This window comes from Chiloscyllium plagiosum, unplaced genomic scaffold, assembly GCF_037043375.1.
Source record: "Chiloscyllium plagiosum isolate Xiang-an unplaced genomic scaffold, Cpla_swu_hap1 HiC_scaffold_4, whole genome shotgun sequence".
Lineage (NCBI taxonomy): Eukaryota > Metazoa > Chordata > Chondrichthyes > Orectolobiformes > Hemiscylliidae > Chiloscyllium > Chiloscyllium plagiosum.
Window position 1 is genome coordinate 117,973,872 of NW_028270142.1, and position 72,089 is coordinate 118,045,960.

The following is a 72,089-nucleotide window of genomic DNA, read 5'->3' on the forward strand; positions in this document are numbered from 1 at the left end:
CTGTGGACTCATGTCTGATCATGCTCCAGTGTACCTGTTGGTGAAGATTAAGGACGTTACAGTGGGTCCGAGGCACTGGCAAATGGATCCCTTTATCCTCAAGGATAATACGTTTGTGGAGTATTTCTCGAGGGAATTTTAGGTGTTCCTAGACATTAACTCAGGCTTGGTTAGTAGTCCATCTGTCCTTCGGGAAACTGCCAAAGCCTATGCCAGGGGGTAAGGTATTTCCTACTCTGTATCAATATGAAGTGGCAGAAAAGTGAGCAGCAGCATCTCCTTGAAGCATGGTTGAAGGAAGCCGAGAAGGTTTACTTTGACAGACTCTTGTTGGTCAAACGACAGAGGATTACGGTGCTGTGGTCTGCATTGAATTCCGTGCTCACGGAGACGGCAAAGAAGGAGCTTACCTTTGAAAGGCAAAGGTTATATGAGCATGGTGACAGGCCAGGCAAATACTTAGCATATCTCACCAGGAAAAGGAGCCATTATGGCAATTAGGGAAGGGTCTGGGAACTTAACGTGATTCCAAAAAGATTATTGTGGCATTCCAGAGACTTTACTCTAAGTTATATCAATCTGAGAGTTGTGAGGAGGGGCGGACCAAACTGGATTTTTTTTTAAGGACTTGGAGCTCCTGGGCATGACCCCCGAACAAGAGTCCTTTCTCAATGCCCCCTTATTGGAGCAAGAGGTGCAGGAAGCTGTGAGGCAGCTTCAGAGTGGAAAGGTGCCCGGTCCTGACATACTTCCCAGTGAATTTGATAAGGAATTTATAAACATATTGTCAGGCCTGATGCTCAACATGTTCAATGACTCATACAGCCATGATTGTCTCCCACCTCTGAGAGAGGCCAAAATTTCACTTATTCTTAAAAAAGGAAAGGTGACGGAGGACTGTGCTTTGAACAGGCCCATTTCACTCTTAAATATGGACTTTAAAATCCTCTCTGAGACTCTCGCGTTAAGGCTAGAGACTGTGTTACCTTCTGTTGTTAAAGAGGATCAGACGGGTTTCACACAGAGCTGCAGATCCTCCAAAAATATTAGGAGGTTGCTTTATGTAATTCAAGAGGATGTATAGGATAGGTGCATTAGTTGGGGGTAAATGTCGAGTGATAGTGTAGGGGTAAGATCTGGGTGGGATACTTGTTGGGCCAACTGGCCCGTTTGCATACAGTAGGGATTCTATGAAGCGTGTTAACAGTCAATACAGGGATTGGTGATTTCTCTAGATGCAGAGAAGGTATTTGACCGAGTTGAGTGGTTGTACCTTTTCTATACTCTGGACCAGTTTGGTTTGGGTGAAATCTTTATAAGATGGGTAAAGGTTCTCTACAATGGCCCTCTCACTACGGTCATCACCAATGGAGTACAATCAAGCAATTTTAACATTTTTAGGGGCAGCCGGGCTGTCCCTTTTCGTCACTGCTTTTTATGTTAGTGATTGAACCCTCCTGTGGAGGCCATTCATAGGGATCCTTATCTATCAGCTCCAGGAGTGGGGTCAAAATTACATAAGATTTTGTTGTATGCGGATGATGTTCAAATTTTTTTGTCAAATCCTGCAGTTTCAGTGCCTTGCCTGATACAATGCATCTGTGCATTTGGTGCCTTTTCGAGACTATGCCTGTGGGTGGTCTTACGAAAGGTCTTGATGGCGAATATCAATTCCTATTTAAGTGGTCACAGGGGGGTTTTGTGTATTTGGGCACATTCATTACACCAGTTCTGGATCGGTTTTCAAAACCATTAAGGTAAATGTTGGGGAATGGGTCTGGGTGGGTTGCGCTTCGGCGGGTTGGTGTGGACTTGTTGGGCCGAAGGGCCTGTTTCCACACTGTAAGTTATCTAATCTAATCTAAGCCAATTTTGTTCAATTATTTGACAAAATCAAACAAGACCTTCAAAGATGGGAGGCACTTCCGGTCTCATGGTTGGGTCGGATAGTGCTCATTAAGATGAATATTCTCCCACTTTTGCTATACCCCGTATTGATGCACGCCCTGATTTTCAATAAGCAAATAACCTTAATTTGGCATCGTTAAGCGGCCCCTCAGTAAATTAGCTAAACTGCAACTACTTCACAGGCTGGGAGCAGTGGACCTCCTGAACATTAAAATCTACCAACTAAGCTCGCTTTTATCCTATGTGAGTGATTGGGCTTGTGAGGACCCTCTTTCAACATGGTTAGATATCGAAGCCTCCCAGTCAGGGTGCCACCTTACTAGTTTGTTGTTTTTGGACAAAATGAGGACAGTTCGAGAATATTGCCGTAATCCAATAGTTATCAATACTGTTAAAGCATGGAGGGCAATTCGGCAGAGGGAAGGCAATATTGGCAAAACATCTTCTTCACATCTTTAGTGGGTATGCTGGGTTTCCAACTGGGGATAATAGATTAATGATTCAAACGTTGCATGGGCGATTTATTTGAGGGAGACACAATGATGTCCTTCGATCAGTTAGCACGGAAATACGAGCTACCTAACAGGGACCTCTTTCGTTTTTTTTCAAGTTAGGGATTTTATTCAAAAAAAGACTACAGTTTTGAATGATCCCTACAAATCCAAGATAGAGAGGAGGGTGGTCAGTGCTAAGGGTACACTTTCTGTCAGCACTTTATATTATTAATTGGGGGATGCCCCCTCAGTGAGTTCAATTGACCTCTGCAGAGTCATTATTTCTGCTTCTTATCCAACATCCAGGACTGGATGACCATAAGCTTCCCCAAATATGAGGCAGAACAAAGCTATCATTGTCAGTGCCTACTACAAACTCTCTTCCCTAATTACCATCCCCAAAACTCTCCCTGAAGGTGAACTATACTATTTGCAATCTTGGTGTCATGGTTGCTCCTAAAACGAGCTTCTCGACATTCCTGGCACGATCATCACAATCACTTATTTCCACTTCAGTTACACTGCCCAACTCCAGTGTTACATCAGCTTTTCTGCTGCTGTTAGTGTCATCCATGCCTTTGGTACATCAGACTTAATAAATCCATTGTACTCTTGTGTTCTGTCCTCTATAGAGCTGAGGTTATCCAAAACTCTACATCATTGCTCACACCATTGTTCAGCTATTCACCCTCTGCTCACTTTCAGTTTCGTGATGCCTTGATTTTAAAATGTTCATCCTTTGTTTCAAATCCGTTCACAGCACGGGCCTTCTTTCTCTCTGTAATCTCCCTCAGCCTCACAACCCTCAGAGATATCTGCACTCATTTGATTCTTGCCTCATCAGCCTTCTGAATTTTAATTGTCTGCCACTGATATCCATGCTTTAAGTTGCCATGGCTTTAAACTTCGGAGAAGGCAGAAGTGGGTACTGCAGATGCTGGAGATTAGATTCAAGATTAGAGTGATGCTGGAAAAGCACAGCAGGTCAGGCAGCATCAGAGGAGCATTCCTGATGAAGAGCTGTTGCCAGAAATGTCGGTTCTCCTGGTCTTCTGATGCTGCCTGACCTGGTGTGCTTTTCCAGCACCACTCTAATCTTGGCCCTTAAACTTTGGAATTCACTCCATGTATTTATCCACATTCCACCTTCCTCCTCTAGGCTATTCCTTAAAAATAGCTCCTACATTAATCTTTAGCCATCTCCTCTTCTGTTACTTCATGTAATTTAGTGTCAAGCTTCACCAATGATGATCCATGAATCATTTTATGATGGTCGTGGTGCTAAATAAATGCTAAGAACCTTCAGTTTTGCAAATAATCTGCAGGTATTCAATGTTTTTTTTAGATTAGATTACATTACAGTGTGGAAACAGGCCCTTCGGCCCAACAAGTCCACACCGACCCGCCAAAGCGAAACCCACCCATACATTACCCCTTACCTAACACTACGGGCAATTTAGCATGGCCACTTCACCTGACCTGCACATCTTTGGACTGTGGGAGGAAACCGGAGCACCCGGAGGAAACCCACGCAGACACGGGGAGAACGTGCAAACTCCACACAGTTAGTCGCCTGAGGCGGGAATTGAACCCGGGTCTCCGGCGCTGTGAAGCAGCAGTGCTAACCAGGCCTACATTTGAATAACTGGACTTTGTAGTGAATGATACTTGGGAATTACTTCAGGAAGATTACAATATGTTAAGGTGTGGAAGGGTGAGGGGTGTTGATGTGGGATGGCGTGGGAGGTGCACTGGGATGGGGAAGCAGAGATTGGGCAGGGCGGGTTAGGGGGTGGAGTGGAGCTAAGGACTTGGGTGGACAGAGCCAGAGTTAGAGGAACAGGAGTCTGGAAAAAGGCATCAGAGGAAGTAAAAGGCAAGGCCTTGGAGGGGTTTATGCAGAAAAAAAAAACTGTAAAAGGAGGTTTAGATGGTAGAAGTGTAAATGGAGAAACAATAAAGAGGGAGAGAGAGAGGGGGAAAGAAAAAGGATTTTTAAAAATGATTCAGGATGTCAGGAATGTAGGGGCTTAATGCCAGGAAAGAGGGCTGAGAATGGAGAAAATGACTTAAAAAAGGGAGGAAGGGACATTAAACATTCACACAAAAATTAGAGTTCTAACAAAGGGAAAAGGAAGAACTAGCAACAAAATCAAAGAAACATCTCAGCAAAATAAAGCAACTTCCTGACAGAGCACATTGAAATGAGAGAAAAAGATTTAAAAAGGTAAGTTTTCTTCATGGGAGGGAAGAAGTTACAGCTGGGCAAACATTTTTGTAGTTGATAAGGGAAAGAGGTGTTCTCTTATTCTTGTCCGCGAGGCACCATGTGCTAATGAGGACTGATAACCTCACAAAGAGTTATTCTAATCAAGTAGAAAAGAGTTGTCACTCTGTTAATAGCAATGACCTTTATCATCTGGGAAACTAGGTTTAGGTGAAAATAAAGGGACCCAGAGCAATAAATTTAAGCCACAATATAAGGAGGGATTCTAGCGTTTGAGAGAAAAAACATTGAAAGGGGCAAAAAGTTGTGGAGCTGCTGAACTCCATTGGCTTCCCAAGTTTTCAGATGCCCCTCCCATTTGATCCCACCCCTTTATTCATCAGCTAATCCCCCTGTGTCAAGACTGATTACACTTTGGATGATCATGCAAATGTTGATTGTCTTCTAAGAAAACAACTCTGGCTGTAGTCTATTTGTGCGGCTCCATTTATCAGCATGAGAATGAGCTGGGAAGTAGACAGATTCAAGATGATTTCAACATCGTCTCCAGTAGCTAGCAGCAGTGATGCTCAACTTGCAATGCAAGACTGGGACAATGCATTGGCTTCTTCTCTTCCTCTTGCAAAAACCACCCCTCTTGACTTCAAACAATCTCTCTACCGAAGAAACTCTTCTTCTCAGAGTATGCATTTGGAGGGTTCATCCCAGGCTCCCAGGATGAAGCGGTCAGTTCATATTTCTGATGATTCAGCTTGTCATACCCATGTCTCTACAATTCAGGTCCAGGATATAAGAGACCCCAAGCTTGCTGAAGACTGCGATGAAGAAAATGCAAGAGATAGTGACAAACAGCCATCGAAGAAAAAAAATTACCAAAGATACCCCAAGCCACCTTACACATACCTTGCTCTAATAACCATTGCTATCCTTAATTCACCAGAGAAGAAACTGAAGCTCTCTCAGGTACAGGTTTTCTGTTTGTGACTGGTGTGTGTGGCAATATTATTCTTAATTTCAGAGAGGATGTGATGTGTAACAAAACGCCCGTGTGTTTTGTGTTTACAGATTCTCCATGAAATTAGTGTTATGTTTCCATTTTTCAAAGGACATTACAAAGGCTGGAAAGATTCTGTCAGACACAACTTGTCTCTGAATGACTGTTTTATAAAAGTAAGTCTTTTAACTATTAATTGTATTTAGCAACTATACTGTAAAGCAGAGGCCAGTGTAGTAATTTAAAGGGGGAGAGAGATTGAAGGGCTCACTTGTAACCTTTGCATTCTCATCAAGCAAGGCCTAATGGTGGGGATGTGGAATCCCCAGTTTATGACTGGGGATTGAAACTAATCATCTGGGGACAGTTAGAAATTTGTACCTTTTCTGACTTTGAAGCTTGTCATGACTCTATAATAGATCCTTTGATCGCAAGCATTGGCGATTTTAAATGCAGGTAATGAATGTAGAAGCTGACATTTAAGAGCAGCTCTCCTGCTTGTGGAAGAGACGGGTAAACCCCACTGAAATGATTTCTACCTGATGTTTTTCCCGGAATTTCCGCAGCTTACAGTGAACAAACTGGAAAGAACCCTCACACTCTTTCCAACATTGCAGGGAGTGCAATTCCTGTGAATAGGGTATTCCTGGTCACCTGTGTTATGTATTTCAGTGATTTATTTAACGATTGGGATAAAGTGGGGAAACAATCTCTCTGCTGTTCCCCGCAGATGGTTGGGGGGGGCAGGAAGGAGAGTGGGACATGTGCTATCTTGGTCGAGAAAACAGAAGGCGGTGTGGATTTCCCCATAATATACTTCCGTTTGAATGTTTATTTTATCTATTTTCACCAGGCCCGACTAATGAAAACCACTGGCTATGCAAACAAAAACCCTTCCTTACTCAGAGTAAACCGGGACGGTTGAGTTGAAATTAAAACGCGAGGAGCAAACCATTCGGCCCGAAAGATGCGTGTCAGATCAGTTTCAAACTAGACTAGATTCAGACTAGCCAAAAAGAAAAGAATCTGTGAATATTGCAAAATCGGAAACAAAAAAAAAGAGAAATTGCTAGAATAACTCGGCACGTCTGGCAGCATCTGTGGAAAGAAAGCAGAGTTATTTATGTCTCTATGCTAACAAACTAGATTGTGAATGTTTGTACTCTATTCACCCCCCCCCCCCCCTCCCTTTCGTTACCATGCAATCATTTGAACGAACATACAAAATTGAGAGGAGAGGTTAATTTTAATCCTTGCTTTGACCCGCTCAGGTTACCTGTAACTGCTGAACCATACCATCCAGAACTGCTGGGGATTAATTCAGTCATAACTGCAACTTGATGCGTGCAAAGTCACACTTAATTTCTTTTCCGATCGATCCAGCGCGAAAAATGAATTGAAGACATAATTGTTCATTCCTTAGCTTTTTAAGGCATGAGAAAGAGGAGTGCAATTTCCTCCTGGGCAGTCTGAATTAAAATAGGAGAGGACTGAAACAGGCTCGTTAACTAAGCGAGTCTGCCACCGTTACAAATATAAGAAACCGTGACAGTTAACCTTTGCACGGCAAAACTTGTTTCACCGGCCGCAGTAAAATGAATAAACGCTGTCTTTATTGGTCAGCATGGGATTCAACCACAATGTTCTGGGACCGTCTGCAGGAAAAACAACCACACCAATGGTGGTCTGTGGCGATATGATCAATTGTCTCCTGAGATGCCGCTCTAATGCCATGTAGTTGCAGCTCTTTTCTGTTTTTATTCCAGATTCTCAGCAGTTCGCAATATCTCGCTTTCCTGATTTCAAAGGTGTTAGTCGAGGAATCAATATTGGCCGGAATAAGGAGAGAAACCGCCCTTACTGCCCTTTGGGAAAGTGCTGACAGAACTTTCAGCAGGCCAACTGACGGGCCAGTTGGGGGCTTCTCAACCAGGACCCCCCCCAACACTCAGCACTCACGCCCCACCTCCCCAATACCCACCCCTAAACCACTAGACACATACCACACCTCAGAACTGACCCAATCTGAAATGTCAGGTCAGAGGGTTGTTCTCTCATCATGGAGAGATGACTCTTCAGCCTGGGAGAAAGGTTAAGGAGAGCTCTTCATTGGTAACCTCAGCAGGAATACTCACCCTATTGGGACCACTCCGCTTTTAAAACCAGCCATCCAACCAACTGAGTTAAACCACACCTAAGAACACATATTGATCTTGAGGCCCGTTAGTGTTTGACCATTCAGTGGGATCATGCCTTATGTGTATTGTGATTCTGTTGCTGTGGTTCCAAAAGCTTTAGCTCCTTACTTAGCAACTCTATCACTGTTTTAATGTTTTTGATTGACCCAGCCTCAAAAGCCCCTGAGGAGGGGGATTCCTAGATTAGCACTTTATTTTGACAATTCCCAACATCATCTTGAAAAAGACTGGATTTCATTTTAATCTTATGACCCTTTGATCTGCTAGGTTAAAAGAGAATGTCAAAGGCAGTATAAAACTGGGGAGGCCATACCATAATTCCACAAGACACTAGTCAGCCCACACCTGGAATATATGAACACCTTTGATTGACATACCTAAGAAAAGACGCATTGACTGCTTTTTGTTATTTTATAGAAGTGATTGGATGTGAACATAGGAGGTATGGTTAGTAAATTTGCCAATGGCACCAAAATTGATAGTGTAATGGACAGCCAAGTAGGTTACCTCAGAGCGCAATTTGATCAGATGTGCTGTTGGGCTGAGGAGTGGCAGATGGAGTTTAATTTAGATAAATATGAACTGCTGCATTTTGGAAAGGCAAATCAGAGCGAACTTATGCACTAATGGTAAGGTCCTTGGCAGTGTTGCTGAACAAAGAGATCTTGGAGTGCAGGTTCATAGTTCCTTGAAAGTGGAATCACGCACACATAGAATTGTGAGGAAGGTGTTTGGTATGCTTGCCTTTATTGGTCAGTGCATTGGGTATAGGTGTTGGCAAGTCATGTTGCAGCTGCACAAGACAATGGTTAGGCCTCTTTTGAAATATTACATTCAATTCTGGTCTCCCTGCTATGGACAGGTTGTTGTGAAACTTGAAAAGGTTCTGGAAAGATTTACAAGGATTGCTGGGGTTGGAGGGTTTGAGCTATAAGGATAGGCTGTTTTCCCTGGGGTGTCAAGAGGCTGAGGGGTGACCTTACAGAAGTTTATAAAATCATCAGGGACATAGATAGGGTGATTAGACATGGCCTTTTCCCCAAGTTAATGGAATCCAAAGTTTAAGGTGAGAGGGGAAAGATTCAAGAGAGACTTAAGGGGCAAATTTTTCATGTAGAGTGTGGTGCAAGTATGGAATGAGCTGCCAGAAGAAATGGTAGACGTTAGTACAATTAAAAGATATCTGGGTAGGTATATGAATAGGAAAGATTTAGAAGGATATGGGCTAAATGTTGGCAAATGGGACTAGATTAATGTAGGATTGACATGGACGATTTGGATTGAAGGGTCTGTTTCATGCTGTACAGTTCTATGACTATGGCTTTGGATTTGGAAGATTCGCAAGGTTGATCCTGGGTAAGGAGGAATTTTCATCTGAAGGGAAATTGAGTAATTTGTATTATACTCATTGGTGTATAGGAAAATGAGAGAAGACCTTATTGAAACATAGGATTCCTGAAGAAGGACTTATGCCCGAAACGTCGATTCTCCTGTTCCCTGGATGCTGCCTGACCTGCTGCGCTTTTTCAGCAACACATTTTCAGCATAGGATTCTTAGGCAGCTTGACAGGTTAAATGAAGAGAAGTTGTTTTCCCCTTGTGAGTCTAGGACCAGAGGGTATAATCTCAACATAAGGGGTCACACATTAAAACATGAGATGAAGAGGGATTTTTGTTTTTCTCTGCAGGAAACAAATCTGTGGAATTTGTTACTGTTAAGGGCTTGAGTCATTATGGATATCCAAGACTTCAGTACACAGGTTTTTAATCAGTATGGGACTAATCAGTAAGTGTTACGGAAACAAGGAGTGCAGTTTTCTCATGTAAACGAAGTTCTACAACAGTCAATTACAGTCTGAATTAAAACTGTATGGTAGAATGGGAAAGGGGAGTTGTGGATTAGATCTCATTGCATGGAAGAGCAGATCTCCTGGGGTGAATGTAAGGAACCTGGTGCTGGAAAAGCACAATAGGTCAGACAGTATCCGAGGAGCAGGAGAATTGACATTTCAGGCGAGATCCCTTCATCATTCCTGATGATTGATTCTTCTGCTCCTTGGATGCTGCCTGACCTACTGTGCTTTTCCAGCACACACTGATCTCTAGCATCTGCAGTCCTCACTTTCTCCTCTTGGGCTGAATGGCCTACGTCTGCTTCTATATTTTATAATACGAGGGTGCTGGTGTTGGGTTACATGACGCCAGGTTATAATCTTCGAGGAGAAAGTGAGGGCTGCAGATGCTGGAGATCAGAGCTGAAAATGTGTTGCTGGAAAAGCACAGCAGGTCAGGCAGCATCCAAGGAACAGGAGAATCAACGTTATAATGTCGATTATAATCCACCTTCACCTGATGAAGGGGCTGCGCTTGCAAAGCTTGTGATTTCAAATAAACCTGTCAACTGTAACCTGGTGTTATGTGACTTCTGACTTTGTTCTATGTGTTATAGTTTAATGGATTCTCTGACCAGATTAAATCATTTCTCTACCATTCGATTATTCCTCTAGCCACTTAGAAAATTGCTGCTCTAGCTTTTTAAGACTTCAAGTAATAGGGAATCATAAAAGAACCTACTTTGCAGATTTTTATAAATGTTTTAATTCAAAGCAAATTTAAATTAAGTATTGCATATGAGAGTTGAGGTCTCATCGATCCTTTCATTCTGTTTTAAGAGCTTGTGTAAAGTACCTGCTAACTGCAAGAATCTCAGGCCTATACTTAGCTCTGACTTGGCATGTAGGTGTTAATTAATATCATTGTACTAGGGGAATGTTTTAACTTTGACTATTAGCACATACTGCCACTGAGTATGTTTCCTTCAACGGTACTTCAGAATAGTTGTGAATAATTTAGTTTTATTGAATGATTAGCAAATTGGACCCATTTTACACCCCAACCTAATTTTGTCCCCATCAATAATAGAGAAGAAAATCAGCTTGAGCTGTAAAATAAGTTGCTATCCATTATTGTCAGTTTTACACTTGGTGATAAATGTTAAGGACACGTGTTGGCAGATTCCATTTGCTTTTCACATAAACCTTATCTTCATTGTGACCTTTTCTTTTCCTTGCTTTTCTCACTTAAAGCAGTTCTCTGATACAGAATATCCTCTGGTAAAATCAGTTTTTAAGAGCCACAATCTGGGTAGGAAAATGTGAAAAATCTAGGCCTGTTTTAGGATGGTTCCTTACTAGTATTCTAACCACCAACGAAGAAGGGTGATGGGTTTTTTTTGTAATGCACAATTCTGAGGGAACTTGGGGGGGGGGGGGGTGAATGCTGAAAGGCTGATTTCCCTTGTGTGAACCTAGGATGAGGGAGTGAAGTTTAAATATAGGAAGTGTCTTTCTGAAGGATGAGGAGGAACGTTTTGATGTTTAAGAGTCTTTGCAACTCCCTTCCCCAGAGAATAGTACAAGTGATATCACTGAATACTTTTAAGGCAGAGATAGTCCTTTGACTAACAAGGGAGTCAAAGGTTAGCAGGGGTAGATAGCATTATAGTGTTGAGGCTACAGTTAAATCTGCCAGTTCTGAAGAAGGGTCACTGGACCTGAATATTAACTCTGATTTCTCTCTACAGATGCTGCCAGATCTCCTGACTTTTTCCAGCAATTTCTGTTTCTGTTGCTATCATGATCATATTGAATAGTGGAGCAGGTTAGAGAGGCCAAAGGCTGGTTTCTGCTCTCAATTCATAAGCTTTTACAACATTAAAGGAGATTTTGTACTGAAATTGGAGTGCTCTTTGAACTTATTGAGCAGCTTGGCCAACCCATTTCCATCGACAATTTTCCCCAGCAAGTTTCTACCTCAATATATCTGACAGATAGGGACTCAAATAACTTACAGCTGGAGCTCCTAGAGATTCTTTCATTGCAAACATTTTCCTCTTCCAAGGGAAATGGGCAGTTTGCAATTGAATATTGGTGAGGGATTGTCTCGGATAGTGGAAGGAGAGTTGGGGAGAGCATCAAATGCAATGCTAAGCCTGTGAGCAACTGACAAATGAAGCTAAAATTTGGGCTGAGGAGTGGCAGATGGAATTTAATTTAGATAAATGCAAGGTGATGCATTTTGGAAAAGCAAATCAAAGCAGAACTTATAGAGTTTATGGTAAGGTCCTAAGGAGTGTTGCTGAACAAAAAGACCTTGGAGTGCAGGTTTATTGTTCCTTGAAGGTAGAGTCGCAGTTAGATATGATAGTGAAGAAGGCATTTGGTATGTTTGCCTTTATTGGACAGAGCATTGAATATAGAAGTTGGGAGGTCATGTTGCAGCTGTACAGGTTGTTGGTTAGGGTACTTTTGGAATTTTGCATGCAATTCTGGTCTCCTTCCTATGGGAAGGATGTTGTGAAACTTAAAAGGGTTCAGAAAAGATTTACAAGGATGTTGCCAGGGTTGGAGGATTTGAGCTGTAGCGAGAGGCTGGATCTTGAAAGGCATGGGGAGGATAAATAGACAAGGTCTTTTCCCAAGGGTCGGGGAGTCCAGAACTAGAGCGCATTGGTTTAGGTTGAGAGGGGAAAGATATAAAAGGGACCTAAGGGGCAATCTTTTCACACAGAGGGTGGTGCGTGTATAGAATGAGCTGCCAGAGGAAGTGGTGGAGGCTGGTACAATTCCATAATTTAAGAGGCATCTGGATGGATATATGAATAGGAAGGGTTTAGAGGGATATGGGCCAAGTACTGGCAAATGGACTAGTTTAGGTTAGGATGTCTGATTGGCATGGATGAGTTGGACCAAAGGGTCTGTTTCCTTGCTGTACATCTGTGACTCTAAGTGGGCAGAATTCAACATGTAAATGCTAATAAGTGTAAGATGCTGATAAGTGTAAGATCAAATATGAGGCATTTAAATATTTGAGCATTTGAGGAGGAGGTTGAAAGAAATTGACCACTGAGTTCATTTGTAACTCCTGTGGTGCCGACTTTATGGATTTGCTTCCTGGATGCAGTGATGAAGAAGTGGAATTGAAGATAATTTTGTTTCTGTCCCTTCGATACTGTGCTGGAATATCAGGAAGCTCCTTTTCTGGATAATATTGATCCATTTTAGGCTCAATTTCAATTTAGCAAGATAAATGAGATTGGAATGGGGGAAGTCATATTTACTTCTGATGTTTCCTCAACTAAGGCAGTGGATTAGAAAAAATAAATTCTAAAACATTTAAGTTAAATTATGATTGCAAAATATCTGTTTTAGGAAATACAGACAAATTCCACATTTGGATCAAGAACAAGTGATCAGTACCTGTTAAGGTTGTGGAAGCCAAATAACTGAATTTATACTTTGGCAATCTACAGGTTTCTATAGAATTTTGAATGATATAGAATAAATGAGCTCTTTCATCTATAATTTGTGATTCTCGACTCTCCCACAGTGTGAAGGTGCCATTATAACGGAAGGGTGGAAATCTTTGGGCATGAAAGGAAGGGTAAACCTTGATGTGGTCACAAAGCAAAAATGTCATTCAGAGGAAATAGCTGAATAGAATCAGGAATAGTAGACCGCGATTACAATCTTGGTGCCAGCCCTTTTCCTAAAGCTGCAACTAGCCTCTCTTGTCAGAAGATCTATAGCAGAAATTATTAGCGATGGCTGAATGACAAGTTCCTGATAAGACTATCAGTCAGGTCTGTTTCCTTATTGTCCTACATCACATAGTTTCCTCACTCAATAAATTTCTAAGCCATTGGAAGAGTTCAGATTTTATAATAATTAAGACTTAATTAAACTCAATAACTACAGCATCACAGTATCATACAATTAAGTACACAGTCTGGCTCAGTTGCTAAATATGTGACTGAATAAGGAACATAGTTGGGTATGTCCCAGATTTTATCACCAAATTGTATTGAGTTAACTGGATAGTAATAAGTTAGTGGTAAATGTAGGGGAATGAGTTTGGGTGGGATACTCTTAAGTGGGTCGGTGCAGACTTGTTGGGCTGAAGGGCCTGTTTCCACACTGTAGGGATTCTTTGATCTAATAAGTTGTCTATAATTGGATGCACAATACTGATGGCAGAAGAGATGCATACCTGAGGAATTAGCCAGGATCCTTCTTAGAATCCACACAGTGTGGAAAGAGGCCATCTGGCCCATCAATTCCTGCACTGAACCTCCAAAAAGCCTACCACCCAGACTCAGCACCACCACTAAACCATCGAGCCTACATATCCCTAGACATTACAGGGCAATTTAGCATGACTGAGCCACATAACCTGCACATCTTTGGACTGTGAGAGGAAATCAGAGCACTTGGAGGAACCCCATGCAAACATGTGGAGAATGTGCAAGCTTCAAACTCCACACAGATTGTCACCCAAGGCTGGAATCGAACCTGGCTCTCTGGTGCTGTGACGTAGTAGGGCCAACCACTTCTTCCCACTTATTTTTAACTGAAACATCCTGGAAAGCATAAATACATTAATAATGTATGAGGTTGGTAGACACTTGGCTATGAAAATTCGCTTGTGATGCCTCCGAGTATATAATTACCTATCAAAGAAGCTGACTGTGACTTATAAATGAGAAATCACAACCCCCAGAACCAGTGCTATAGAAATCTATCTCAGCATTGAGTAATTGTATATGGCTAAAGTACAGTAATGGGCCTTGGATGATTTAAAGATGCTTCTTTTTTGTTATTTAGGTATTAAATGACCCACAACGACCACAAGGGAAGGGGAACTACTGGACAGTCGACGTTACTCGCATTCCACCCGAAGCATTAAAGCGACAAAACACATCCGTCTCACGACAAGATGCAAGAAAGTTTGCAGCCAGTTCAACTGCTTATATCCAAGGTGGGATTGCCAGCCTCATGGCTTCTGAAGATAGCAGCAAAGCACAGCCAGTGACTGACTCCCCTTCTGGATTTGAAATAACCCCTCCACAACAGGGTGGCAGCAGGTCGGATGATGCCTTTTCCATTGATACGTTGTGGAATAGCCTGGAAGCATCTCATTCTGAAAGGGAGAGAAGTTATTCAAAGACCTCTCAGTGTGATCTGCAAAGTAAGCCATCAAATGAAAACTCAACACAATTGGGAAGGTTGGACTTAGACACTTGGCATCCTCATGAGGCAGTATCTGAGAGCCCACAGGCTTCTTCTTCATTCTCTTTCTCTCAGAGTGATCATCGCAAGAACCAATTTCCCTCACCCTTAAGCACTTCAACTTCAAGTTCTTCCTCCACTGAAGATGACACCAACTTTTCACAACGAGAATTCCCTCATCGGCATGAATCCAAACGGCTGAGGTTATCAATGGATTATGGCGCATCTACTCCTCTCTCGCTGCTAAACAACCATTGCACCAGTTATTCAGAACTTCCATTCAGGCCTTACATGCCCTGGGAGTTGCCAACGTCTTACACTAAATATCCCCCTCCAAATGTAATTGCACCTCCAAGTATGAGTCTACCTTATTCCACACTTTTTCAGTACAACAGCCCTTCAAATCTCTTCTATCCGTATAGACCAACGCAGTTCTTAAACCCACCCAACTGGCCCTTTCTACCTGATCCACACTCTTTGCCACCTTTACGTCAACCATTTATATTTGATCTGGACAGAATGCTGCAAGTTGTCCCACCAAACAAGAGTGTTTTTGATACTGTATTTCATCAGTTTTACCCATCTAATGTGGGCACTGGAATGTCACCCCATGTGAGCAATGTGGTAAGGGCTCGATACATGCCATTTGATAACTGAGTGCCCAAACTGTGTGCAGTTACATGGAAACTTTTAACATTTTTAGTTTGGACTTTTAAGTGATTTATGTGCATTGTTTACATTCAAGGAGCTATCGTAGAAATAATCATCTCACCCGTCCTGTGTTTTGTGACTGTAAACGTTAGATAAACAATGATTTTCTTCTTTCTACACTATTTTTCCCAATGTGCCAAGCTTCCTCCATCTTTCCATCAGGTGTTTTGGGAGTATTGTTTGCACGGACTCTACAAGTTTATTGAAGGAAGTAAGCACAGTCTGTTGGGATGATCTCTTAGGTGCTGTTCCCTTGGGTCAGAGGTATTATATAATTGGCATCAGTATGCGTGTGAATGAGTGAAGAGAAAATTGGCCACAATTCCCACATTCCCAGCTGTGATGTGGCGGATATTGAGCAATTTTGGGATTGTGCCTGGATGTGATGCTCCTGTAGTTGAATTGCATCAAAGAGTTGACGTTTTCATTTGGGAACCATCCATTAATGACACACTTCATAGCAGACTGTACAACTAGGTATTGACAAATCTCATTTTTTACATCATCCTCATCGCCTCCTATTGTACCCATAGTTTCATCTCTCTGTTTGAAACACTAACTTGAACAAAAGTTAGAAAAAAGTTGTTTTTGAGGTCATGTTTCTGTTCCTGTTCCACACCATCTATTAAATTCTGGCTCATAATTGAACTGTATGACAGCTATAAGCCTAAATATAACTTTAAAAAAAAATAGATTCTGATAGCTCACCCATGCTTTACAAACAGGAGTACATTGGGACTATTCAGTTACACAGTAATGTTCAAATTACACATTAACTCCAACTGTCTGACTTTTGATTCTACAATTTAACCAAAGGTTTAGGCATCTCAGTCTTGAACAATGCCATCACCTGTTTTAGTAAAAGGTGCTACATAAATGCAAGTTATTGGTTAGTTTGAAACTTTCAAATGGTCTGAAATCCAGATGCTTCTGGAAGCGAGAGTTCTGTTAACTCTGGAGTAGAAACAAAATGCCTCCTGATTTCGCTCCACAGTAGTCATGCTCCAACATTAAGATTGTTGCCCATTATCCAGGATCCTCTATCAGAGAAAATAAAAGTCTCTCTATCCATTGCCACTCAACTGTCTAAAATGAAAGGAATATATGTGAGGTTATGCAAACATCAATGTAATTTAATCCTTTAAGGGCTGATATCATTCAGTGGTTTCTGCTCGATGGTGCCCTGAACAGAATATTGAAATGCTAGGATTGCCACCTCCTGGATTCTTTTGACATCTCCAGGAATTAAAGTTTTTATCATTGGGATACTGTTGTGGGTTGTACCAGCACAACAACCAGAGTCACTGTTACTTGGGAACATCTGAAAAGTACTTTCTAAAGTGAATTCCTTCGGAACTGCAATTATTCTTCTGTTGACAAATGCCAAAGTATTCTGCACCAGCCGTGAGCTGAATGACTGACTAATCTGCTTTTGGCATCTGGACTGTGATCTAGGACGTGAGGGGAATGCTTCAAACAGTGCCTTAAAACATTGAACAAAATCTTGATTGGAGAATGTAGCATCCTTCAGCATGTTTGGCTCAGAAAGTTGCATAACTACTAGTTTATGGATTTGAACTCAAACCTCTGACCCAAAGCCGTGCCAATATAATGGTGAAAACCCCTCACAGTTTGCCTCATTGGCTTTAGACTAAGAATGGGGAGATAAATGGATCCTGTGGTGTTCTGGCTGCCTCGTTACTTTTGCTGGGAAGTGTATGCACTGGTTGAGAGTAATATTTCTAATGAGAAATTGCATGGTCTCAATAACTGAAATAGTATTTGTTAATAACTTTTGCGTGCACATGGAACTTAAACACTGTGATTTAAAAACAGGCATTGTTTGTGATTTTAAAAAGTGGCTTCCATTTGAGAGTCAATAAAGATTAAATCAATGAAAAATGCATTGAGTCTACAATTTGAGAACCCAAATGTTATCCTGTGAAGTATCCCTTCATCATTTAGCCCAGCCCAACCTCACCTCTCACTAGGAAAGTGTAAATATGACTGTAGATGCTAAATCTACATCACAGTCTGAATTCTTTGATTTATACTGAGTGAAATTGGCACATCATATGTGTGTATCAATCTGTCATTAACGTGGTGAAATTGTGTACAACATTAATTACTGTAAACCTTGCTACCGTTGATCATTGTGAATCAAAAAGTTATACAGTACAGAGGTGGCCCTTTGGCCATCAAGTCTATACCACTAGAAATAGACAACTACTGACACTAGTCCCACTTTCCTGCACTAGGACCATAGTCTTGACGTTAATACACATAAGTGCTAATCCAAGTACTTTTTAATGCTTGTGAGGTTACCCACTTCAACTACCTCCCAGACAGTGAATTCCAGACCTACACCACCTCTCTGGGTGAAAAACGTTTTCCTCAAATCCCTCCTGAATGCCTTGCCTTTCACTTATAAATTATGCCCCATGTTCCTGACCCTTCAACTAAGGGGAACAGCTGTTTTCTATTCACCCTGTCCGCATCCCTTGTAATGTTCTACATCTCAATTATGTCCCTTCAAGCTTCTCTGCTCCAAAAGAAACAACCTGAGCTTATCCAGCCTCTCTTCGTTCGCTTCCTCTCAAGCAATATCCTAGTGAATTTCCTCTGCACCCCCTCCAGTGCAATCACATATAGTGTAGTGACCAGAACTGCACATAGTGCTCCAGTTATGGTTTCATCAAAATTTTGTACAACTCCATCATAAACTCCCTGTTCTTGTTATCTATATCTCAACTAATAAAGGCAAGCATCCTGTATGAGTTCCTAACTGCATTTATTAACCTGTCCAGATGCCTTCAGGGCTCTGGACAAGAACCTCAAGATCCCTGAAGAGTGACAGAGCCTCACTGAAGAGCATTAGAAGGGAAGCATACAAGAAAAATAATTCTATCTAAAGAAGTTGCACCAAAGAAACGCAAATAATGCAGCTGGCACAAAAAGATTGAATACTTGACAATTATTTTCATATTAAAATATCGTTGAATGTTCTGTTTGCACCAAACCTTGTTCAACATTAATATCCAAGCTGATGCATCTCCCATTGCCTGTGTATTGAATGTCTCATTGAACCTATTGTCTTACCATTGACACTGACACTCAATGCAAGCTCTCTATCTGCACAGTCCATCACTAAAGAATTGATATCTACCTCCTGTAACTGAAGATTAAAAGTTTTTTTCTAATGAGGAGTAATGGCAATGTTCAAGCACTATGAGAATGTCTTGCTTAAATTTAATCGCAAGAATTATGATAAGCCTATATTCCCCTTGTTTATTTGTTTTACTGTCTTGAAATAACTTTTTGTTATCCAATGTTGTTTCAAGAATATTCCATTGAACATCCTATTGTACAATTGGTGGTTCTTTTATCATATGTGTTATCTTTGCTGTGACTGGGACTTATCTTTCCTCCCTCCTGAACAATTTGATTTTTAGATTTGACCTGCGTGATTGCATAACGTGAAGTGTAAAAAATCGATTACCGATTGTATAATGTCTGATTCTGACTCTGCCTGATAGTTGGCCAGTAATTTTCAGAAGTGACAATTTTATGCAAGCCTAGTCTGACATTCAACTATGGTAAGAAACATAATAAACTATTTCTATTCTTATCCTTGCCTCACCCACAGATAGACAAATTTCAGTTGTCCCTAATACACTTAATGGTAAGGTCCTGGGAAGTGTTGACAAACAAAGTGACCTTGGACTGCAGGTTCATAGTTCCTTGAAAGTGGAGTAACAGATAGACAGACAGGGTAGTGAAGAAGGCATTTGGTATGCTTGCCTTTATTAGTCAGTGCATTGAGGATAGGAATTGGGAGGTCAATTTGCAGATGGGCAGGATTTTGGTTCGGCTGCTTTTGGAATACTGCATTGAGTTCTGGTCTCCCTGCTCTAGGAAGGATGTTGTGAAACTTGAAAGGGTTCAGAAAAGATTTACAAGGATGTTGCTATATAGAGAAGCTGAACATGCCAGGGCTATTTTCCCTGGAGCGTCGGAGACTGAGGGGTGACCTTATAGAAGTTTGTAAGATCATTAGGTGCATGGATAGGGTGAATAACCAAGATTTTCCCAGTGTAGGGGAGCCCAAAATTAGAGGACATAGGTTTAAGGTGAGAGGGAAATGATTTAAAAGGGACCTAAAGGGCAACTTTATCACACAGAGGGTGGTGTGTGTATGGAAGGAGCTGCCAGAGGAATTGTTGGGAGGCTGGTACAATTACAACATTTAAAAGCTATCTGGGTGGGTATACGAATAGGAAGGGCTTAGAGGGATATAGCCCAAATGTTGGCAAATGGGACCAGATTAATGTGGGATTTCTGGTCAGGATGGACCAGTTGGATTGAAGGTCTGTACAGCTCTATGACTGTGCTTGGGATTGGCATGCACCACCACAATGATTATAATGGTTTGGTAACATGCTAGTGTCAAAACAATCAATAATGACACCTGGTAGCTTCAAAGTTAAAAATCACACAACACCAGGTCATAGCCCAACAGGTTTGTTTGGAAGCACTGTCTTTTGGAGCGCTGCTCCTTCATCAGGAGATTGTGAAGTCTAAGATCGTAAAACACTGAATTTATTGCAAAGTGTGATGTAACCGAAATTATATATTGAAAAAGATCTGGATTGTTTGTTAGGTCTCTCTTTTAGAATGACCATGTTGGTTTCAGTTCTTTCATATGTAAATCACAGAACTTTTTAAAAAGTTACATTCTCAAGTGAACTGTAACAATTGGTGTCAGCGCAGATAAGATGTTGAGATGTTGAAGGTGTTAGCCCCCTGTGTTCCCCATCTGTGCCATAATGTTTAGACTGATTCTAATCTAAAAAGTGAGTTTACAGAATCTTACATGGATTCATGCAGTTTTTGAGCAAAATAAAATGTAATTCTGCAAGTTCAAATTCACCCCACAAACGTATATGTGTTTGTGTGCGTGTGAATGTGTATGTGTGTGTGGGTTATGAGTGTCTGTGAGAGACTGTGTGTATGTGCGTAAGTGTGAATGTAAAGGGGTATAATTCTGTGAGAGGGTGCGTGTATGTATGTGTGAGCATATGAGAGAGGGTTTGCGTGAGTATACGGGTCTGTCGGAGTGTGTATGTGTCAGTAGGAATGTCTGTGTGCTATCTCACAGACACTCATAACCCACCGCCCCCCCCCCCCCCCCCCCCCCACCATCACCACCACCACCACACACACAGCCACATGCACACACACGCATACACATATACGTTTGTGGGGTGAATTTGTACTTGCAGAATTACATTTTAGTTTGCTCAAAAACTGCAAGAATCCATGTAAGATTCTGTAAATCCATTTTTTAGATTGGAATCAGTCCGAACATTGTGGCACAGACAGCCTCACACAGGGCACCTCACACATTAAATTTGAGCCGACATGACACCAATTGTTAAAGTTCACTTGAGAATGTATCTTTAAAAAAGTTCTGTGATTTACATATGAAAGAATTGAAACCAACATGTTCATTCTAAAAGATGAGAGACTTAACAAACAATCCAGGTATTTTTCAATATATAATTTCAGTTACATCACACTGTAAACGTTTGCTATAAATTCTATGTTTTACGATCTTATATCCCACAATCACCTGATGAAGGAGCAGTGCTCCAAAAGTCAATGCTTCCAAATGAACCTGTTGGGCTATAACCTGGTGTTGTGTGATTTTTAACTTGTACACCCCAATCCAACACCAGCACCTCCAAATCAGTTGCTTCATGGTGGGATACCTGTGAGAGAATCTGCCTTCAGAAATTAATAGTTTGCTGTGCTCATCACCTTTTTACATGGAGGCGAAAGTGAGGACTGTAGATGCTGGAGATCAGGGGCAAACAGTATAGCACTGGAAAAATACAGCAGGTTAGGCAGCATCCGAGGAGCAGGAGAGTCAAGGTTTTGGGCATAAGCCCTTCATTAGGAATATGGGGGAGGCCCAAGGGGCCTGAAAGATAAATAAAGAAAGGGTGGGGGAAAGTAGCTAATCGGTGATTGGTGAATGCTGGTGGAGATGGTGATAGGTTGGAGAGGAGGGAGGAGCAGATAGGTGGGAAGGAAAATGTAACAGTGAGAGAAGTTCAAGAGGGTGATGCTGAGTTGGAGGGATGGATCTGTGATAAGGTGGGGGAGGGGAGGGGAGGAGACTGGTGAAATGGATGTTGATGCGGTGTGGTTGGAGACTCACAAGGCAGAAGATGAGGCGTGCGTCCTCCAGGTGGATATGATTTAGCAGTGGAGGGGGACCAGGACTTGCATGTCTTTGGCAGAATGGGAGGGGGTGTTGAAGTGGTCAGCCACAGGACGTTGGGATTGTTCAGTGTGTGTGTCCTGGAGATGTTCCCTGAAACTTTCCACAAGTTGGCGTCGTGTCTCCCCAGTGTAGAGGAGGCCACATTGAGAACAATCGACACAGTAGACGAGGTATTTGGATGCACAGGAAAGTCTCTGCCAGATGTGGAAGGATCCTGTGGGGCCTTGGATGGAGGTGAGGGGGACAATGTGGGCACAGGTTTTACGCTTCTTGCGGTGGCAAAGGAAGTGCGAGGAGTCTGCAAGAGGTGTAAACCTGTGCCCAGACCTCCCCTGTCACCTCTTATCAAGGCTCTAAAGGATCATTTCACATCTGGCAGAGATTTTCATGCCATCCAAATACCTTATCTACTGTGTCTGCTGCTCTCAATGTGGTCTCTTCTACATTGGGGAGACAGGATGCCAACTTGCAGAACATTTCAGGGAACACCTCTGGGACACACCCCACTACCCTGTGTCCGAGCACTTCAACTCCTCCTCCCATTCCACCAAGTCCCGGTCCTCCTCCACCACCAAATCCTAAGCCACCCACTGCCTGGAGGAAGAACACATCATCTTCCACCTCAGGACCCTCCAACCATACAGCATCAATGTCAATTTCACTAGTTTCCTCATCTTCCGTCCCCCAACCTTATCTCAGGTCCAACTCAGCACTGCCCTCTTGAACTGTCCTACCTCTCCATCTTCCTGCCCACCAATCTGCTTCGACCTATCACATCAGCCCCCACGTGGATCCACCTATTGCCTTCCTTGCTAGCTTCCCCACACCCCCGTCCCAACCCCCACCTATTTATCTCCCAGGCCCCTTCTGCACCTCCCGCCCACATTCCTGATGAAGAGTTTATGCCTGAAACATTGACTCTCCTGCTCCTCAATGCTGCCTGACCTGTTGTTCTTCTCCAGCGCCACAATTTTTGCCTCTGACCTTTGTACATGCAGGCCACTGACAAATAATTTGTAATCCACAGGAGATGCAAACTCAACAAGGGCTGGAGATGAAAACCTGGGCACTTTCTGGTCTGTATGAATTAGCTACTTATATAGTTGTTTACTTAATCATGCACTTGCATCTTCAGAGAGTTACCTGTGGACCATTGATAGATCAATCTTGGGAATGAATGAATCATGTGGGTAGTCCTTATTTAGTATACAAAACGATAACATTATTTATACTATGTCCTTAAAACATGAAAAGGTATCCAGCAATGCCATTATAGATTCTCGCTATTGAAAATTTAGTAGGTTATTTAATCCAAGTAGTTCTTATTATTGAGTACACTTCTTTATAAATGAGTGCATATCTATTAAAGGGTGCAGGTGAAGCTGAAATCAAATTGAGGTAACAAAGTCATGGCCGAAGTATACTTACTTTATGACCAACGTGTCTTCTCTGTCCCTGATTTTTAGACTGTTTTTCTGACACCATGTCAAGCTAATTTATTTGATAGAATCTGATTTCTTTGTACTCAGAGCAGAAGTAGATAATTCAGCTCCTTAAGCCTTCTCCATCATTTAATTCGACCATGGTTGACCTCAGTTCAGCCTCAATTCCACTCTCCTGACTTCTTCCTGTATTCCCATTACTAATTAAAAATCTATCCCCACTTTAAATGTATTCAGTGTCCCAGCATCCAGCACACTCTGGGCAGTGAGTTCCACAGATTGATAATCCTTTGAAAGAAGTAATTTCTGCTCATCTCTGTTTTAAATCTCCCACGTTTTAACCTAAAACTATGACCTTTCATTCTAGATTGCCCTACAAAGGGAAATATCTGCTCTCTGCCTACTTTTAAATCTTTCTGCCTCTCGCTTTAAACCTATAGCCTTTATTTTTAGACTCCTCTACCCTGTGGAAAAAACACTTTGGCTATTCACCCTATCCATATCGCTGAAGATTTTATACACCTCTGTGAAGTCACCCCTTCACTTCCGATGCTCCAGGGGATAAAAGCTCCAGCCTATTCAGCCTCTCCCTAAAGCTCAAACCCTCCAATCTCAGCGATATCCTTATAAATCTTTGCTAAACCCTTTCAAGTTTAACAACATCTTTCCTTTAGCAAGGAGACCAGAATTGTACGCAGTATTCTAAAAGTGGCCTCATCAATGTTCTATACAACTTCAACATAACATCCCAATTCTTGAATGAGGTGCTGCACTTTGTTCTAAATGTTGCAATTCCTGCCAGAAGTGTATAAATGAATACAAGATGGTTACAAAAATGCAAAATTGGTCACCTGACTCAGAATTAGACACTCCGTAATTGGAAATGACTTTGTGGGAGCTTAATCCAGTAATGCTACACATTTAGAATTCCAGTATAAAGATTGTTTAATCTGAGCACTTTGTAAACTCCAGATATCTACTATAACGTTAAGCACATGGACAAGCTATTTAGACCATGAGGTTTGTCCCACCTTGTAGTACAGTACCATTTTACCTGTCATAGCACCATATCCCATATTTGCTTAACCTTAAATTCAAGTTTGAAATCTCCCAATTATCTCAACTCCCAATTTCACATTTTATGTTTATGTCCCACTGGGAAAAATATTTCCCCTATGAAATCCTTTAAACATTTTAAAGACTTTGATCAACTCAATATCCAATTTTTAAACTCAAGGGACTGACTGCAAAGTTTGTAATCTGTCTTTGTAAATTAAACAAAAGTTTTTTTGTTATAAAGTAGGTGATAACTGGATATTTTGAAAACAATGGAAGAACTAGAGCCAACATTGGTTTATGAAGGGGACGCCATGTTTGACAAAGCTGGGGAGTTTTTGAGGACTTTGCTTCTACTACGGATAAAGAAGAATGAGTGAATATTGTGTATTTGGAATTACAGAAGGCTTTTGATAATGTTCCAAACAGGAGGTTAGCAAACATAATTAGAGTGCATGGGATTGGTAGTAATACAGTAGTATGGATTAAGAAGAGATTAACAGACAAAAAGCAGACACTAGAATTAAATTGAACCTTTGCAGGACAGCAGGCTGTTACTACTCAGGTACTGTAAGGATCATTGCTCAGTCCTCAAGTGTTCACAACCTATATAAATGATTTGGATATAGGGACCAATTATAATATTTCCAAATTTGTTGGTGACACAATACTACAAAGGGAACTTAAATTGTGAGAAGAAGGTAATGATTAGGTTAGCTACAGTGTGGAAACAGGCCCTTCTATCTTCATAGACCTGGGCAGGATGAGTGAATTTGCTGGAACATGGAATGTAGTGTGAATAAGTGTGAGGTTATTTACTTTGATAAATATAAGGCGGAATTGGGTGGCACAGTGGTTAACACTGTTGCCAGGACCTGGGTTCGATTTCAGCCTTCGGCAATCATCTGTGTGGAGTTTGCATGTTCTCCCTGTGTCTGTGGGAGGTTTCCTCCCACAGTCCAAATGATATGCAGGTTAGCTGGATTGGCCATGCTAGATTGCCCCATTGATTCCAGGGACATATAGGTAGGTGGATTAGCCATGGGAAATTCAGGGTTATGGGGATGGGAGGTGGGCGAAGAGTGCCTGGGTGGGGTCTTCTCTTGGAGGGTCGATGCAGATTCGATGGACAAAACAGCCTCTATCTGCACTGTAAGGAATTTATTTCTTAAATAGTGTGAGGTTGGGAAGTGCAGTTCCCAAATTATACTTGCTAATGAGTCACTTAAGTCTAGTATGCAGGTGCAGCAAGAAATTAGGAAGTCAAATGATGCGTTTGGCTTCATCACAAGGGAATTTAAGTCAGTAAAGATGTTTTGCTGCAGTTGTATAGAGCCTTGTTAAATCTCATTTAAAGCATTATGTTTGATTTTGGTCCGCTTACCTAAGGAGGTTTTTTTTTATCTCAGAAGAGTGAAATGGAGGTTTACCAAGTTGAACCTTGGGGTGAAAAGTTTATCATCATGAGGAAAGGTTGAGGAAATTATATTTGTATTCCACAGAATTTTGAAAAAATGAGAGCTGACCTCATTGAAATTTACAAAATTATTACAAAGTGGATATATAAGATAGTTACTCTAGTGATAGTGAATCTATAGCCATGGGGGCATAATCTTAGGATAGTGAGTGGAACTTCTAAAACTGAAATGTGGAGGAGTTTCTTCACTCAGACGATAGCAAATTTTTGGAATGCTCTAACCCAGAAGTCTGTGGAAGCTCAATTATTGATCATGTTCAAGAAAGAAATCAATGGAGTTCTGGAGAATAATGACCTCAAGGAATATGGAAATAATTTGGAAAAGTGGTTTTGAGGCAATTGATCAGTCAATAGTCTGATGTCACGTTCGGAGTACTGGGCAAAGTTTTAGGGCTCATATCACAGGAAGGATTAGATTAGACTCCCTACAATGTGGAAACAGGCCCTTCAGCCCAACAAGTCCACACTGACCATCCGAAGAGTAACCCACCCAGACTCATTTCCCTACATTTTACCCCTGACTAATGCAAGTAACACTATGGGCAATTTAGCATGGCCAATTCACTTAACCTGCACATCTTTGGATTGTGGGAGGAAACTGGAGCACCTGGAGGAAACCACGGGTGAATGTGCAAACTCCACACAGACAATCGCCCGAAGCAGGAGTTGAACACAGGTCCCCAGTAGCAGTGCTAACCACTGAGCCACTGTGCCGCCCTGTACTGGCCCTGGAGCATGTTCAGAAGAAGTTCACAAAAGTAGTACCAGGAATGAAAAGCTTAACGTATGAGGAACGTTTGAGGCTCTGGTTCTATACTTGATGGAGTTTAGAAAGATGAGTGGGGATCTAATTGAAACATAGAGAATACTTAATGACCTGGACAGAGTAGACATTGGGAAGATGTTTCCATTGGTGGGAGAGATTAGGACCCAAGGCCTTAGAGTGAAGAGAAGACCTTTTAGAACGGAGATAAGGAGAAACTTCTTCAGCCATAATCTATGGAATTCATTGCCAAAGAAGGTTGTGTATGCCAGGTCATTGGGTATATTTAAGATTGAGAAAGATAGGTTCTTGAATATAAAGGGTTATGGGGAGAAAGCAGGGGAATGGGGTTGAGAAAGTTATCAGCCATAACTGAATGATGAAGCAGACTCGATGGGTTGAATGCCCTAATTTCTGCTCCTATGTTCTTATGGTCTTAGAAGCATGCTTGATGGATAAAGTCCAACCTCTTTTCCTATATTCTTAAGCCCTTTTATAACATCTCAGAAAACGTGTAATCAGACAGATAGAGGTCAGTTACTGCTTTATGTTTATAAAACATCACTTTCCCTAACACTTTTAATGAAATTATGTTCCTCTTCATTTTACAATTATAACTGTTGAATACACAAGAGGCTTTAAGATGTTATCACAGAAAATGTGTGGTTTCTTAGCAATACACAGATGTCTTTCCAACATCATTCCTTCAATGTAAGGATGTCTGAATATCACTAGGTGACCTGCTCTGTATTTACACTCAGTAGGTTGGTCCCATCATTTACAGGAAAACAAAACACTGGACAGGATGCCCTTCCCTCAGACATGTTAATCAAGGCTTGGGCACCGACTCCATCCTCCCAGCAGCAGTTCCATTCTAATTTAACTGAATGAAAAGATTTGCTTAATTTACCGAGAAAGGATTAGATAGATAAGAGACCTTGCCACTGGTGTGACAGAACTTGAGTAGCCAGAACCAATTTTTTGGTGTTTAGAAAGGTCTGATCTGAAGTCTGAATTCATATTTCATTGTACTATACAACAATATAGAAACTATTAATATTTTCTTCTGAGGATGTGGCTTAGTGCCACGGAGCAGCAACCTAAGCGGCAATATTGTAGATGCCAGCATTGGCAAGCATTAACATTTGAACTCAGTTCAACCCCTGAATGATATCCACAACTGGTTTCCAATAGATCTTAGAGATATGATACTGAGAAGCAGATTTTTAAAAAACACAGCAATCAGGAAGTTTCATATATGTTTCCTATTACTAACGCTAACTTTATTTGAGATTTGATTGATAAACTGAATTTAAATCCCCAGTTGCCATTTTAACTCCTCACTTTCTAAATTATTATTCTAGATCTGGTTTATTTGTACTGGAAGTTAACTACTATCCTTTCACCACCCCTCCCTCCAACTCCCCATAGAATTGTAAAATCTTTTTAGTAAAACTGAGGAAAACTTGCGTTTTTGTAACTAATGGAATGACTGTGCTGTTACAGCACAGAAGAAGGCCATTTGGCCCTCTCTTCAAACGGGTAGCACAGTGGCTTACTGGTTAGCACTGCTGCCTCACAGTACCAGGGACCTGGGTTCAGTTCCACCTTTGGAGGATTGTCTGTGTGGAGTTTGCAGTACTCCGGTTTCCTCCCACAGTCCAACGATGTGTAGGTTAAGTGGATTGTCCATGCTAAATTGCCCTTAGTGCTCAGGAACGTGCAAGCTGGGTGGAATACTCATAGGAAATGGATGGGGTGGGTCTGGGTAGGATGCTTTTCAGAGGGTTGGTATGGACTCACTGGGCTGAATAGCCTGCTTCCACAGTGTAATGATTCTATAATTCTCTGTGCATTGTGTTTGGCTTGTTTCCACTGGAAATCAGGGGAATGATATGTAATATGACTGAAAGTATATGAAATTCTGAATGGCCTTGACAAGGTGGATGTGGAAATGATGTTCCCTTGTGCGGCTCAGTCCATAACTAAAAGAAACCCCCTTTAACATTCGGGATATTGCTTTCAGGACAGAGATGAGAGAATTATTTTTCTCTGAAGAGAGTAGTGCGCTTTTTGAAGCATAGTCACGATAGCAGTCTATGTTCTCGCTACGTTGGGCAGCACTCAGGAAGGCAGTGCTGCAGACACTACACAACGCAGAAAAACTAGTGCAATATTTTGGACATGGTCCCAATGGTATCAACCTTATTTCAGTCATACTGTCATATTGTAGAGTCAAAACACCATTCCAGAGGCTGGTGTGCATTTAGGTGTACAAGGATACCCAAGTTCCCTTTGTAAGTCAACATTTCCTAATCCATTTTCTGAATTAGTGGTGCTGGAAGAGCACAGCAGTTCAGGCAGCATCCAAGGAGCTTCGAAATCGACGTTTCGGGCAAAAGCCCTTCATCAGGAATAAAGGCAGTGAGCCTGGAGCATGGAGAGATAAGCTAGAGGAGGGTGGGGGTGGGGAGAAAGTAGCATAGAGTACAATGGGTGAGTGGGGGAGAGGGTGAAGGTGATAGGTCAGGGAGGAGAGGGTGGAGTGGATAGGTGGAAAAGGAGATAGGCAGGTAGGACAAGTCCGGACAAGTCATGGGGACAGTGCTGAGCTGGAAGTTTAGAACTAGGGTGAGATGGGGGAACTCAGCTATTCTGGTTTTCTTACTGAAGTGGATTACCTTTCAATTATTCATATTATACTCTACCATGTATTTGTCCACTCACCCAACTTGTCTCAATCACCTTGAAGGCTCCTCACCATTTACAATCCCATCTTTCTTTGTGTCATGGAGTTATAGAGGTGTAACACTTAGAAACTGACCCTTTGGTTCAACTCATCCATGATGACCACATATCCTGAATTAATCTAGTCCCATTTGCCAGTATCTGGCCCATATCCCTCTAAACTCTTCCAATTAATGCACCTAATCAAATGCCTTTGAAATGTTGTAATTGTACCAGCCTCTGGCAGTTCATTTCATTCACGCACTAGCCTCTGAGTGAAAAACTGCCCCTTAAATCCTTAAACCTATGCCCTCTAGCTTTGGACTCCCCTACACTAGGAAAAGGGTCTTAGCTGTTCATCCTATCTATGTCCATCATAGTTTTATAAACCTCTATAAGGGCACCACTCAGCCTCTGACATTCCAGGAGAAATAACTCCTGATTATTCAACCTTTCCTTGTAGCTCAAACCATCCAACCTGACAATGTTTCACCTGTAAACTTGAAAACGTTATCAGGAGGTACTAGTGAAGCTTGACACATCTGACAGCCACTGTGGAGAGAGATAGATTTAATTCTTTCGAGTCCAGTGTGAATCATCTTTCATAAACACGTTGAACTTGGAACATTAACTCTCATTCTCTCTTTATAAATGCTGCCAGACCCACTGAGTTTCTGCAGCATTTTCTGTTTTTTATTTCAGATTTTCAACATCCACATTACCTTGTTTTTTATTTGGTAGTATTACTTTTGATTATGGTAATCAAAACTTTGAAATATGTCGTGAATAGTTTGGCCCAAGCATTGGTTCCTGAGGTATCCCACTAGTCACCAGTTTTTACTTCAAACAAAAAACAAATTTCTTTCTAATTTCTGCTTCTTGTCTACTAACCAATTCTCAATCCATGCCAGTATTTTACTCCCAATCCCATATACTATGGCTTTGCAAACTGACCTTTTATGTGGGCTTTCATCAAAAGTTTCCTGAAAATCTAAATACTTCATATCCATTGATCCCTCTACTAGGTACAATCCCAGCAGGTTTTGTGAAGCATGATTTCCCCTTTATAGATCCATACTGACTTTGTACAATCCTGTTGGTATCTTCACATCGTCATGTTATTGCATCGTTTATGATAGACTGCCAACATTTTCTCCACTACACATGTTTGGCTAACTGATTCTTTGTTTTCGCCCTTCCTCCTTTTACAATAGCGAGGTTACATTTGCCACCCTCCGATCTACTGGGATTGTCCTTGAATCTTCAGAACTTTGGAATATGACAACCAACTATTTCCACAACCACCTCCTTTAGTACCCTGGGATGTAGATTACACACCCGAGAGATTTATCACCTTTCAGTCACATTAATTTTTCCAACACTATCATTTTACAAATACTAATTTCCTTCACTTCATCCTGATGTGTGATGCCCCGAATCCAGCACCTGCAGTCCTCACTTTCTCCTCCTCCCCAACAGACCCTTGCTTCCCTAATAGTTATGAGAAATGATTTGCACCATCTTCTCTGAGGACAAAACTAAAGTAGTTGTTTATTTGCTCTTTCATTTCTTTGTTTTCCAGAATAATTTCTCACATTTCAGACTGAAAGGAATCTACATTTGTCTTCACCAATCTCTTTCTTTTTCACATACTTTTAGAATCACAGTTCAGGAGCAGGGATATATATGTAAAACAAAGAATAATGAATGCTGGAGATCTGGAACAGGACAGATGTTGCTGGAGAAATTCAATTGGTCTGGTAGCGTCTGTGGAGAGAAAACAGAGTTAATGTTTTGAGGCCAGTGAATCTTCTTCAGAACTGATAGCTTGGAGGCAAATGTGATATTTATGCTGACGATGGGAGTTGGTAGGCAAGAAGGAATGAGTGGATAGGTGGAGATGGTGCCCAGAGAGTGAACGAAAGAGAAAAAGTAGGTAAGCAAGCAAAGTGATTGTAGATAGTAAGTCAAGGGAGGAGACAAGCTAGTGATAATAGGGACTATAAGTAGGCAAAAATGAGTTGGCTTTGCTGAAAGCAATTCATTTCATGACATGGATGATGTGGAGGTGGGTAAAAGACATGAAAGGAGATGTTTAAGGTCTCAAATTATTGCACTCGATGTTGAGTCCTGAAGGCTGCACGGTCCCTTAGTGAAAGTTGACATGCTATTCTTCCAGGAGAAAGTGAGGACTGCAGATGCTGGAGATCAGAGCTGAAAAATGTGTTGCTGGAAAGGCGCAGCAGGTCAGGCAGCATCAAAGGAGCAGGAGAATCGACGTTTCGGGCATAAGCCCTTCTTCTGGCTGTTCTTCCAGCTTACTTTGCAATTGTTAGAGTGCTAAGTAGACCTGAAACAGAAATGCAGTAGTATGTTGAAATGCCATGTCTCTCTGAAATTGTACATGGTTCTGATGAGACCACACTATTGGAGTATTGCTCATAGTTTTGGTCACTTTATTTGAGGAAAGATGTTCTGTCTATGGAGGGAGTGTATCAAAGGTTTATCAGACTGATTCCTGAAATGACAGGACTGACATATGAAAAGAGACTGGATTGGTTGGGATTATATTCACTGGAGTTCAGAAGAATGGGGACAGGGAGCTGGTGGATCTCACAGAAACTTATAAGATTCTAATAGGACTACAGTAAAGATGTTCCCAATGACCAGCGAGTCCAGAATCAGGGTCATGATGTAATGATATGGCTTAGGCAGTTTAGGACAGAGATGAGAAATGTCTTTACCTGGTGTATGTGAGCTCTCTGCCACAGAATGTGGAATTCTCTGCCACAGAAGTGGCTGAGCCTAAAATATCAATTATTTTAAAGAAGGCATTAGGTATAGTTCTTAGGGATAAATAGTTGTAGGGTGAAAGTGGGAGCAGGGTACTGAGTTGAATGATCAGCCATGATCGTATTGAATGAAATAGCAGATTTGAAGGGCTGAATGGTCTATTATTTTCTATGTTTGTTGTGTGTGGACCCTGTGGAGATCGGACAGGTGCAAAACTAATAATGGAGTAGGGAGGTGCTGGAAAAGCACAGCAGTTCAGGCAGCATCCGAGGAGCAGGAAAATCGACGTTTCAGGCAAAAGCCCTTCATCAGGAATACAGGCAGAGTGCCTGAAGGGTGGAGAGATAAATGAGAGGAAGGTGGGGGTGGGGAGAAAGTAGCATAGAGTACAATAGGTGAGTGGGGGTGGGGATGAAGGTGATAGGTCAGGGAGGAGGGTGGGGGAAGGTAGCAAAGAGTACAATGGGTGGATGGGGGTGGGATGAAGGTGATAGGTCAGAGAGGAGGGTGGAGTGGATAGGTGGAAAAGAAGGTAGGCTGGTAGGACAGGTCATGGGGACAGCGCTAAGCTGAAAGTTTGGAGCTGGGGTGAGGTGGGGGAAGGGGAAATGAGGAAACTGGTGAAATCCACATTGATGCCCTGGGGTTGAAGTGTTCTGAGGCGGGAGGTGAGGCGTTCTTCCTCCAGGCGTCGAGTGGTGAGGGAGCGGCGGTGAAGGAGGCCCAGGACCTCCATGTCCTCGGCAGAGTGGGGAGTTAATTGAAATGTTGGGCCACAGGGCGGTGTGGTTGATTGGTGCGGGTGTCCCGGAGATGTTCCCTAAAGCGCTCTGCTAGGAGGCGTCCAGTCTCCCCAATGTAGAGGAGACCACATCGGGAGCAACAGATACAATAAATGATATTGGTGGATGTGCAGGTAAAACTTTGATGGATGTGGAAGGCTCCTTTAGGGCCTTGGATGGAGGTGTGTGAGGAGATGTGGGCGCAGGTTTTGCAATTCCTGCGGTGGCAGGGGAAGTGCCAGGATGGGAGGGTGGGTTGTTGGGGGCATGGACTTGACCAGGTAGTCACGGAGGGAACGGTCTTTGCAGAAGGCGGAAAGGGGTGGGGAGGGAAATATATCCCTGGTGGTGTGGTCCGTTTGGACGTGGCGGAAATGTCGGCGGATGATTTGGTTTATGCGAAGGTTGGTAGGGTGGAAAGTGAGCACCGGGGGGTTCTGTCCTTGTTATGGTTGGAGGGGTGGGGTTCTCATTGGTTTTCACTCAGGAAAAGGAGAATATTGTAGAGCAGAAGAATGAGATATGAGATATTAGACTAGAAAGGATCGAGGTTCGTAAGGAAGAGGTGTTACCAATTCTAGAAAGACTGAAAGTAGACAGATGCCCTGGGCCAGATGGGCTTTATCCAAGGATTCTCTGGGAAGTTAGGGAGGAGGTGTTGGAGCCTTTGGCTCTGATCTTTGAGTCATCATTGTCTACAGGTTTAGTAACAGAGGACTGGAGGATTGCAAATGTTGTGCCCTTGTTCAAGAGGGGCAGTACAGTTGACCCAGGTAATTATAGACCAGTGAGCCTTATGTCTGTTGTAGAAAAAGTTTTGGAAAGGATTCTAAGAGATATGATTTACAATCATCTAGCAAGCAACAATTTGATTGCAGATCAGCAACTTGGTTTCGTCAAGGGCAGGTCATGTCTCACAAACCTCATTGAGTTTTTTGAGAAGGTAACCAAGCATGTGGATGAGGGTAGGGCAGTTGACATGGTGCACATGGACTTCAATATGAATTTTGATAAGGTTCCACAAAGTAGGCTGTTGGAGAAAATGCAGTGACGTGAGATTGAGGGTGATTTAGCAATTTGGATTAGAAACTGGCTTTCTGTAAGAAGGCAGCAAGTGGTGATGAATGGAAAATATTCAGCCTGGAGTCTGGTTACTAGTGGTGTGCCACAAGGATCTGTTTTGGGACCACTGCTGTTTGTCATTTTTATAAATGACTTAGACGCAGACATAGGTAAATGGGTTAGTAAGTTTGCAGATGACACTAAAGTCAGTGGAAGAATGCTGCAGGTAGCAGGGGGACTTGGGCTGAAAGGTGGCAAGTAGAGTTCAATGCAGATAAATGCGAGGTGATTCACTTTGGGAAGAATAACAGGAAGGCAGAATATTGGGTCAATGGAAAGATTCTTGATGGTGTGGATGTGCAGAAGGATCTTGGTGTCAATGTACATAGATCCCTGAAAGTTGCCACCCAAGTTGATAGCAGAAAGTGAGGACTGCAGGTGCTGGAGATCAGAACATTCCTGAAGAAGAACTCATGCCCGAAACGTCGATTCTCCTGCTCCTTGGATGCTGCCTGACCTGCTGCGCTTTTCCAGCAACACATTTTCAACCCAAGTTGATATTGCTGTTAAAAAGGCACTAGGTGTGTTAGGTTTTATTGGTAGAGGGATTGAGTTCTGGAGCCAGAATGTCATGCTGCAACTGTACAAAATGCTAGTGCGGCCACACTTGGAATATTGTGTACAGTTCTGGTCCCCCTATTACGGGAAGGATGTGGAAGCATTGGAAAAGGTGCAGAGGAGATTTACCAGGGTGTTGCCTGGTCTGGAGGGAAGGTCTTATGAGGAGAGGCTGAGAGACTTGGATCTGTTTTCATTGGAAAGAAGAAGGCTAAGAGGGGATTTAATAGAGACATATAAGGTGATCAGGGGATTAGATAGGGTAGGCAGTGAAAGTCTTTTTCCTAGGATGATGACGTCAGCTTGTATGAGAGGCATCGCTACAAATTGAGGGGTGATAGATTTAAGACAGATGTCAGAGGCAGGTTCTTTACTCAGAGAATGGTAAGGGCATGGAATGACCTGTCTGCTAATATAGTTAACTCAACCACATTACGGAGATTTAAACACATGGATGATGATGGGATAGTGTAGGGGAATGGGCTTAGATTATTTCAGTTTGGTGCAACATTGAGGGCTGAAGGGCGTGTTCTGCACTGTGTTGTTCTATGTTTCTATGTAAGCTTTCACAGTCCACTTTCATATGCCTTGCAAGTTTATTCTCATTCTCCATACTTCCATTCTTAATCAACCTCTTAGTCCTTCTTTGAAGAATTCTAAAGTGTTCCCAATCCTCAAATAGTCTATATTTTCTGTTTCTTTAGATGACTCCTCTTTGAATCTAATACTGCCTTCTTTTGTCAACAATGAGTTGGCTACTTTTCCTCTTGTGATCCACTGATGGAAAGGGACCAATAAATGCTACATTGCATACATTCCTTTGTCAGGTGTTACCCTTTATCTGAAAGGGTGACCAGAATGACTGGATTATGCTGGTTAAGTGCCTTCCCAACACCTGCTATGATTGCTTGCTGGTGGCTGGATCTGTGCACATTGCCAAAATGTCATGTGTTTAAGGCCTTTTTTCACTCAAACTAAATAGCTTCTAATCCCGTCATGAGCATCCTGCCCCTTGATCTCAAGCTTTCAGTCAACAACCTGAAGCCACATTTCCCTAAGATTTAGGATCATAGAATTCCTACAATGCAGAAAGAGGCCATCCAACCCTTTGAGTCTGCACCAATCTTCCGAAGAGTATCCCATACAAACACATCTCCCCACCCTACCCCAAAATTGCTGTGTTTAATCCACCTAGCCTGCATATTCCTGGACCCTATGATGCAATTTAGCATGACCAATCCATCTACTTGCACATCTTTGCACTATGGGAGGAAACTAGAGCACGCAGCAGGATCCCATACAGGCACAGGGAGAATATGCTAACTCTAACCACTGAGCCACCACGCTGTCCAAATTTGAAACACCCAGGTAGATAATCCAATAGCCACAATCCAAGGCCATTGTGACACAAAGCCACTCTGAACTCATGATCTGACACCACACCAACCTGCAAACTGATACTGCAACTAACTCTTGATCTAACATTTCCCCTAATCACTGACACACTCACATTCGGAGATCTGATACCCTTGACCTACAGTCGGACACAATCTTCTGACAATGGTTGGACACAACCCTAAACTACAATGTAACACACTTGCAATCCGAAGGTCTTTGTGTACATCTGCAATTTGAGGCCGTTCAGTCCAAATACTTTTGATGGTCATTACCCACACACCCCTCTCAGATCCCCAATTCATGTCAGCCTCAGTGACCCCTCTCTGTGAAGCCTCCTCCCTAAGCTTTTTAACTTTGGTGATTTGCTTCATTCCTTGAAATTCATTGTAATGATGATTTTAGTAATCTCCTTATAGGCTTCCAAAGTTGTTTGGATCTTTTCTATTAAACACACTGGATGAACATACATTGTTACTTGCTAAATGCAGTAACAATCTGGACCACATTAGTCTCATATAAAGTGAACGTGTAGTTGATCTGTATGAGTTTTAGTGTTTTTGTTTGATGGACACTTACTGGGCCAACAGCTCAGCAATGTGATCTATAGAATGTTTTGATGGAATTAGAGAGTGAATGTTGTGATTAGTAGATCTCTTAAAAAGCAATCAAAAGCAGTTAATCAGAGTTTAGATTAACTCTGGCGTAGCTTTGTTTGGTTTAAACACTGCAGTGAGCCTTAACAGCAGGAGTGCTGCAGGGAAATCTTGTTAAAGACTGTAGTGTACCAGGACAGTGATGGAAGAAATGTGAATCTCCCTTAATTAGCAAGAAATCAATGGTTCAATCACTGAGTGACATCTGAGTGTTGCCTGTCGCATGGCAACACGTAGAATTGCAAGGGGACATTGCTGATGATGAGAAATAGGAGGTTACTGCCAAACGGTGTGGGACGCTTGAGAATTGCCTAAATATAAGGTATGTGAACACAATCTGTTATGGAGAAATGTATGTTTGCCTGATGTGGAGAAATATTGAAATATTATCTGATACCTGAATGTTAATGGGGAGATGTATGGATATTGTCTATATTTGGGGAGATGTGTGAACATTGCCCTTGAATTGAAAAGTTACAGGGATTATGTGTTTCTTGGATATTTTCCAACACAGGGAGACATACAAACATACAAATGATCAGCTAGACTAGGCCACTTGACCCCTTTAACCTATCCACCATTCAATAAAATTATGGGCTGGTCTGATTCATGCTCAGCCACAATAACATTTCACCACCTTGCTTATCAAGATTCTATCTGCCTCCACCTTAAAAAAATATTCAGAGACTCTGCTTCAGCCACCCGTTGGAGAAACATTTGAAATCTTCTGAAAGGAAAATATATCCTCATCTCTATCTTAACCAGGGTATCCAGTGACACTTAATTCTAGATTCTACCACAAGAGGAAGCATCCTTTCCACATTGACCCTGTTAGAAACCTCATGATCTTATGTTTCAAATCGAATCACCTCTTTCTGGTCTAAACTTCAGCAGATACTAGCTTAGCCTGTTCAAACTTTCCTCATAAGACAACGTGGTATTTCATGGTATTAGTCAAATAAGCTTTTTCTATGACTTACTGATTTACACCTTCCTTAAATTAGGAGATCCATCACACAGTGCTCCAAATGTGGTCTCATCAACATTCTGTGCATTGAAGCGTAACCATGAATTATTTATTTATTTATTATCACTTGCATTTTGCAGTGAACAATATGGTCAAAAAAAATGAAAAGCTTCACTGGTTGCCACAATCTGGCACAACTTTGTATAATTTAAGAATAAAAGGATAAAAGATATAACTCAAAAAGAGCCCTCAGCCAGCTCACCAATGACACCTGAGCTACCACCCCTCCTCTACCCACTTTGCCCACACCTGCTTTGGACCCACCTTTGTAGCCTTCTTATATTCTCTTCATAACTTACCTTTCAGTGACAGTGAAATAATGAGACAGGGGGAAACATGGACATTGCTGATGATGAGAAATAGGAGATTACTGCCAATCAGTTTGGGACGCTTGAGAATTGCCTAATTATATGTGAACACAATCTGTCATGGGGAAATGTATGATTGCCTGATGTGGAGAAATATTGAGATATTATCTGATACCTGAATGTTAATGGGGAGATGTATGGATATTGTCTATATTTGGGGAGATGTGTGAACATTGCCCTTGGGTTGAAAAGTTACAGAGATTATGTGTTTCTTGGATATTTTCCAACACTGGGAGATATACAAACATACAAATGATCAGCTAGACTAGGCCACTTGACCCCTCTAACCTATCCACCATCCCTAAACATGGGATGGTGTGTTGTTTGAATGGAAACTTACAAGTGGTGGTACTCTGATGCATTTATTTATCCTTCTAGATTGTACAATTGTTGAAGATGCTGCCAAAGAAGCTTTGGTAAGTTGGAACTTTATTGCTGGAACAGCACAGCAGGTCAGGCAGCATCCAGGGAACAGGAGATTCGACGTTTCGGGCACAGGCCCTTCTTCAGGAGAAGAAGGGCCTGTGCCCGAAACATCGAATCTCCTGTTCCCTGGATGCTGCCTGACCTGCTGTGCTGTTCCAGCAATAAAGTTTCAACTTTGATCTCCAGCATCTGCAGACCTCACTTTCTCCTTGGTAAGTTGGTGCAATGCATCTTGTGTATGGTACACATTGTTTCAGTGATGGAAGAAGAGAACGTTTATGGTGGTGGGTGGAGAGCTAACCAAACAGCATGCTTTGTCCCAGTTGGCATCGATATTCTTGAGTGTTATTGGAGCAGCAATCATCCAGGGAAGTGGAAATGTTCATTCCTGTCTTGTGCCTTTCTAGAATTTGAGAGTTAGAAGCTGAGTTACTCACCACACAGTTCCCAACTTCTGACCTGCTCTTGGAGCTACAATATTCAATGACTGAGTAAAACGCAGGATGTTGATAGTGAGGAATTCAGTGATGCCATTAAATGTCAAGTGCAATGGTTCAACTCTCTGTTGGATATAGTCATTGCCTGGCCTGAACATCTATCAGAAATAGGTAAGTTCTTTAATATTAAGGGAACCAAGGGTTACTGGAAGAAATCAGGAGAATGGATTTGATAAACATACCAGCCATACCAGGTGGAGCAGGCTTGGTGGGTTGAATGCCTTCAATTCTTCCATTATATCTTATGGTCTTGTGGAATGCTACTTTCCACTTATCAGTTCAATATTGACCAGGTCTTGTTGCATTTGGATATGGACTGCTTCTGTATCTAGTTATGTGTAGTCATTAGTGAACATGCCCACTTCTGCCATAATGATGGACAGGAGATCATTGATGAAGCAGCTGAAGATGGTTGGGCCTAACACAACTGTGAGGAATTCCGAAAGAGATGTTCTGAGGAAGGGTCAACGGACCCAAAACATTAACTCTGATTTCTCTTCACAGATGCAGCGAGATCTGCTGAGCTTTTCCAGAAATTTCTGTTTTTGTTCCTGCAGAGATGGCCTGGAGCTGAGGTGATTGACCCCCAACAACAACAACTATCTTCCGTTTTGTCACGTATGACTCCAATGAGTGGAAGCTTTCCCCCACGTTCACATTGACTCCAGTTTTTCTAGGGCTCCTTGATGCCGCACTTGATCAAATATAACCTTGATGTCAAGAGCAGTAACCTTCACCTCACCTCTGGAATTCTGCTCTTTTATGCCTGTTTGAACCAAGGCTGAAAGGTGGTCAGTAACTGAGTGACCCTGATGCAACCCAAACTGTGCATCAATCAGCAGGTTGTTGATAGCAGTGTTGATGACCTTTTCTATCAGGTAACAACAATGACTGCAGATGCTGGAAACCAGATTCTAGATTAGTGGTGCTGGAAGAGCACAGCAGTTCAGGCAGCATCCGAGGAGCAGTAAAATCGACGTTTCGGGCAAAAGCCCTTCATCAGGAACTGCAACTGGTAGGGCCAAAGTCCAGGGGATGGTGGGAAGCAATCTCAGAGAATTTTCCCTTGGCTTTTTGAAAGCAGAGGCTGGTTTTACAGACAATAATTACATTCCCTATTGGTAGCAGTTTTGATACAAAAGTTGGAGATACACTTGAGGGAATAAGAATGCAGTTAGATCAGAGGGAGGCATATTAGAGAGGGTAAAGGAAGCAATGAAATTAAGAAGACGGATGTCACAAAGTTTTCAATATCCTGGATCAGTGGTGCTGGAAGAGCACAGCAGTTCAGGCAGCATCCGAGGAGCAGTAAAATCGACGTAAAATCCAAGAGCAGGTCAGAAGTTGGGAATTGTGTGTTGAGTAACTCAGCTTCTAACTCCCAAATTCTAGAAAGGCACAAGACAGGAATGAACATTCCCACTTCCCTGGATGATTGCTGCTCCAACAACACTCAAGAATATCGATGCCAACTGGGACAAAGCATGCTGTTTGGTTAGCTCTCCATCTAGGAAGGGCTTTTGCCCAAAATGTCGATTTTACTGCTCCTCGGATGCTGCCTGAACTGCTGTGCTCTTCCAGCACCACTAATCCAGAATCTGGTTTCCAGGATCTGCAGTCACTGTTTTTACCTTTACAAAGTTTTCAATAGAAAGGCTAAGAGAGGATAACGGACCAGAGACAGGGGCTGAGGTGGAGAGAGAATACTGGAGGCAGATGAGAGGGGACATGGAGTGGGACAAAGAGTCTTGAGTAAAGAAGTGAGCATGAGACTGAAGGCAATGGAAGAGTTAATTGTCATGCCAAGCCCAAGATTCATGGAGGTGGGGGCATGAGGGGACAAAATAGCTCATGATGGGGTATAATTATGTTATTAAACAGGTAATTCAATAATTATTAGGCTTGGCTAAGGACAGGGCAAATTGACAATGGGAGTCCAGAACTAGAGGGCATAGGCTTATGGTGAGAGGGGAAAGATTTAAGAGACCTAAGGGGCAACCTTTTCATGCAAAGCCTGGTGCATACATAGAATGAGCTTCCAGAGGACTTGCTGGTACAATTACAGCATTTAAAAGGCATCTGAATGGGTATATGAATAAGAAGGTTTAGAGAATTGCAGGTCAAGTGGGAGTAGATTAGTTTAGGGTATGTGGTTTGGATTATTAGATTAGATTCTCTACAGTGTGGAAACAGGCTCTTTGGCCCAACCAGTCCACATCGACCCTCCGAAGAGCAACCCACCCAGACCCAGTTCCCTCTGACTAATGCACCTAACAATATGGGCAATTTAGCATGGCCAATTCACCTGACCTGCACATCTTTGGACTGTGGGAGGAAACAGAGCACCCAGAGGAAACTCACGCAGACACGGGGAGAATGTGCAAACTCCACACAGACAGTTGCCCGAGGCTAGAATTGAGCCTGGGACTCTGATGCTGTGAGGCAGCAGTGCTAACCACTGAGCCACTGTGCCGCCCCAAATTGATGTGGACGAGTTTGACTGAAGGGTCTGCTTTGGTGCTGTACATCTCTATGATTCCATGAGTAGTAATCATCAGTAACTGTGTTCAAATCCCACCATGATACCTAGGAAATTTCCCTGTAATAGTGACAGCGAAACTTTCAGATCGCTGTAATATCCAAACTGGCTCAGTAAAACCTTTTAGAAATGAACATCTGTTTCATAGTTTCATAGTAATAGAAGCAGGAGTAGGCCATTTGGCCCATTGAGCCATGGCTGATGTATCCATCATCTCAGCTCCTCCTACCCGCATTATCCCTGTAACCCTTAATAATTCCCCTACCATTCAAAAACCCATCCAACTGTGTCTTGAATATATTTAATGAAGCTGCGCTACTACATCCTTGGGCAGAGAATTCCATTGATTCACGACTCTCTGTGAAAAACAGTTCCTCCTCATCTCTGTCCTAAATCTACTCACCCTAATCTTGAGGCCATGTCCCCTCGTCCCAGTCTCACCTACAAGCAGAAACAACTTGCCTGTCTCTATCTTATCTATCCCTTTTGTAATTTGATATGTTTTTATAAGATCCCCTCTCATTCTTCTAAATTCTAGCGAGTCATTGATAATATTTTGCAGAGAAGTCAAATGAATTTCAGGCAAACCAAATGTGTCCTTTACAAAATTGTCCTCCATCTACAGTCGATATTTAACCTGGATAAAAACAGATAAGTGCTGGAACAACTCAGTAACTCTGGCAGCATTTGTGGAGCAAGAAACAGTGTTAATATCTCAAGTCCATTATGACTCTGCTTCAGAATTCCTTATTAAAGGAGAAGTTGCTCAAAATGAGAATGACCTAAGACAGGCAAAGGAGGATAGTTGTGGATGGAGTCTGTTGTGGCGTCTTTGCAAGGAAGAAGTGGAGACCATTATTCTGACCATCCTGACAGAGAATGGATGTGGAGAGAGAGTCAATTGGCCAGATAATGGAGGGATGGTTGTATCTCAATCCTGCTTGTTGATTTTGGGAGGGAAGCAGAAATCAACTGTGCAACTCTGGGGAGCTATGAGGTGGAATGCAGCGGGGGCAGGGTGTTCCTGGGAAGAGTCATAAGCCATGGAGCTGATCAGAATGAACCTTGACAGGAAACTATTGCATCTCTTTCAACCTTATACCTTAGCTATTGGTCTTACTGATAAAAAACGAGGGAATGGGAGAAGGATGAGGATCATCCTTTTAGTGAATGTTGTCATCTCGGAGCCAGTTTGATGGGATCTTTTCCGCCGCCTTTAATGTTTATTCATCAGTGTATCAGTGTAAATTCCTCTGCTGTCTTACATTTTGAAATACAATAGCCCACTCCACACAGTAACCCACCTACTGTGAAATAGTTGTAGTCAGAAGTGGGTCCTATTGTTTTACACAAGGGGAAGATAAAATGGCTCTGTATTGGGAGACAGACATTAACAATGAGCTTTGCAATATTTAAGTAGCTAATCGCTTGATGGGGCAGCTTACATCTATAGGAAAAAGCACAAGGAGAGTTGATTCATTGTGGTTTGATCCAACTGTGACCAGAATGTCTTAGTAATTTGACATCAGCAGGGAACTTTTCAATGGTCTCCTTATGCATAGGTGAAAAGGGTCATCAGCATATTGCATTTTGCCTCTAGGCAGTCACAACACTGGCCTGCTTGTACTGAGTAAAACCCAACCCACACATGTCTCCATGTGCTTTGAACTTCACACTGTAATCACTTCAGAGTTCCAGCATGCGCATTTGCAAATGTTGTTTTTGTTGGGGAAGGAGAGACCTTGGACAGGATGGAGCCAGTCTGATGAAGCAACTGCAAAACTTTCCCTTATCAATGTTAACTTGGATTTTACTCACTGCCTATGTCGGGCTGTGGGGGGTGGGGTTTGCTGAATAACTGTTCTTGTTTTCTAATACCAAAAGTTGGGTAAGGGATATTAGCTGAACATTTGAGAATTGTTTTGCAATACACACTTTCATCTTCTCTTCCATGTCTAACAACATATGAGGTAGCCATTGTTATGAAATTCAGCAACTATTGTCCATGACTTAATTGATGCCAAATTCTGTCAACTTATCACTCTGCATTTGTTAGCCCAAACAGTCTAGACTGCATTCTTGGTGCAGTCACAGCATAGTCTTAGTGGGGCAAAGGGCTTGTTCCCATGCTGTACTGTTCTTTGTTCTTGTTCTAAATGCTGTGGTCTTAACATTCTTCTATTTATGTTGTTTTTCATTCATGGGACATGGTTGTTGGCTGACCAGCATTTATTATCAGTTCCTTCTTCACAATCCTATCTACCTGTGACACTACTTTCAAGGAGCTATGAACCTGCACTCTAAGGTCTCTTCAGCAACACTCCCTAGGACCTTACCATTAAGTGTATAAGTCCTGCTAAGATTTGCTTTCCCAAAATGCACCATCTCGCATTTATCTAAATTAAATGTTATCTGCCACTCTTCAGCCCATTGGCCCATCTGATCAAGATCCTGTTGTGATCTGAGGTAACCTTCTTCGCTGTCCACTACACCTCATCTGCAAACTTACTAACTATATCTCTTAAGCTCACATCCAAATTATTTGCGACCAGCTGCAATCTTCATTGAATCATGGTTGTTCCCCTGGCTTGGGGAGTGGTACATAATAATCCCCAGACAGTTTCCTTGTCAGTGTTTAGCCTAAGAGATAGTGAAGACTGTAGATGCTGGAGATGGCAGAGTTGATAAAGCGTGGCGCTGGAAAAAGCACAGCAGGTGAGGCAGCATCTAACGAACAAACAAGTCGACGTTTCGGGCATAACCCTTTCTTCCACCTCAGATGCTGCTTGACCTGCTTGCTTTTTCCAGCGTCGCACTTTATTCAATGACTAACCTAATGCCATGAGACTTCTGGGTGTGTGAAGTCAATGTTAAGGACTCCAGCTACAACTCCCTCATAACAACGCCCCTGTTCTGCCACTTCTGCAGAGATGGTGATATGTTGACTGAGGCATTTTAATTCCTTGAATATAATTATGTGACAGTTCTCCCAATTTGGGCTCCAGCCCCAGATGTTGGTAAGGAGGACTTAGCAGAGCTAATAGGACTGAGTTTGTCAAAGTTATTTCCACGCCAAGATCAATGCTAGGGGGTAGGTCTAATTTAACTAATTTCTTCTTAGATTGTTTAGTGATTGATACAACCAAATGCCTTCCTAGCAGTGTTCCCTCTAATTTTCTTCCCTATCTTCAACTGCTTCCATCACCTGTCTCCCTCGCATACTTTACAATCTCCATCTCCATAACCCCCCAAAACATCTGCCCATCCCTTTCTCAGTCTCTACGGCATTACCAGCTTTATTTATTCTACCACTGATGGCCATCCAAGCTCTCAGCACGGGAATTCTCTCCTTAAATTCGCTACCTCTTTACCTCATTTTCCTCCTTTGAGACACAGCTTAAAACCTACCAAGTTATTGCCCTCATATCTCCTTTTGTGGCTTAGTGCCACAATTTGTTTTATAATACTCCTGTGAAGCATCATGAGATGTTTTATTATGTTAAAGATACTATATGAATGCAGATAGTTGTTGTAAGCTATTGGGCTGCTACAAATCCAAGATGAGTAGGTGGTTAAGATACACTGCAATCATAATCTAATTGAATGATAAGAAAGTCTTAAAGCGTGGAATATCCCATACCCATATTCTGCATTTCTGAAATTGAAGACTTATTGTTTGCACAGACAACAACAATTTACATTTATATAGCACTTTTAACATAATAAATTGTCCCAAGCTGTTAACACATGAGGGTTATAAGCAAAATTTCACACTGAGCCACAGCAGTACTTAGGACAGATTGAAAACCAGGTCAAAAACTATTCTTATAGAGGCTTCTTAAAGTGCGGAAGAGAAATAGGGAGATTCAGGGAGGGTTTTGACAGAGAAAAGTGCAGTCACCAATGGCAGAGAATTAATACTGGGGATGCACAGGAGGCTAGAATTGGAGGAATGGGTTTCGTGGCTGGAGGGCATTAGAAAGGTGGACTGGAGGAATAAAGAGGTTTGAAAATAAGGATTAGAGTTTTAAAAATCAAAACTTTCCCCTCTCAGGAATTAAATTATGTCACAGTGGAGGCGAAGCAATGGGAAACTGAAAGAACTGCGGATGCTGGAAATCAGAAACAAGAATGAAAATGTTTGGGAAGTTCAGCAAGTGTGGCAGAGTCCGCGGAGAGTAATTGGAGTTAACATTTTTCTTCCAGAACTCTGCGGAAGGGTCAGTGGACCTGCTGAGCTTTTGCAGCAGTTTCTGTTTTTGTTTCTGAGCAAAGGAATGTTGGTCAGATGCAATACAATGTGGTGGGGGATTGGGTCAGATTAGATATCACTCTTCCAAGACCATCCTGCTGAGTATCCCAATGAATTTCATGCAATATTCAAAAGACAGAGGTCTCTGGAGAGGTGCTTAGCCAGGACACTAGTGGCTCAACCCTTGCAACTGCTCCAACACTTCCTGAGATCCACAGGAAATGTGAATGGGTACCTCCTTGGGGAATACAAGGGTAACATAGACAGAGACAGGAGCAACCATCCAATATGATGGATATTCTGCGGGAATCAGACAGTAATAAGAAAGGCTTCATATAGAGGGGACGTCCCAACAAGCTAACTTTGATAAAACAATGAATTGCAAATGCTGAAATGATTACATTCCCTACAGTATGGAAACAAGCCCCTCGGCCCAACAAGTCCACACCAACTCTCTGAAGAATAACCCACCCAGACCCATTCCTCTAGGTTTAGACCTGACTAATGCACCTAACGTTGGGCAATTTAGAATAGCCAATTCACCTAACCTATTCCTGATGAAGGGCTTTTGCCCGAAACATCGCTTTTCCTGCTCCTCGGATGCTGCCTGATCTGCTGTGCTTTTCCAGCAACACTCTAATCTAAACTCTGGTTTCCAGCATCTGCAGTCCTCACTCTTGCCTAATTCACCTAACCTGCACATCCTTGGATTGTGAGAGGAAACCCACAGACACAGGGAGAATGTGCAAACTCCACACAGATAGTCACCCGAGGTGGGAATCAAACCCAGACCCCTGGTGCTGTGAGGCAGCAGTGCTAACCACTGACCCACCATGCATTACTGGAGCAATTCAGAAGGTGTGGTAGAATCTGTGGACAGCAGTCAGAGCTAATGTTTTGGTTCCAGTCTCACTTCATCAGATTTAGCTAATTTTGAAGTGTATTGCTACCATTAAACGATGGCTGATTTGAGCGATTGCTGTTCCAGCTATAATGGGGAGATGAAATGGCACAGGGTGAAATCTGACAGAGGAAAATATTTAAGACCAATACTGATGCAAGACATTAAAGTAAGGCATTACTTGGTGTTAAAGCAAAAATAAATGCTGGAATACTCAGCAGATCTGGGGAGAGAGGAAAACAGTGTTAAACTTTCAGATCTGTAGATTTGCATTATACTGTTACTAGGGTTCCCTACCCTTTTAACACAAAGGCTGTTTTCTCAACTGATCCCTGCTGCTGTTTGTGGTCTGCATAAGTCTCCTCCTATCCTGCTTCATCTAACCCCATCAATATATCTCTGTATTCTTTTCTGTCTCGCGCTTATTTAGGTTCCTGTCTGTTACTCAACTTCCATATCAGAACAACTTTCTGCAACAAGCAATTTGTCTATAAGTGTTTCAGACGTTCAAAGGAATTTATAGGGTAAGTAGAGAGAAACCTCCGGTGAGGGATTTTCAAACATAAAAACATACAAATTAAAATGGGAAGAGGTCACTTGGTCCGTCCAGTCTGCACTGCCTTAAAATGAGATGTGGCCAGTCTGATTACAGCACACAGTGGACACCTTCTGACATACTTTCACATGCTTGCTTCAATAATCTATTTAGATTTCCCTCAAAAATTTTAACAGACTCGACTCCCTTTTAAGGAAGGGAATTCCAAAGTCTGTATTCATGTGTGAGAACAATATCCCCTTATCTCTGTCCGAAATGGGCGAGCCTTGAGTTTTACACCGAGTTCTCGATTCTTCCACAAATGGAAACATCTTCTCCACATCTGCAAAAGACCTTCGGGATCCTTTATTTTATTTCGAAAATATCCTTTAAACACAGTTCAGTTCTGTACACCAGCATATCAAAGAAACAAACAAACATTGGAGTTCAACTCTATCCAAACAAACCAAGGGTATCTCTTACTTGAACAAGACTACATTTATATGCATTTGAGACACTGGGAGAGTCCGATAACTGAATGGACCCCAATTTAACTTCAGTAGAAGGACCTTAGATTGTGGTATTTCTCCACTGTACCTTGATGACAGCTGCCATCAGCTTTAGTCTGCAATATTTGGTCAGGGTTAACTCCTTATTGATCCTAAATGTTTCAATCAAGTGACCTCTTTCTCTTCTAAACCCCAGCAGATACAAGCCTCGCCTGTTCATCATAGGACAGGCTGTCATTACTAGTTATTAATCTCGTAAACCTTATAGAGTCATAGAATCATAGAGCACTACTTTGAATGCACACCCTTCCTCAAATAAGATCAATGCTGTGCACTGTACTCCATCTGTGGTTTAATATGTGCTCTGTATAGCATTACTTTATTACTTTTGTATTCAATTTCTGAATCATGAAGCTTTGCTTCAATTGTAGAGAAGCTTGGAGTTGAGAGTGTGGTGCTGGAAAAGCACAGCATTGTCAGGCAGCATCTAAAGAGCAGGAGAATCGGTGTTTCGGGTAAAAGAATACTCTCCACTCTAATCTCCAGCATCTGTAGTTCTCACCTTCACCTGTATAGAAGCTTGGTTAGACTGGAATACCTGGAGTACTGTGTGCAGTTTTCATTACCTCATCTCAGGAAGGATATTAGTTCCATAAAGGGAGTACAATGAATAAATAACTTGATTTTGATTTGATTTGATTTATTATTGTCACAGATACTGAGATACAGTGGAAAGTATTGTTTTGTGTGCTAACCAGACAAATCATACCTCACATAAGTACATCAGACTGATAGAACAGAATGCAAAACATAGTGCTACAGTTACAGAGAAAGTTCAGAGAAAGATCAACTCTGATATATGAGATGTCCGTTCATAAGTCTGAATACAGTGGGAGAGAAGCTGTCCTTGAATCTGTTGATACATATTTTCAAACTTTTATATCTTCTGCCTGATTGAAGAGGGTGGAAGAGAGTATAACTGGGGTTGGAGGGATCTCTGATTATGTTGGCTGCTTTCCCAAGACAGCAGGAAGTGTAGGTGGAGTCAATGGAAGCAAGGCTGGTTTGTGTGATGGACTGGGCTGCATTCACTGTATGCTCTGTAATTTCTTGCAGTCTTGAGCACAGCAGTTGCTTTATCACATAGTGATGCATCTGGGTGGCATGTTTTCTATGGTGCATCCATAAAAATTGGTAAGAGTCATTGCGGATATGCCAAATTTCCTTAGACTTCTGAGGAAGTAGACCTGTTGCTGTGCTTTTGGGACTGTAGTGTCAAAATGGATGGGCCAGGACAGATTGTTGATATTTAGTCTTAGGAACTTGAAGCTCTCAAACACATCTACCTCAGTGAAGGGGGCTGAGGGGCATGCAGAGAGGGACATGTCCTCCACTCCACTTCCTGAGGGTGGTGACCAGCTCCTTCATTTTACTGACACTGAGGGAGAGATTGTTGTCTTTACACAATGCCACTAAGCTGTCTATCTCTTCACACCATACTACTCTGTCTCGTTGTTAGTTGAAATCTGACTCACTGCTTTGCTGTCATCAGCAAACTTGAAAATAGAGTTAGAGCTAAATTTGGTGGCACAGTTGTGAGTATATAGGGAGTATAGTAAGGGCTGAGTATGCACCCTACAGGGCACCGCTGTTGAGGATTATTGTGGAGAAGGTGTTGTCACCTATCCACACTGATCATGGCCTACAGGTCCGAAAGTTGAGGATCCAGTTGCAGAGTGGGGAACAGAATCCTACATCTCGGAGTTTGGACATGAGTTTAGTTGAAATTATGGTGTTGAAGGTGGAGAAATGTTAATAAATAGGAGTCTGGGGATTGGGTGTCGGGCCATGGAGATGGTGTCTGCCATGGACCTATTTTGACGATGGGTGGATTGTAGTGGATCAAGGCAATCTGGGAGACTAGAGTTGACATGTACTATTACTAATCTCTTGAAGCACTTCATAATGATGGATGTCAGAGCCACCGGGCTATAGTCATTAAGGCATGTTGCCTGATTTTTCTTTGGCACCAGAATGATAGTGTTCTTCTTGAAGCAGGCGGGAACCTCACATCATAGTAAGGAGACATTAAAGATGAGGATTTGAGCTATAAGGAGAGGCTGAGTAGGCTGGGACTGTTTTCCCTGGAGCATCGGAGGCTGAGGGATAATGTAATAGAGGTATACAAAATTATAAGGGGCATGGATAGGATAAATAGACAAAGCCTTTTCCCTGGGGTTGGGGAGTCAAGAACTAGAGGTATAAGGTGAGAGGGGAAAGATATAAAAGAGACCTAAGGGGCAACATGTTCACGCAGAGGGTGGTACATGTAGGAATGAGCTGCCAGAGGAAGTGGTGGAAGCTGGTGCAATTGCAACATTTAAAAGGCATCTGGATGGGTATATGAATAGAAAGGGTTTGGTGGGATATGGGCCGGGTGCTGGCAGGTAGGACTAGATTGGGTTGGGATATCTGGTTGGCATGGACGGGTTGGACCGAAGGGTCTGTTTCCATGCTGTACATCTCTATGACTCTATAACTCCATGTCTGCAAATGCTCTTGCCACCAGATCTGTGCAGGATCTGAGTGCACAACTGGGGACTCCATCTGGACCAGTTGCTTTCCGTGGGTTCACTGTTAGGGAGGGCGATCTGAAGTCTGTGAAGACAGGCGCACCTCAGGCTGTCAGGGCAGTTGACATTAATTCACTGATCTTCTGTTCAAAGCCAGCATGGAATGCATTGATCTCATTAGGGAGGAATGCATTATTGTCAGTGATTCTACCCAACATGGCTTTATAGCCTATTATATAATGTAAGCATTGCCACAGTAAATGCGTGCTTGTGTGGTTAGTCTGGGACTTTAGCTTAGGTTGGTGTTGTCTCTTGACATCCCTGATGGCTTTGTGAAGATCATAAGGAGATTTCTTATATAGGGCAGGATCAGCTGACTTGGATGCCTCAGACCTGGCTCCTGTAGGGAGTGAATCTTTCGGTTCATCTATGGTTTCCGGTTGGGAAGCACTTGGATTAACTTCTTTGACACCCAGTCCTTTATTCACTTACTGAGGTTAGTGGAATACTCCTTGAGGTTGGCCACTGAGTTCTTCAATATGGACCAGTCTACTGACACCAAGCAGTCATGTAGAATCTTGTCCGTTACCTCAGACCAGCACTGTACGACTTTCTGTACCAGATCCTCACACTTCAGTTCCTGCTGGTAAACTAGGAGAGGGAGCAAAGTGTGGGTGGGGTGAGCAGTAGGCATCTTTGATGGTTGTATCCAGGGTATTTGGTAGGACAGGAGACATGTTGATGGTATCTTGGCTGCACATTCTTGACGTTTGCCTGTTGAAGTCGCCGGCTATAATGAACAAGGCACCAGGGTATTCCATTTCAAGATTATTTGTGGGATATATATTTCATCGCATTCTACATGGGTTGGGATGTAAGCTGCTCTCAGGATAGTGGAAGTAACTCCCCCAGCAGATAGTCGGGATGGCACTTCACCATTTGATATGCTCGGTCCAGCAACAATAACTCGCCAGTGTAAGCATGTCCAAGCATCCAGAGATTAGATTCCCTACAGGGTGGAAACAGGCCTTTCGGCCCAACCAGTCCACACCCACCCTCCGAAGAGTAACCTGCAAAGACCCATTTTCCCTCTGATTAATGCACCTAACACTACGGGCAATTTAGCATGGCCAATTCACCTGATCTGCACATCTTTGGATTGTGGGAGGAAACCAGAGCACCCGGAGGAAACCCACGCAGACATGGGGAGAATGTGCAAACTCCACACAGCCAGTTGCCTGAGGCTGGAATTGAACCTGGAACCCTGGTGCTGCGAGGCAACAGTGCTAACCACTGTGCCACTATTGGTCAGGAGGCAGACCCCTCCACCCTTTGCCTTGCCCAAGGACACCATATGGACTATCCAGTGGATTGAGAAACTCTCAGGATGTAATGCACAGTCAGGTACAGCAGGAGTAAGCCATGTCTTTTTAAAACAGAACTCCCAACAGACTCTCAACTCCCTTTGGTAGGTGAGTCAGCTTTAAGTTTGTCCAGCTTTTTTCAATGGATTGAATGCTTACCAGGAGTATGCTGGGGAGGCAGACTTCAATCCACGTTGTTTCAGTCTTACATGCAGGCCAACGGATCTCCCATGTTTCCGAGGTAAGTGGCTGCTTCTGTCTGGGACCGGGAGTCAGAGTGGATGGTCTACTGTTCTGGAAGATAAGTGGATGCAGCTGAGGGGGCCCAGAGCACTGGTCACAGCCTCAGGTACTCTGGAGGATCTTGTTCTCGGTCTGGTCGGGCCTCAATGTCGAGTCTCCATGAGGTAGGGTCCACTCCACAAAGTCAGATCACTGATCAACCTCTGTGTCAGGCCTTTGAGAAGCTGATAAGGGAATAGTCACTCTGTTGTTGCAATTCAGTTGATGGGTCCCATAAGCTGTCGGCCCCTCCAGGAGGTCCTGCTCTCCATGGTCCGATGCAATCGGTTATTTCTTGAGGTTGAAATTTTGCCAGATCTGTAAGCAGATTTAAAAGAAGATTGTTAGTAATTCTGACAGACTAACAATTAAGATTTAAAAGAGTAGAATGATTAAATAGATGTGAGGGAATGATTAGGTTAGGAAAACTTGCCATGCTCCCGCACCATCTTGGAGGACACCTTCACTAGACTTGTTCCTGTGATGGCAGGAGAGGGATGCAGAGAGTTTGGGCTAACTGGGGTTGTGTTGGAGGTGGAGAAAGTGATGACTGCAGATGCTGGAGCTCAGAGTCGAAGAATGTGATGCTGGAAAAGCACAGTCAGTCAGGCAGCATCCGGGGAGCAGGAGAATCGAGGGCTTATCAGGGCTTATGCCTGAAACGTTGATTCTCCTGCTCCTCAGATGCTGCCTGACCGGCTATGCTTTTCCAGCACCACACACTTCAACTCATGTTGGAGGTGACGTCACTGAGCCCAGAGCTGGGATAAGTCTCTGTGCTTGGAAGAGGGTGAGGCAATTGTGTTCAGAGCACAGACAAGTCAGATTTTGGCAACCTGTACCAAGGGCGCTGTGCTCTGTTTGGGCTAGGGCCATCACTGAAGCCATCAGGGCCTCAATTGTTAGCACTACTGCCTCACAGCTCCAGGCATCCAGATTTGATTCTAGCCTCGGGTGACTGTGTGGAGTTTGCCCATTCTCCCCATGTCTGTGTGGGTTTCCTCTGGGTGCTCTGGTTTCCTCTCCCAGTCCAAAGATGTGCAGATCAGGTGAATTGCCCATGCTAAATTGCCCATATTATTAGGTGCATTAGTCAGAGTGAATTGTAACTGGGTGGGTTACTCATCAGAGGGTCGGTGTGGTCTTGTTGGGCCGAAGGGCCTGTTTCCACACTGTAGGGAGTCTAATCTAAACAGTAAGAAAAGGAACCAAGTCTGGGACATCTCTGGCATTTGAGCAGGAGTCCTACTTCAAAGTGTAGTAGTAAGACCATAAGAAATTGTAAGCCTTTTTTAAACATCTAACTTTGTCTTTTTAGAAATGAAGAATAGAGAGGTTTGGGAATTGACTCTGTGGTGGAGAATTGCAGATTCAATGTTTAACTGTGACAGGAAGGAGAGCAGGGCAACATGGTGGCCTAGTGGTTAGCACTGCTGTTTCGCAGTGCCAGGGACCCAGTTTCATTCCACCTCAGGTGACTGTCTGTGTGGCGTTTGTACATTCTTCCCATTTATGCGTGGGTTTCTGTTGCATGCTCCAGTTTCCCCCCCACAGTCCAACGATGTGCAGGTGAAGTAGATTGGCCATGCTAATTTACCCATAGTGTTCAGGGATGTGTTAAGTGCATTATCCATAGGAAATTGCAGGGTTATAGGTAGCGAGGTGGGTCTGGGTGGGATGCTCTTCGGAGGGTTGGTGTGGATGCGTTGGGCTGAATGGCCTGTTTCCACACTGTGGGGATTTTAAGATGAAAACCATGAGGCTATTGGTTACTCCCAGGGCTTACAATGAAGCCCAATTCATTGGTCTCATCACACTTGTAAAGGAACATCTGAGTGGCGATCTAGTGAAGAGAGGTGTAAGATTTTTAAAATGACATGAAGAAAATGTAATTCAGAATGTTATTTTAAAAGAAGCTGTTGGTGCACAGTTAGGAGTCACAGGGTCAGACTAGCATTTACAAAGTGAAATCAGGAAACTCTTTTCATACAGAGTAATCAATGTGCAAAATAAACTTCCAGATAAATAGTGGTGTCAAAAACTTTGAGAATCATTTAAGAAACAATTGGATCTTGCAATAGGGTAGTTTTCATCCCACTTTGGTGGGAAAATTATGACAGATCAAATCATTTCTCATATCTATAATTATTCTCTGGTTTATGAAAAAGGAATCTCCTGAATGACACTGAAAGCCATGTTCTGCATTGAAGTATTCTTTTAATCCAAAACTCTCTTTTCCCTCGGTTGTTATCTTGAGCCTTTGATTGTGGAGCCGATGCCAGTTTGCATCTGAATGCAGGCAATTAGCAAGACAGGATGTATATTCAAGGAGGAACTGTTACCAACCTACGATAATCTAACCTCAGTCCTGGAAGAAAAGTTGAAGACTAACAAAAGGACTGCAGCTCTGTTGTCCTGCAAATGAGGTGTTCACTCTGTTTCAGAAGGGTTGACGTTAACAAATCTATTTGTGACAAGTTGTAAAACAGCACTGAGAACAATCCTGACTTTGTTTTCAACCACATTACTCATCTGGATGGCAAAGTAGAGCAGTATTGCAAAAAGGCCACACCCAGTGGTATTTCTTGCATAGATGCCCTGCAATTTGGAAGAAAATCATGTAGCTGCAGAGATATTGAACTTTTATGCTGTTAAAACGGAAACAGACAAAACATGTATTAAAACCATATACAATAATGGTTACAGCATATAAGCAAGCCAATAGGCCCATCAAGTCCGTGTCATCTTTCTGTAAGAACAACATACCTAGTCCCAGTTAGGTTCCCTACAGTACGGAAACAGGCCCTTTGGCCCAACAAGTCCACACCGACCCTCTGAAGAGTAACCCACTTCCCTCTGACTAATGCACCTAACACTATGGGCAATTTTAGGGCAGCATGGTGGCTCAGTGGTTAGCACTACTGCCTCACAGCACCATGGTCCCAGGTTTGATTTCAGCCTTGGGTGACATCTGTGTGGAGTTTGCATATTCTCCCCGTGTCTGCGTGGGTTTCCTCCCACAAGTCCAAAGATGTGCAGGTCAGGTAAATTGGCCATGCTAAATTGCTCATAGTGTTACATGCATTAGCCAGAGGGGAATGGAACTGGGCGGGTTACTCTTCGGAGGGTCGGTGTGGACTTGTTGGGCTGAAGGGCATGTTTCTACACTGTAGGGAATCCAATCTAATTTTAGCATCGCCAATTCACCTGCTCTGCACATCTTTGTGACTGTGTGAGGAAACTGGAGCACCCGGAGGAAACCCACGCAGACACAGGGAGAATGTGCAAACTCCACACAGACAGTCACCCAATGCTGGAATTGAACCTGGGACCCTGGTGCTGTGAGGCAGCAGTGCTAATCACTGTGCCGCCCCCAGAACCCCTCCAATTTCTTCAATTATTCGATTCTTGTTTGAAAGCTGCTGTTGCCCAGAAAAGTGGTAGGAATGTTGATCTGTCAACTGTGTCATTGGAAATAGCTGCATTAATTTCTACCTATAAGGAGTGCAGAAAATCAACTGAACATTTCTACTTTTTTTTCCCAAAAATTAACTTTGTTCATTAAATTTGTAAATATACATGAGGAAATATTTAACTTGAGAATTTCAGAACTTAAAAGAAAATTCAAATTGTTTGCAGACTGTATGTTTGCACTTGTGACTGTTGTCATTGTATTATAATTTCGAAACATATTCAGGTATATAGCTAAAGTCAAAATGAGAGGTGTTAATCTCTAATGTTATAATTTAACATTTGTTTGCCTCAGTTAAGGCTCTCCCTCATATTTGAGGTTAACTTGGAAAAGTGAATGTTAAAAAAACTAACACCAACTCTCTAATTAAATTCTATTTTTCACTGCCTTGTCACTTTTAACTCCTTTCCAACAAATTAGTTTGAGACACAGCATTTGCTGTGAAATTAGGCCTCATACAACAGGAAAGTGAAGATACTATGCCTCTATTGAACCTACATGCCTCATGTGAACATTCAATATTGAGCTTCAGTATTCTCTTTGTCCATGTTTTGCTTGAGAATTTGGCAGGGTCAAGCCTCTCAAATTCCCTGAAGAATGGCATCTAGTGTTTGTTTTATCTTAAAGATTTTGCTAACACCTTGACATTGTCAACCCGAATTCAGCTAGCAATACATTTATTAAAACTTCTTTTTCCTCAGGTAGTTTACTTCTGCTCTTATCTCTCTCCTGCTGGCCGTGCTGACTAAAATCAGTGAAACAGATTGTCTGCTATATGATCTTAATGTTGTTTCTGGCAGCCTTGCACTGTGTGAATTAATTGTTGAGATTCCTACATTACAGCAATACTTCATGAACTAAGGTTGTGGACGCAGGTGGGGCTGTTGAAGTAATTTAGTGACTGCTGCAGTTGATTCTGTGATTAGTGCAAACTGCAGTCAAAGGCTTTTGCTCAAAAATGCAGTATCATAGGTCCAGTGAAGGCACCTAATCCAACCCTTACTTCTCTCACTGTTGCTAAATTATTAAACTGCTGATCCAGAGTCCAAACTAGATAAGTAGATTTTCTTGCATACTTCCGAATAAGCATTTTAAAATGCATGGGAAGAAAGGCTTACATTTTAGATTTTATTTCTATTCACATTAATGTTTCAAAAATCATCTTGTCATTTCTGGGAATGATTGTCCAGTCAGTTTCTCAGTGGGTAACTTTTTAGAAGCACTAATCAGGAGGGGCGGGGGAGGCAGAATTAACAGGCATTTGAACATTTTTTCTATTATTCAGGAGAATCAGCACAGATTGTAAAATGCAGATTACGTTTGATTTTGTTAAAATTTATAGTTTTACAGCACAGAATTTACAGCAAAAGTTACAGTGATGCAAATTCTGTGTTTTACGATCTTATATTCCACAACCACCTGACAAAGGAGCAGCGTTCTGAAAGCTAGTGTGCTTCCAAATAAACCTATTGGACAATAACCTGGTGTTGTGTGATTGTTACCTTTGTACACTCAAGTCCAACACCAGCATGTCCAAATCCTGTTTGATTTCATATTCTACATGGATTTTTGATGAATTAACAAACCAGGTTGTCAAAAGCATTGTAACGGAAGTTGTCCACGTGATTCTTAAAAAGAAATTGACAAAGTACCACATAAAAGATTCGTAAACTAAATTGATGCGAATGGGAAAATAGAGTCAATGTCAACTATGTAAATTGGCTGAAGGATAGAAGATATTAACTTGTGGTCACAGAGTTATGGAATTATTACAGTGCAGTAGGAGTCCATTCAACCCATTGTCCCTTACTGGTTCTGTTAATGTACAAGTGCATTAGAGTCAACTGGGGTCTTTAAACACACCTCTATAAGAACCATTCATTAATGTTGCACTTCCAATTCATATTTTACTTCAACAGTCAGGCAAGTGATAATATACTATGCAAACAGTGTAAAATTATCCCTCACTCACTTTCCACACTACAGAATTGTAGATAGTCCTCAAATCTGAGAGATCGTTACTAAATGACCCTGTAAATGATATCTTGGGTAAATAGCGGTATTGAGTGCAGAAGAAGTGAAGGTATTCTGGACAAAGCTCATAAGATTCTTATTTGCTAAATTGAATTCGGCGTCCAGTTGTGATATTTGGAGAAAATTGGGAAAATTAGGTAGTGTCAAGGACAGCCATCAAGCTGATCCTCATTCAGAGCCTTCAGTTCTGAGAAATAAGTTATGGGACAGCATGGTGGCCCAGTGATTAGCACTGTTGCCTCACAGCAGTAGAAACCCAGGTTCGATTCCAGCCTTGGGCGACTGTCTGTGTGGTTTGCACATTCTCTCCGTGTCTGCGTGGGTTCCCCCTGGGTGCTCCAGTTTCTTCCCACAGTCCAAAGATGTGCAGGTCAGGTGAATTGGCCATGGTAAATTGCCCCATAGTGTTAGGTGCATTAGTCGGAGGGAAAGGGGTCTGGGTGGGCTACTCATCGGAGGGTCGGTGTAGACGTGTTGGGCCGAAGGGCCTGTTTCCACAGTGCAGGTAATCTAATCACAGATTCTTGATACGTATAAATGCTTTAGAGAGTAAAATTTCAAATATTATCAGTGATACAAATTTGGAAATGCAAATCAATTTCAACGGTATATAGATAGTCAAAGGGAAGGCTGGTAGGAATAGGGAATGCTGGATGATTAAAGGAATTGAGGGTTTGGTTAAGAAAAAGAAGGAAGCATATGTCAGGTATAACCAGGATAGATTGAGTGAATCCTTAGAAGAGTATGGAGAAAGTAGGAGTATACTTAAGAGGGAAATCAGGAGGGCAAAACGGGGACATGAGATAGCTTTGGCAAATAGAATTAAGGAGAATCCAAAGGGTTTTTACAAATATATTAAGGACAAAAGGGTAACTAGGGTGAGAATAGGACCCCTCAAAGATCCTGAAGAAGGGCCTGTGCCCGAAACGTCGAATCTCCTGTTCCCTGGATGCTGCCTGACCTGCTGTGCTGTTCCAGCAATAAAGTTTCAACCCTCAAAGATCAGCAAGGTGGCCTTTGTGTGGAGCCACAGAAAATGGGGGAGATACTAAATGAATATTTTGCATCAGTATTTGCTGTGGAAAAGGATATGGAAGATATAGACTGTAGGGAAATAGATAGTGACATCTTGCAAAATGTCCAGATTACAGATGAGGAAGTGTTGGATGTCTTGAAACGGTTAAAAGTGGATAAATCCCCAGGACCTGATCAGGTGTACCCGAGAACTCTGTGGGAAGCTAGAGAAGTGATTGCTGGCCCTCCTGCTGAGATATTTGTATCATCGATAGTCACAGGTGAGGTGCCGGAAGACTGGAGGTTGGCAAATGTGGCACCACTGTTTAAGAAGGGTGGTAAAGACAAGCCAGGGAACTATAGACCAGTGAGCCTGGCCTCGGTGGCGGGCAAGTTGTTGGAGGGAATCCTGAGGGACAGGATGTACATGTATTTGGAAAGGCAAGGACTGATTCAGGATAGTCAACATGGTTTTGTGCGTGGGAAAGCATATCTCACAAACTTGATTGAGTTTTTTGAAGAAGTAACAAAGAAGATTGATGACGGCAGAGCAGTAGATGTGATCTATATGGACTTCAGTCCACTGATCCTTCAGCAAAAGTTGAAACAGGAAGATCCTTCACAGAAAGTAGTACAAGGCTGGTCTGAGGCAGTGCAAGAGCTTCTCCAGGACTGCTTGGAATAAGATCTAGACAATATCCAGGCTTAGATTGACAAGTGGGAAGTAACATTCAACACACTTGACTTTCAACGGTTTTACTATCACTGAATCCCCCACTTGGGGTCACCATTGACCAGAAACTCAACTGGACTCACCACATAAACACATAAATACAGTGGCTACAAGAGCAGGCCAGAGACTAGGGATACTGCAACGAGTAACTCACCTCCTGACACCCCAAAGTCTACAAGGGACTATCTATACATCATCTACAAGGCACAAGTGAGGAGTGTGATGGAATACTCCCCATTTGTCTGGATGGGGTCAGCTGCAACAACACGCAAGAAGCTTGACACCATCCAGGATAAAGCAACCCGCTTGATTGACACCACATCTACAAACATTCAATCCCTCCACTGCTGGCACTCAGTAGCAGTAGTGTACACTATCCACAAGATGCACTGCAGAAGTTCACCAAAGATCCTTAGATAGCACCTTCCAAACCCACGACCACTTCCATCTAGAAGGACAAGGGCAGCAGGTACTTGGGAACACCACCTTCTGCAAATTCCCTTCCAAGCCACTCCCACCCTGACTTGGAAATATATCACCGTTCCTTCACAGTCATTGGATCAAAATTCTAGAATTCCCACCCTACCGACATCGTGGTTCAATTCACAGCAAGTGGACTGCAGCGATTCAAGAAGGCAGCTCACCACTATCTGCTCATGGGTAAATAGGATTGGGCTATCAATGAAGCCCACGTCTCACAGATGAATTTTTTAAAAAGTATGCTATTACTGTCACGGACTTCATTCACAAATATATCGCGCACTCCATACCAAAGAAGCCAATCCATGTGTTCCCCATCCAGAAACCTTGAATGAACAGGGAAATCCATTGTCTACTGAAGACCAGGCATGCAGCATTCAAGTCAGACCACCCAGACCTATACAGAAAATCCAGATACGACCTCCGTAAAACCATCAGAGATACCAAGAGGCAGTACCAGACCAAGTTAAAGGCCCAAATTAACCAGACGGGCATCCGCTGCCTGTGGCAAGGCTTACACAACATAACGGGAAATGAAATGAAGCAGAGCAAGATAGTTGACAAAGACACATCCCCTCCTGATGTGCTCAATGCTTTCTATGCTTGGTTTGAGCAGAATGCTAGTGGTGCATGTATCACTTGCCCCAACATCCCCAGATGCACCTGTTTTCTCTGTCGGATGACAGATCGGTCTTACTGAGAGTCAATCTGAGGAAAGTGATTGACCCAGACAGAGTCCCCAGCCATGCAATTTGATCCAATGTGAACCTGGAGGTGGAGGTATTCACCAACATCATCAACTTTCCTTGCTACAAGTTGAAGTCCCACCTGATTAAGAAGGAGAAAGTGAGGACTGCAGATGCTGGAGATCAGAGCTGAAAATGTGTTGCTGGAAAAGCGCAGCAGGTCAGGCAGCATCCAAGGAGGAGGTGAATTGATGTTTCGGGCATGAGCCCTTCTTCAGAAGGGCTCATGCCCGAAATGTTGATTCTCCTGCTCCTTGGATGCTGCCTGACCTGCTGCGCTTTTCCAGCAACACATTTTCAGCACCTGATTAACAAGACCACCATCATCTCAGTACCTAAGAAAGCTCATGCAACGTACCTTAATGACTACCACCCAGTTGCACTGACCTCCATAATCATGAAGTGCTTCGAGAGATTAGTCATGGCTCACATCAACTCTCCCAGCCTGCCTCAATTCCCTACAATTGGCCTCCTGGTGAAACAGGTCCACAGCAGATACTATTTCACTGGCCCTGAACTCATCCCTGGAATATCTGGATAACAAGGACAGCTACATCAGGCTCCTATTCATCGACTACAGCTCCGCCTTTAACACCATAATTACTACCAGGCTAATCTCAAAACTCTGAGACCAAGGTCTTGGCTTTGCCTTCTGCAACTGGATCCTCAGCTCCCTGACCCACAGACTGCAATCAGTGAAGATAGACAACTGTACCTTCTCTACGATAACCCACAACACTGGCGCTCTGCAAGGATGGGTTCTCAGCCCGCTGCTGTACTCTCTGTCCACCCATGCCTGTGTAGCCAAATTCTGTGCGAACACCATCTCCTAATTCGCTGATGACACCACTCTGATTGGACAGATATCTACCAATGATGAATCAGAATACAGGAAGGAATTAGAGGGCTTGGTGGCATCATGCAATGATAACAACCTCTTTCTCAATGTCAGAAAAACAAAAGAACTGATCATTGGCTTCAGAAAAAAAAGGAGGACATGGCACGCATCCCACCCCCCCTCCTCCGCTTCCCCCCCCCCCACCCCCATCTACATCGACGGAGCTGGGTCGAGAGGGTCCAAATTCCTGGGAGTGACGATAATCCACAATCTGTCCTGGACCTCCTAGGTGGATGTGATGGTCAAGAAGGCACATCAACACCTCTTCTTCCTTGGATGGCTTAGGAAATTCAGCATGGCCATAAGGACCCTCACCAACTTTTACAGATGCACCAGAGAAAACATTCTATCCAGGTACATAACTGCTCAGCCCAGGACCATAAGCAATACAGAAGGTTGTGTGCAAAGCCCAAACCATCATGGACGCCAATCTCCCATTCGTGGACTGTATTTACACTTTCATTGCCACAGAAAGCTTACCAACAACATCAAAGACCCGTCCTGCTCTGGTAAGGCTCTCTTACAACTTCATTCATCAGGCAGAAGAGACAGAGACTTGAACACACACCAACAGTTCAAGAACAGCTTCTGCCCTACTGTTATTAGAGTCTTGACTGGACCTCTGTAACTTCAAAAAATGTTGATCTTGCTTTGTGCACTTTCCATCAGCCATAACCTCACTCTGTCTAAGCACCCTATTATCTGTATGTCCTTGTTTGCTATGATCTGCCTGTACTGTTCGCAAAACAAAGCTTTTCACTGTACTTAGGTACATGTGACTACAATAATTCAAATAATTGAAATCAATTCTTTACAACTTGGGTTTTTCATCTGCGGCTGAGATGTGATTTCATTAAGCCATAAAAGATACTTATTCAGGTTGATCTGAAGAAACTAGTGTTATAGTTTCAAACTAATGAAAAAAGAAGTAGTATTAAGATTGATTTTCATTTTGCGAAAAGGTGGCCATTGAATGGAATGAATATCCAGAGAGAGAAATGGAAGTAAAAGCTGTGGAATTGTTTAGGACCAGATAGATATTAAAATAGATAAGTGTTGGGTCATTTCTGTGGTAATGATAGTTCAAATGACCTTCCTCAATTATGGAGGAAGGAGAGGCCAAATTAGTTTATTATATATCTTTTGAGTGGAGTGCCCTCTGGTGGAACAGTGAGATCATTTTTTTTCCTCAATTTACCTCAACTCCACTGAGATGTTGACCTGGAATTTGTCCCATTCTTTCTCATCATAGGTGAGTTCTCTTTCAGCCCATATAGAAATCACATTTACTAAACCTCCAGATTGGTTCTAAGGTTCGGATTCAACTGAATAAAACAAGGGCATTTTAAGACTTTTATTTGCATACAGATAGATCAGTGGATAAAATAAATTTCCAGATAGAGAGATGGAAGTAAATGCTTTTGAATTGTTGAGAAGTAAATGGAAATCAATGGGAATCGGAGGAAATTGTCCTGCTAGTTGGAGTTATATTTAGCAAAAAGGAAAATGGTTAATATTGTTGGCATTATTAATTTCAGTTCTAAAACAGTTCCCAGGTGTATGTCCTAGGCCCAACCATCTTCAGCTGCATTGTCAATGACCTTCCCCCATCATAAGGTCAGAAACGGGAATGTTCACCGATAATTGCATAATGTTCAGCACCAAAATTGGAGGTGTAGTGGACAGCGAAGAGGGTTACCTCAGATTACAACAGGATCTGGACCAGATGGGCCAATGGCAGATGGGGTTTAATTCAAATAAATGCAAGATGCTGCATTTTGGGAAAGCAAATCTTAGCAGGACTTATACACTTAATGGTAAGGTCCTAGGGAGTGTTGCTGAACAAAGAGACCTTGGAGTGCAGATTCATAGCTCCTTGAAAGTGGAGTCGCAGGTAGATAGGATAGTGAAGAAGGCATTTAGTATGCTTTCCTTTATTGGTCAGAGTATTGAATACAGGAGTTGGGAGGTCATGTTGCAGCTGTCCAGGACATTGGTTAGGCCACTGTTGGAATATTGTGTGCAATTCTGGTCTCCTTCCTATCGGAAAGATGTTGTGAAACTTGAAAGGGTTCAGAAAGGATTTACAAGGATATTGCCAGGGTTGGAGGATTTGAGCTATAGGGAGAGGCAGAACAGGCTGGGGCTGTTTTCCTTGGAGCATCGGAGGCTGAGGGGTGACCTTATAGAGGTTTACAGAATTATAAGGGGCATGGATAGGGTAAATAGGCAAAGTCTTTTCCCTGGGGTCGAGGAGTCCAGAACTAGAGGGCATAGGTTTAGGTGAGAGGGGAAAGACATTAAAGAGACCTATGGGGCAACTTTTTCACACAGAGGGTGATGCGGGTATGGAATGAGCTGTGAGAGGAAGTGGTGGAGGCTGGTACAACTGCAACATTTAAAAGGCATTTAGATGGGTATATGAATAGGAAGTGTTTGGAGGGATATGGGTCGGGTGCTGGCAAGTGGGACTAGATTGGGTTGGGATATCTGGTCGACATGGACAGTTTGGACCGAAGGGTCTGTTTGCATGCTGTACATCTCTATGATTCTATGACTCTGTGATTTCTTTCATGACTCCTCAGATATTGAAGCAGTCCTTTTCCAATACAGCAAGATCTAGACAATATCCAGGCTTGGGCTGAAAACTGGCAAATAACATTTTGGCCACATACATGCCATGCAATGACCATCTCCAATAAGAGGGAATCTAACCATCTCCCCTGATGCTCAAAGGCATTACCATTGCTGTTTCCCCCACTATCAATATTCTGGGCTTATCATTGATCAAAAACAGAATAGGACTATGCATATAAATACAATGGCTACAAAAGCAGGTCAAGAGGCTAGAAACCTGTGGTGACTAACTCACCTCCTATCTCCCAAAGCTTGTCCACAAAGCACATGTCAGGGGTGTGATGAAATATTCCCTGGTTGCCCGGATGAGTCCAGCTCCAGCAACACTCAAGAAGCTTGGCACTATCCAGGATAAAGCAACCCACTTGATGGGCAGTCCAGCTGTTCCCTTCAACACACACTTCACCTCCGATGCACAAATGTAGCAGTATGTAAAATCCAGTGCAGTGCCAATCTTCTTCAATGGTACCTTCCAAACTTGCAACCTTTATTATTTCGAAGGACTCTGGTAACAGATGCATGAGCACACCACTGCCTACAAATTCCCCACCAAGCCACTCACTTTTCTGACTTGTAAAACTATCACTACTTTCTCTAGGTCAAAATGCTGGAACACTCTTCCGAACAGCATTGCCTTTATCCCAAGAACTTCAAAACTTCAAGAAGGTAACTCATCACCATAGAATCCTTACAGTGTGGAATCAGGCCATTCAGCCCATGCCAACCCTCTGAAGAGCATCCCACCCCACCCCACCCTCCACACTATCCCTGTAACATTGCATTTTCCACAGCTAATTCACCTAGCCTGCACATTCCTGAACACAATAGGCAATTTAACATTTAACAAATGGCCAATGCTCTTAATCTTTGGAGTGTGGGAGGACACCAGAGCACCAGGAGGAAACCCACAAGGAGAATGTGCAGACTCTACACAGTCAGCTGAAGGAGGAATCAAAACTGGGTCTCTGGCACTGTGAGGTAGCAATGCTAACCACTGAGCCACCAATCGTTTAGTGGGACCATCTTCTCCATGGCATTTGGGTCTAGCCAATGTCACCTACTCCCATGAATGATTCATGAAAGAAGCCACAATAGTTAAGCGTGTAAAGAGGGATTTGCTTTTACACTGCTGTGATGTGGAGATGTCCTATGATCCTACTCCACTAACTAACTGACCAAGAAACAGCGCTCCAAAAACTTGTAGATTAGATTACTTACAGTGTGGAAACAGGCCCTTCGGCCCAACAAGTCCACACCGACCTGCCAAAGCATGCCCACCCAGACCCATTCCCCTACATTTACCCCTGCACCTAACACTACAGCCAATTCACCTAACCTGCACATTTTTGGACTGTGGGAGGAAACCGGAGCACCCGGAGGAAACCCACCCAGACACGGGGAGAATGTGCAAACTCCACACAGTCAGTCGCCTGAGGTGGGAATTGAACTCAGGTCTCTGGCACTGTGAGGCAGCAGTGCTAACCACTGTGCCACCATGCCACCCAGATAAACCTGTTGTACTTCCAGATAAACCTGTTGGAGACTATAACCTGGTGTTTTATAATTTGTAACTTTACACTGCTGGTTAGCCTGAAGTGGTATATTTCAACCAGGAAACGAAAATGAGATTTCCCCTTAAAAAAGTTATGCTGACACTGTTTTTTTGCGATTCTCTGCTGAGTAGAGACTGGTGGATACAACACAGGTTCTAGACAGGTAGGGGTTAATTTTTATTTTATTCTCATACTGTATATGCTGGTTGAGTGCCTGACTGCATGTCATCCGAGTCTGGCCAGACTCTGGTTCAGATTCTCCCAGCCGGGAGTAAGTGCTTCGTCCAGCTGTTATAATTGTAAATATGCTGTCAGAATGGGTGGGAGCATCTCAAAACACATGAAGCAGTTCAGAACTGTGAATGTAAGTTTCCCACTGGGACTACAAAATAACACAGCTCACTCTATCGAATGTCAGGCTGTCAGATTGAAATGTTCTATGACTTATTCCCTTCTAGGAGTATGTCATGGTTGCGTTGTTGAATCAGGAATAGTCAAAAGAACATGCACTTATAAAAAGACTTATTGTACTGACATGACTTTACAAACATGACGTAAACTGCATGTGGTAATCCGTTTTGCTTCCTTGGCTATGTTGCCTCTGTTTGTAGCGGTAGGATCAATCTCCACTCCAGTATGAGCTAGTCTGGAGCAGCAGGCGGCACTGAAAATGCAGTAGGTTGTTGGAGATGTGACTTTTGGACAATGTGTTAAACTGAGACTCTGTCAAAATCCTTTGAGTGACTATAAAAGATCCCTATAGCACTAACCTGCTGGAAAGTTGTCCTGCCCAATATTTATCACTGAAACTGATTTTTTTGGTGAACTACCTTATATTGCTGATAGTGAGACACTGTTGTGTGCACATTGGCTGCTACATTTCTCTAGGCGATAGTGATCTGGGTGGAATTTCCTTTTCAAACTAAGCATTGAGGCAAGCATAAAAGTGGGTTCGTTCCCACACGCTAATGTTAACTCAAGCTTATTAAATATGCATGGGCAATTTCATGGGGGACAAGTTATGGTCCCCTCCAGAACTTTCCGCACTCCAACATGCGTGCACTATATTTTAAAGGTATCCAGGCGGCCATCAATCTGCAACCCAGGTGCACTACTCAAACTCTGTTTTTCATCCCCACCCACCCCTGGTCAAAGACCAGAACAAACGTGAAGCAAGACTTTAGCAATGGCTCTCTGGATGTTCTCCTGAAGACTGTCCAGGAGAGAAAAGGCCATCCTAACTGAGAAAAGACAAGTTGGATAGAGGTTGCTGCAGATGTCAGTACTCATGAGCGGCTCAAGAAAGTCTGGCTCCAAATGAATGCAAGAGGATGAATGCCTTGCTATGCTCCATCAGGGTATGTACAAGTGTCTACTCAACGCTTCGCACTGCTACAAGTGTGAGGTAGCAATGCAAAGAGCAGCATGGTGGCTCAGTGCCTCACTGCACCAGGGACCCCGGTTTGATTCCACCCTTGAGCAACTGTCTGTGTGGAATTTGCACATTCTCCCTGTGTCTGCGTGGGTTTGCTCCAGTTTCCTCTCACAGTCCAAAAATGAACAGATTAGGTGGATTAGCCATGGGAAGTTGCCAATAGTGTCCAAGAATGTGCAGACTAGATGTGAAATGCAGGGTTACAGGGATAGAAGGGTGGGTCTGGATGGGAAGCTCTTTGAGGGTTGGTGTGGACTCAGTTGGCTGAATGGCCTGCTTCTGGATTAGTGGTGCTGGAAGAGCACAGCAGTTCAGGCAGCATCCAAGGAGCAGTAAAATCGACGTTTCGGGCAAAAGCCCTTCATCAGTGAAGGGCTTTTGCCCGAAACATCGATTTTACTGCTCCTCGGATGCTGCCTGAACTGCTGTGCTCTTCCAGCACCACTAATCCAGAATCTGGTTTCCAGCATCTGCAGTCATTGTTTTTACCTACCTGAATGGCCTGCTTCCACACTGCAGGGATTCTATCACTGTCGAACAGGATATTGACTCAAGAGACGGAACATTTAAGTCTCGAAATCAGGGAGTGGGCTTGATATGTTTGAACAGATTAGCATTGAGGGAGAAGAGTTGCCTGTATTAAGGAGTGGTACCTGAGGACTGGAGGACAGCTAAGGTGGTATAATTATTCAAGAAGAGAGGTAGGTGTAAACTAGAACACTATAAGATAGTAAATCTAACTTCTGAGTTGGACCGAAGGGTCTGTTTCCATGATCTATGACTTTATGACTCTACACTTCTGAATTACTTCTTGATGCTCCATATTCCAATGAAATCACTGACTTTTTGTTGCAATTTTGGGAACACAGTCATGTTAGCCTTTCACCAAAGGTTTCCATGGGACACAAAGACAAAGATCCCCTTTTGAGTTCAGCCCTGCTTACCTATCTAGATTTGTTAGCATAAGCCAGAGATGCTGCTTCTCATGGGCAAGATTGTTGACATGGTCAGGCTTTGCCCCAAACACTGTTAGCACTTAACAACAACAGACTATTCATGAGCTGATCAACATGGAGAAACTTTACTGTTAATGTTTGACCAGGGAAATGCAGTAGATATTAAGACCATAAGACCATAAGACATAGGAGTGGAAGTAAGGCCATTCGGCCCATCGAGTCCACTCTGCCATTCAATCATGGCTGATGCGCATTTCAGCTCCACTTACCAGCGTTCTCCTCGTAGCCCTTAATTCCTCGAGACAACAAGAATCTATCAATCTCGGCTTTGAAGACATTTAGCGTCCCGGCTTCCACTGCACTCCGTAGCAATGAATTCCACAGGCCCACCACTCTCTGGCTGAAGAAATGTCTCCGCATTTCTGTTCTGAAATGACCCCCTCTAATTCTAAGGCTGTGTCCACGGGTCCTAGTCTCCTCGTTTAACTGAAACAATTTCCTAGCATCCACCTTTTCCAAGCCATGTATTATTTTGTACGTCTCTATTAAGTCTCCCCTTAATCTTCTAAACTCCAACGAATACAATCCCAGTATCCTCAGCCGTTCCTCATATGTTAGACCTGTCATTCCAGGGATCATCCGTGTGAATCTCCGCTGGACACGTTCCAGTGCCAGTATGTCCTTCCTGAGGTGTGGGGACCAAAACTGGACACAGTACTCCAAATGGGGCCTAACCAGAGCTTTATAAAGTCTTAGTAGTACATCTCTGCTTTTATATTCCAACCCTCTTGAGATAAGAGACAACATTGCATTCGCTTTCTTAATCACGGACTCAACCTGCATGTTTACCTTTAGAGAATCCTCGACTAGCACTCCCAGATCCCTTTGTGCTTTGGCTTTATTAATTTTCTCACCATTTAGAAAGTAGTCTATGCTTTTATTCTTTTTGCCAAAGTGCAAGACCTCGCACTTGCTCACGTTAAATTCCATCAGCCATTTCCTGGACCACTCTCCCAACCTGTCAAGATCCTTCTGTAGCCTCCCCACTTCCTCAGTACTACCTGCCTGTCCACCTAACTTCGTATCATCGGCAAACTTCGCTAGAATGCCCCCGGTTCCCTCATCCAAATCGTTAATATATAATGCGAACAGCTGTGGCCCCAGCACCGAACCCTGCGGGACACCGCTCGTCACCGGCTGCCATTCTGAAAAAGAACCTATTAAGGAGTCAAGTCACTGAAGATGTTTGCACTCACTTGGAGGCAGAAGTTTACTTTGCCAGGTACGTGCCTCATGCAAATAATTGGGCTTGTAACACACGTGTTTTTTGTGGTGAACTAAGGAGATTGTGTCCATGCGTATAATTCCAGCTGGCCATGAGATAGTCATGAATACAAGTTAGATTCCAGGCAATGGTAGGGAACCCTCACCCACTTTAAAGGTTCTAAGAACTTTTCAAGATTCAGGAAAGTGAAGAGTAGACATGAAAAATCACTGGCAGGTAATATTAAGGAAAACCCAAAGGCAGCTGAGAAGAATATTAGGAACAGAAGAGTAGTGTCCAACATGGCAATATGCATGTGGATCCAGAAGGCATTGCTGAGATTTTAAATGAGGTCTTTGCATCTGTATTAAATCTAACTTCTGTGGAAGGGAAACTATTGCAAAACATTCCGAGGCAAGGATTAGTAGAGTCATCGATAAAAATCACACAACACCAGGTTATAGTCCAACAAGTTTATTTGGAAGCACTAGCTTTTGGAGCGCTGTTCCTTCATCTGATGAATGCAAATGCAAAGCATTTGATCTAATCTACATTGATTTCAGTAAGGCTGTTGCCAAAATTTTGCATGGTAGTCCAGTTAAGAACTTAAGAGCCCATGGGCTCCAGGGCAATTTGGTAAATTGGTTCCAAAATTGGCTTTGTGGCAGAAAACATTGGGTCATGGTTGAAAGCTCTTTCAGTGATTGGAAGCCTGTTTCCAGAGGGCTCAGTGCTGGCTCCCTTGCTGCTTGTAATGTAGGTTAATGATCTAAATGTGAATGTAGGAGGTATAATTTGTTTGCAAATGATATAATAGCTGAAATTTAATCCTGAAAAGAGTGAGGTGATGCATTTTGGAAAAACTAGCAAGGCAAGGAAGTACACTGTGGGCGGCACGGTGGCACAGTGGTTAGCACTGCTGCTTCACAGCGCCGGAGACCCGGGTTCAATTCCCGCCTCAGGCGACTAACTGTGTGGAGTTTGCACGTTCTCCCCGTGTCTGTGTGGGTTTCCTCCGGGTGCTCCGGTTTCCTCCCACAGTCCAAAGATGTGCAGGTCAGGTGAATTGGCCATGCTAAATTGTCCGTAGTGTTAGGTAAGGGGTAATGTATGGGTGGGTTTCGCTTCGGCGGGTCGTTGTGGACTTGTTGGGCCGAAGGGCCTGTTTCCACACTGTAATGTAATGTTAATGTAATGTAATGTACAACAGCAAGGAGGTTATGATGGAGTTGTATATAACATCAGTTAGACTACAGCTGGAGTATTGCATTCAGTTTGGGTCACCACACTGTAAGAAGGATGTTGATGGCACTAGAGTGGGTGCAGAACAAATTCACCAGAATGTTTTTTGGGCTGCAGTGATTCGACTTTGAAAAGAATCGAGATGGGCTGGTGTTGCTTTCTTTGAAAAAACAGGACACATGGCTAAGAGAGATCTGATTGAGATGTACAAAATTGTGAATGGCATAGAGAGGGTAGATAGCAAGAACTTTTTACCTTTTATTAAAGGGCTTGATAACCAGCGACACTGTTCTAAGGTAATGAGCAGGAGTTTTAAACGGGATTTGAGGAAAAATGTTTTTACCAAGATTGAGATCGGTATCTGGAACTCACTGCTTAAATTAATGTTGGAGCCAGGAATCGTTACAACTTTTAAGAAGCATTTAGATGAGCACTTGAAAGGCCACAGCATATAAAGCTGTAGGTCAAATGCTGGAAAATGGGATTAGAATGGATTAAAATGCCTGAGTGGACATTTGAAGTTTTGTTTGGATAAATCCTATTGTTAGCATTGCAGTGAGGTTTTGGCATAGACTATACACTCAGACTGGGGCTGAAGCAACATCTTTCTGTTCAGGGAGGGAGAAATTATTACAATGCTGTGAAGTTGAAAATGCTTTGCATTGACATAGAACATGAAAATGTATTTATGTGACAGGAACAGACAGGAGTGATCGAGTGAATCCTTAGAAGAGTACAAAAGCAGTAGGAGTATACTTAAGGGGAAAATCATGAGGGCGAAAAGGAGACATGAGATAGTTTTGGCAAATAGGGTTAAGGAGAATTCAAAGGGGTTTTATAAATGCTTTAAGGACAAAAGAGTAACTAGGGAGTGAATCGGGCCTCGCCAAATGTCAGCAAGGCAGCCTACGTGTGGAGCCTCAGGAAATGAGGGATATACTAAACGAGTATTTCGCATCAATATTTACTATGGAGAAAGACATGGAAGATACAGAAAGTTGGGAAACAGATGGTGACATCTTGAAAAATGTCCATGTTACAGAGGAAGAGGGACTGGATGTCTCGAAATGCATAAAAGCAGATAAATCCCCAGGACCTGAACAGGTGTACCCTGGAACTCTGTGGGAAGCTAGAGAAGTGATTGCTGGGCCTCTTGCTGAGATATTTGTATCATCGATAGTCACAGGTGAGGTGCTAGAAGACTGGAGGTTGGCTAACGTGGTGTCACTATTAAAGAAAGGTGGTAAGGAAAAGCCAGGGAACAACAGATCTGTGAGCCTGACATCGGTGTTGGAGTTGTTGGAGGGAATCCTGTGGGATAGGATCAACAATATTTAGAAAGGCAAGGACTGATTAGGGATAGTCAACATGGCTTTGTGTGTGGGAAATCATGTCTCACGAACTTGGTTGAGTTTTTTGAAGAAGTAACAAAGAGGATTGATGAGGGCAGAGCGGTGGACGAGATCTATATGGACTCCAGTAAGGCATTTGACAAAGTTCCTCAGGGAGATTAGAATCAGTCTAAACATTATGGCACAGAAAGAGAACACAGGGGGCTAACACCTTCAACATATTGTCTAGCTAATACCAATTGTTACAGTTAACCTGACATTGCAACTTTTTAAAAAAAGGTTTATGGCTTATACATGAAAGAAGTGAAACTATCATGGTATTGGAACAGATGAAAGACTCA

General features: G+C 42.7%; 2 protein-coding genes across 4 annotated transcripts in view; one reads left to right on the forward strand and one right to left on the reverse strand.

The window, feature by feature from the left end:
• Nucleotides 1-5,157: 5,157 nt before the first annotated feature.
• On the forward strand, nucleotides 5,158-15,545 carry LOC122548911 (forkhead box protein H1). Its single transcript, XM_087985880.1, has 2 exons — nucleotides 5,158-5,592; nucleotides 14,484-15,545. Exons 1-2 carry the CDS (start codon nucleotides 5,158-5,160, stop codon nucleotides 15,543-15,545), a joined length of 1,497 nt encoding a protein of 498 aa, XP_087842006.1.
• A 32,853-nt stretch (nucleotides 15,546-48,398) lies between these two features.
• LOC122548910 (CMP-N-acetylneuraminate-beta-galactosamide-alpha-2,3-sialyltransferase 1-like) overlaps nucleotides 48,399-72,089 on the reverse strand; it is a 131,117-nt gene continuing 107,426 nt past the window's right edge. For all 3 annotated transcript variants that reach the window (XM_087986615.1, XM_043687874.2, XM_043687871.2), the window contains one exon: nucleotides 48,399-52,250. In XM_087986615.1, the coding sequence (XP_087842741.1) occupies nucleotides 52,102-52,250 (149 nt within the window). In that variant the 3' untranslated portion in view covers nucleotides 48,399-52,101. The remainder of the gene's footprint in view (nucleotides 52,251-72,089) is intronic.

Bases quoted from the DNA above. Each gene is read 5' to 3' on its own strand.
- LOC122548911 (XM_087985880.1), top strand. From the start codon at position 5,158: ATGATTTCAACATCGTCTCCAGTAGCTAGCAGCAGTGATGCTCAACTT. The intron at 5,593-14,483 runs GTACAGGTTTTC...TTTGTTATTTAG, and splicing joins AGAAACTGAAGCTCTCTCAG to GTATTAAATGACCCACAACG.